A 72,089-nucleotide genomic window follows, 5' to 3' on the forward strand; every position below is an offset into this window, starting at 1 on the left:
CAATCAATCAATCTAAATCAATAAATTAATAAATAAATAAATAAATAAATAAACATCTGTGCATAAAACAAGCACCACCCTCTATTTCTACCAATTAATTTTGTCTGAAATAAAATTCTCAACTCTTCCCAAAAATAACCTTTATGATTTGATAGAGCAAGCATTTAACATTTCAAAAACGAAAACATCATTGAATTTTGATTAGGATAATTGCCCATATTAAAAACAGGTGTTTTGAAAAGTGAAAGTAATAATTGATTGTTGTGTGGCCTATACATTCGTTATTTATTGTGAATGGATGAAAGTTTGTAAACTAAGATTTAGAAAAGTTAGTCAAACTGAAAAAAAGGCAAATTTTAAAATGCATTAAAAGTTGCTTTACAAACAAAACAAACAGATTTTAGCTGTAATTATCAGTATCCGGCAGGGGAAGTGTTTATTCATTACAATAAACTCAAAATCATAAAACATTTATTCCAAAATCTTATTAATGTGGCCTTTTTTCAGTTTTGTCAATTAGCAATCTGAATTGTTGGAAAGATGTCTGAATCTTTGACATTCGGGTTCTTCCTGATTATGCATAATTAAAGCTAACTTGATGTGTAAATGTCATCTTGGTATATAACAGAATTGTTATTCTTAGTCAAAACGTAATTCAATTGTGTAGTTTGAGCAGGAGAGAATAATTATTTTGTGTAAAATTTCAGTCCAATCACATTTTAATCAACATATTCTTTCATAAAGAATAGAAAAGGTTATGGTATCTGTAAAACTGTCAGTGGATAAAGCTTTTTTAACTACAGGTTGATTAAATTGATGGCTATACCCTAACTTTTCTGAAGCATCACATCTTATTTTCAAAAAAGGGTGGTGCCTAATTAATGCACAGTAAATAAATAAATAAATAAATAAATAAATAAATAAATAAATAAATAAATAAATAAATAAATAAATAAATAAATAAATAAATAAATAAATAAATAAATAAATAAATAAATAAATAAATAAATAAATAAATAAATAAATAAATAAATAAATAAATAAATAAATAAATAAATAAATAAATAAATAAATAAATAAATAAATAATGAACGTTCCCTTAAATGGACATTACATTATCCTAATTTTTCTGAAGCATCACAATGAATAAATAAATAAATAAAAAATAAATAAAAAAATAAATAAATGATAAAAAAATAAAATGTAACAAAAGCCATAAATAATGAACGTTCCCTTAAATGGACATTACATTACCCTACCTTTTTCTGAAGCATCACAATGAATAAATAAATAAATAAATAAAAATAAATAAATAAATAAAAATAAATTAAAAAAACCAATGTAACAAAAAGCCATAAATAATTAACGTTCCCTTAAATGGACATTACATATCCACTTTTTCTATTCTGCACCAAGATGTAACATGTTGCATCATTACACTGTTACAAAACAAAACATTCATTGTTTCTTTTTACAAATGTTTCCAGACTGATCTCATTTTGGTGGTTTTGAGACAGTGCAATAGATATGCAGTTAGCTGCACTTCTTGTCCAATTTTCAACATCACAAAATCAGGCCTATAGCTCCAGTTCTTTTACAGTCTGTACCTTCTAGTATCCCCACATACACATTTTCATGAGTATCACAAATATTCTTCAATGTATGTACAAATGTAGCATTTATCAACTGAGACAATAAACCATTTCAGAAAAATGAATGACGTGAGAAAATGCCATATCTGAAGCCAAATGAGAAACTGACACAACCTCATACTTAGCATTTACATACCAAATTATGATTCATCTTGAGTTTATTAGTCCCATATACTATACCCATCAGCTAATACCTTTCTTGGTGTCATCACATCTACTCTTGTTTGGAGTCTGTTCTCCCCTTCCTGAAAAGTAAAATTATTTATCACCAAGTGCAAACATGTTCCTTTAGCATAAAGCAATGCTTACCATTATAATATTTCTTAAAAGTGTCTCAAATTGTAATAACCTTTTTGTCATGGGTTTCTCCTTCTTTTGCATCTGGCAATGAGTCTGTTAGGACAATACATGTGAAAAATATGATATTTTACCTACTTTGGTACAAATCCAGGCATCAGCAATGTTTTCATTTCAGGGTACATATAAGAGTGAGTAGGTGAGTTAAGTTTTACGCCACACTCAGCACTATTCCAGCTATATGGCAGCGGTCTCTGAATAATCGAGTCTGTACAAGACAACCCAGTGATCAACAGCATGAGCATCGATCTACCCAATTGGGATAAGATGACGTGTCAACCAAGTCAGCAAACCTGACCACCTGATCCTGTTAGTCGCCTCTTACGACAAGCATGGGTTACTGAAGATCAATTCTAACCCGTATCTTCATGGGTTCATATAAGAGTGGATCATTGTAAATGGTTAAAAATGTACTGTTTCTTTGTTGGCTCTAGAAATTGCTAAATATCAACAAATGCTTCATCACACACTCTAAACGAATTACCTCTTGCATTTAGGCACTATATACCATCCATACCTGTGCTGACCATGAACTTGTTTAAACAGTGATGATTTTATTTACCACTAAGTTACCATCAACCAATGTTCATCCAGTGACATAAAAATCAGTCGAGTGCAATTTTTTGTTATTAGAAATTTACCTATGACCCTGTCATAATTTTGTGGTGTGTTTTGTGTGTGTGTGTGTGTGTGTGTGTGTGTGTGTGTGTGTGTGTGTGTGTGTGTGTGTGTGTGTGTGTGTGTGTGAGTGTGTGTTATATTCCTATTTGAAATCGATGGCAATAACACATTCTCTAAATAAAACAACTATTTGACACAATCCAGCTTGATCATATAACCTTAGGAACATTGATAAGAAAGGTTACTGTCATAAAAACATTAGCCCTCTCAAAAGTAGTACATATTTTAAGCTCATTGCCTAATCCTCCAGATGGCTTTAGCAAGTTTCTTGAAAAGATATTTTTCAAATTCATTTGGAATGGTAATAATGATATAATAAAAAGAATCACAATGAAAAGATTAAAGGCTGAAGGGGGACTGGGTATGGTTGATATAAAAACATTTATTGAAGCTCTAAAATTATCCACTCTTAGACAATAATTACTGTAAAAAATCATCCGACAATAATCCTTTCAATATACCTTATAATGATATCTTCAAGTATGGAGCAAATATTCACAAAATACTTAACATTGAAAACCCTTATTGGAAAGATGTTTAAAAGCATGGAACAATTATTGCAAAAAGGTTAATGCCGATTCTGACAATACTGATCACATTCTTGCACAACCATTATGGCTCAATCATAATCATAAAAACACTTATATTAGACACTGGGCGTATAAGGGTTTATTGACAGTAAAAGATGTATGTGATGAGCATGGATTTATGCCTTTTGATAAGTTAAAGATACAATACAAAATAAGAGGGACACAATTAGACTATAACTATCTACTTCAAATCTGACCTGATATTTGGAAAAATGTTATTAAAAATACAGTTATCATTCCTTCCTACAATTCATACATCAATGTTTACCAAAAAGAATTGAAAATTTTATAATAAATTGTATATTTATATACTTATCCTATCTCACGGTATGCACCATCTCTCTCTTCTACGACCATGTGTGGAAACGTGCTGTCAGCTAAGTTGAGTCAAATCTAACTGGCCTCTGATCCGCCCTGACCTCTGCCTGCACCCCGACATCAATGCCTGTCAATCATCCATCAAAGCGTGCGGCTCACCTAAACGATCACATGACCACCTCTACTTGTCATTCTCGTCTTGGAGCTTCCAGTAATCTGTGATGTGGGGCAGGTCAGGTGGGTCCAAACATGTGAGATAGGACAAGTATATAAATATACAATTTATTATAAAATTTTCAAATTTTTAAACTTATCCTATCTCACGGTATGCATAATCCCACGGTTGGTAGGCGGGTTGCAGATTACCCGGTTACTACTACCACCGGGAAAACGCATAACTCAAGGAGGCCAGGAGAAAGCACCAACTCCTCGATATGCAAACTCCAAACTTGAGATGTTTTTGTTGTTTTTGTGTTTTTTCAGGTAACCCCTTGGCTTATACAGCACAAAAACTCTAAGGAGTGGGCGCTCCCGAGTTAATGTGGTTTTCAGCCGCAACTTTTGACAAGCAAAAGGACGCAGTTTGGCAAGGAGGCCCCGCCACCCCGCGATTTATCAGGTGACCCCAGTGAATTAAAGTCCAGGACCTTAATCTGGACAGTCCCTGCTTCGAAAGTATCCCCCACAGACACACGCTGGAAGGCGGTGAAAGAAGGAATAGCCTGGTTGCTCAACTAGTTTAACGTTCAGTACCAATCTCCCTAACTTACCAAAGGTGAGAAAGGACTTAGGAGCAGAGCGGCTTTGAAAACCATACAGGTAATCGGGATCAACACTTCACTGACGTGATTGCTCAAAGAGTAGAGGTCAGTAAGCGGAATGTCAACCTTCTCTACATGTAGTACAGGACTTGCCTCATAGTCTTCTGAGCCGACGTCAAGAGGCCTAGGAGTTCCTGCCATTGACAGGCGTCCTGGCTTGCGCTAGAGCTAGGGAGACCAACCGCTGTATCTGCAGAAACGATCCCTCGGGACAAACATTCTGTTGACCTGTGTGTCGAAAACAGCTCCGATGAATTGAAGTCGGCACATTGGGACTAGTTCCGATTTCTGCAGATTGATTAACCATCCTAATTGGCAAAGAAGCTGTATCGCAAACTGCATGTGACGAACCAGAAGGGCATGATCGTTCTGTGCCTGAATGCAGTCGTCGATGTAGGCTTCGAACACTGTCCTCTTGCGATGAAGAAAACTGGTGATAGGCTTCGTTACCCGTGTAAACAGCCACGGGGGCGAAGAAATTCAAACGGAGAACACGCCATTGATAGTGGATGTCCTCGAAGATGAACCGAAGGAATTTGCGATCGCCAGGAATATCGGGATGTGGAGGTAGGCATCCTGAAGATCCAAACTGACCATGCAGTCTCCCGGCTTGATAATTGTCTTGAGGAGTGCCACCGATATCATGTGAAAATGAGGCGGGGGCTGCAGAAATTTCTCGTTGAAAGTCTTCATGTTGAAGATTAATCTCAGTTTGTCCGAATCCTTCTTGGGCACCAGAAAGATTGGAGAATAGAACCCTGGATTGGTCGGGGGCGGACCCAGGGATTCGATCGCAAGTTTCTTGAGTAAAGTGTTTATCGTTGATCACAGAACAGCCGATTGTTGTTTGGGATACGTTCTGCGATCGGAAGTATTGTGGCGGAGGTTTCCCGATGACTGGTAACTGGAATCCCTTGGTTAACATGGACAGGACGTAAGGGTCTCCCAAAATTGTCCAATTGGGAGCAAGTCAGCCTCCTACTGGGAAATCTGAATGGAGTACGACTGGAGGTGGAAGTTCCCAGTGGCCTTTCAATGTCAACAAGTCATTGCCTATCACGTCTCTGTGAGGTGGGCTGGTCGGTAGTGGAAGTTGATCGTGGAGCAGTGGCAGTTCTTCGTTGGCGACTCGATCGTCCTCTTCCGTAGGAACCCCTCCACGAAAAAGCCGTAGAACCAAGCGAAGGTCGGATTAGTCGGGACATAGTGAGCTGGTCGTCGCTGTCTCATTGATTGCTCCACTTGTAGTTGCTGGAACCTCAACAATTCGGACCGAGACTTGTAGATGGGCATCCTTCCCTACTCTTTCGGCTACTTCCCTAATCGTCCCGTTGAACAGAGAAATTGCCCGACCAGGGTGGGTGAAACAGGTCCGTTCTGAATCTGTCTTCCCAGGATGATAATTGTAACGGTCCTCTACGCCTCATAGCCGTGACATAGAAGAAGAAATGAGCCAAGAGATCTAGGACGGTTTGGAATTGTTCCTGCAACTTCGGATGTATGCTTGCTGATGGGCAGCGCATGCTTGCGCGACGAACATGGCCACCGCTTCAGTAGTTGTCAACATTAAGTTCAATGGAGCCATAATCTTCCTTATGGACGCATCTAAATGTATCAGTTCACGGTCTTCGACCAGAAAGGGCGAATAATCTCTCTGTTTCGTCCCAAACAGCGTGATATCATCATCTACTGGAGGAGAGGCAATCATAGATGACAATCCATGTACATGAGCCGATGCCAAGTTGAAGCGAGGCGCAGCAAAACCATCTTTAATCTTCCTCAAACTAGCAAAAGCCTCATCCAGGGACGCAGTCAGCTGAGTGATACTGCGGTCGGGGAGGAACATGATAGAACCAAAGTCTCCAGTCTTCATATCAAAACTGGATAAAATGTCATCCTTGAGAAGTACTACGCTGTAGCGTGAGGTCATCAGCAATCCAGATAAGTAGCTGAGGTGAGTCAACAGCATCCACACTCACATCCGAAGGAGACATACTTCCTGAAGACATAGGCGGCGTTGTTGAGCGTAGAATCTCTTGCACAGGCACGCTGGCGTAGTCGAAATCCTGATGACTGAGTAACAGGAGATGACACTGGCTCCTGATGCTACCGCCAACACAAAGGCATCAAAGTCCATAGGTTGAGGCGTTGCCCCTCAGACACTGGATTCCAGGAAAGCGGCAAAACAGATCTCGCCGTCGAAACTGTAGCAGAAGGAACTGATGAAATTGTAGCAGCCCCAGAGGGAAGATGAGGTATGTCAGCATGGCGAGGATGAACATACATCTGATTGAGTCACGCCCACATGAGATGATGGCACTTGTGTAGTAGCGCTGAAACCTGAGGCGTTGAACCATGAACCACTCAGTAGCTTGAGATCGTACCGCACCAGGAACACCATAAGTAAGCATTGAGCCTAGTGGCCAATGAGTGAAACTCGCAATAGGAATCCCTGGGTGGCGTTGATCAATAATACTATGAGTAAAGCGCCGAACCAGGACGGCCGTGGCGGCTGAATTAAAAGCAGCATGATGAAGCGTCGAACTAGTAGGGGCGTCAAACCCGGAAGCGCCGGGAGCAAGCGCCGCACCAGGAGAAGCGTCAAACCCTGAACACGGAAGCAAAGCGTCGAACCCGGGTGGAAGCGCCGAACCAGGATGAAGCGCCCGGACCAGGAGTGAGTGCCGCGCCAGGAGTCCTAGGAAGGGGTGCCAAACCGTGCATACCATGAGCAAGCGCCGAGCCAAGACCAACATTAGTGAGTGCCAAACCGGGAATCCTGGGAGGAAGCGCCGAACTGGGAGCACCATAAGGAAGCGTCGAACCAGATGCAAGCGTCAAACCAGGACCATTGGGAGGAAACGCAAAACCATGAAGCGCCGAACCCGGAGTAAACACCGAACCAGGAATACCAGGGTTAAGCGCCGAACCAGTAGGAAGCGCCGAACTGGTAGTAAGCGCCGAATCCATCAAAGCGCCACACTGGAAGGCGGCTCTGAGTAGCCCGCGTGGGATCCGTGACAAGCGGCTCTGCCCGTATATAATTGTCCTAATGAGGCGTCACTCGAGGTAAGCGCCGCTCTGGTTGAAAGCGCCGCACTGCCTGTAACCGTCACTTGTGATGTAATAGTATGAGTAGTCGCAACCTCTGACCCATTAGAGGCGTTGAGTCACATTTACCAACAAGGATGGCGTGGTTGTATGTCAGATGTGGACAAAACAACAATGCGTGGAGGTGACGAATCTTTCAAAGTAATAGAACTAGGCGAATGGGGTCAGAACAGTTGAAGCACAGAAAATCTTCTTTAGGAGATTTGGATTTAGAAACGTATTGCAGATTTTATTCGGCGATCTAATTTAGAAACGCCGGCTCCGATGGACCTTCCGATGGATTCCTCCGATCTCTATCTGCCTTAGCCTGCTAGCTACCCGGCGATACTCTGAGAATGCATCGTCGTCCAGGTTAGCACATAAACTACAGCGTTTAGACCAATTGCATCGTTCATGGCAATCCACGCCAAAGAGTTATGAGGGTCAGCTGCCGAATAGTTACTATTGCATCTATCACAATGTTTGTGTTTCTTTGAAGCGTGGCGATTGGCTTTCCCCATAGTAGAAAACACAAACAAAAACCTCTCTTAACCACAACACACGTCCACACACAGCGTGGCGACAAGAAAAGAATGACAAGTAGAGGTGGTCATGTGATCGTTTAGGCGAGCCGCACGCTTTGATGGATGATTGACAGGCATTGATGTCGGGGGGTGAAGGCAGAGGTCAGGGCGGGTCAGAGGCCAGTTAGATTTGACTCAACTTAGCTGACAGCACGTTTCCACACATGGTCTTAGAAGAGAGAGATGGGTGCATACCGTGAGATAGGATAAGTTTAAAAATATATATTAAAGCTCTCAAAGGGTTCAAGATTACTTAATGACAAGTGTATTTCTAAAATGACAAACTTGAGATTTGTACTAAATGGGAAATGATATTCAATGATTGTGAATTTGATTGGCACAAAATTTTCAACTTCTATTGACATGTATTGAAGATGTTAACCTTCTTTATTTTCAATACACATTTCTGCAAATAGTTATTTATACTAAAATATAATTATTCAAAATGAACCTGACTGAAAATGATTTGTCTACCGTTAGTTTGCAATGATGTTTCTGAGAGCATTTGTTGTGCTTATTAGGACTGTTGTGAAACCATAAAATTCTGGAATGATCTCGAAATCAATTAATAACTATTTACCATGAAAAATAAACATTACAAAATATTTGATTTGGTTTGGTACATTACATAATGATGTATTACTAAATCAAATCATTATCTCTGCCAAAAACATATCAATTTAAAGTAAATCTAAAAATCAATTCCAAAATTCATTAAATATAAAATGGCATCAAAGAGATATTTTCTGTTCAAAACTTTATTTTCAAGGGAAACAATGAAATTGATAAATAAATTGATAAATTCAGTCTTAAGTCTTAAATGGAATTCACTCATGCCAATATTCAGCAACAAATCATAATTACATCTTTACACCTTTTCGGTGTTTGTTGTTACTGTATACCTTTGACTATGGGAACAAATAAAAAAATACATAAAAACATGGGAATGTTAAGATACAATATGAATACACTTTGTCAAACTGATTTTAAATCATAGCTTTTGTGCAAAAGAGTAACAAGAGGGCACAGAAATCTACATCCTTTTCCCTTTCAATGGTGCATAAAATCACCAGAAGTGTAAACATAAGAGAACATACCATTAATCCTAAAGCATATGAGCACAAGTTACATAATAATGACTACACCGAAATCTTTCACTCCTCCCTACTCTTAAAGCTTTCAATACCTTGTAATGCCATGAATTAGAAATGGTACCCTGGTACTTTTCAGTGACTGATTTTGCATTTGACAGCAAAGACTGAAGTCATAAATTCATAATAATAATAATCATAATAATGTAGCATTCATCAGTCCTTTAATGTTTGTATGATGCTGTACCTTTCTTTATAATTGACTCTGCATTATAATTAACATCCCAGACTACTCCAGCTGTACCATAAACTAGTTTACCAAGACTGACTACCTCCTGGTCACCTGACTCAACATAGGGATTTTTTCCTGGGGATCTATTTTCACCTATATAGATACAGCACTGTTGTATGACATGGGATAACAGATGTGCCCACTTGCCTAATTAAATGCTAAATCTAAAAATTCAACAGTGCCCCTGCATACAGTTCAGATTGCTCCTCTTCACAGCAAGAATAGGCATCAACTGAATTCCAAGCTTTTCCTCAACAAACTGTTGATCTGGACTGGGGGGCAACCCAACATGGGATGGTATGGTGAACAACCTGTAAACATATGAAGTTATTTATACACACAAACATTTGTTTTTTAATGCCATAATATAAATAATAACTGCATCCATGTGTTGATGTTTTCTGAGTAACCATGAAGGGATGCACAAAATAGACACAGATATTGAGATTTAACTAAAAATGCCTTATTTGACAATTGAGGTTAAAATGTAACATCAAAACAGAAAAGTCTAACTACAGTATATAACACTGCCAAAGAGGAGCATACCTGTTAAGGTGTCATGACAGAAAGATGTGAACTGTCAAATACATTGATTCACTCAATGGAAAAATAACAAATACATCTTCAGCCATGCATGTGCAAATGAAACTAGCAAAATATCTCTATAATCCTAACAAAAGTGGGGTCAATTGTCTGATTGTGACTATGGCATACAGTGTTCATGAATTACTACCAGTTTGTGGTGGTACCAACAGTTCACAAAAAGCTGAGCATATATTGCCTGACCAGTGAGTGGGAACCTGCAAGTCAATACATCTGTTCTGTGTTTGTGGCTCTGCCCTAACGTTGATATGTTCAACTTACACCAACAATAATTTCCTTCATATCAAGCATCAGGAAGATGCCTTTACATCTATGACCTTAACCATGGACATGACCTTTATAGATTACATATCATATTTCAGATCCCATATATGTTATTTGTTATTTATCTCCTACTCTTCCCTGATATTAGGGATGATGAGTTAAGACTTATGACAATTATTGTTCCCATTTCAATGCATAATTAGTAGTGTTGGGAATTGGTTAAAATTGATCATTGGTCCATTACAACCGATCAATAATCGAAAATAATTGGTTAGGATCATTTATCAAATGTTCCTGTTACCTTTGTTAATGCACAAAATAATTTACAAAAAAAACCCATGTAGTTCTTTGGGTTTGGGGGTAAATTGCACAAAATGCATTTTCATACTTCACATATTTAAAGGATGGCTAGTATGTGAGGAACATAAATTTCCAGGAGTCTTTAAGATAAATTCAATCATGACTTGGAACAAGCTTGTAGTGCTTATGAAATGTAAATATAATGACTCAGACAAACCAACCTTGTGAAAAAATATTGTTAATGCAAACAAGTGTTCCAAAACTGCTTGTGTTCGATTTTGAGAAAACATTTTCGATTGCTTGGTCATTTAGTCACTGCGACCAATCTTCGATTATTTCAATTAATCAGACCACCACTAATAATTGGTTGACTGCTCACTTAAACTCAGAGCCTTGGTCACATTGTGGTATTCTTGGATTTCCCCATCCATACTCAAGGTAGATCCTATGTAGTTGATCCACAAAGTCAATGGTATGTTGCCCCACTGGTGTTTTCTATATCAGGTTTCAAATTTGCTTCATTAGGAAATTTGGGATAACAATTGCCTGTCACCCTGCTTATCAATAAACTCCTGTACAGTTCCTAAGAATTTTTCAGCATAATACCGGTTTATCAATATAAATGTTCTTATATTTTGAATTTCGGATCCTGAACCCAACAAGCTGTGTAAATTTGTGGATATGACATTATGAAGTCCAGACTGAGGAATCACTATTTTCCTGTCCCCATCAATAATTTCCAGTCTGTATTTTCCATGGACAGGGTTGTGGATTTCTTTCAAAGGTAAATCAAACTTGTTCATTTTCTTACAAAAATGATAAAACTTGACAATCCTACTTTTCTGGGAATGTCACCTCCTTCAAGTTTTAATCTAAGGCAGTCATGATGTCATTTGAAATAACACCATTGCTTCTATTTCTTGAAGGTTGTGCCTGAAATGCATCAAAATCCATCATTAGGTTCAATTGTATCTCATATGTTTGTTTCTATTTTATCTCACATTATGTGATTAATGTTAATAATGTTATATAATTTATTGAGTCATCTTACAAAAGTTATTAACAAATGTATACAATACAAAAGTACACACAAGGACCCTCTTTATTCTATCTGGAGTGTTATTCCACAAAAATGAAAAGAATAAGACAAACCAAACTGAGGTAAAACATATTTTAATGTGGTTGCCTCATCAGCATTAAGATTACTCTTTAGAGTTTATTTGGGTAAACATACTGACAGTATGGTACAATGAACATATCACTGCACAATAGATTATAACATAATAAACACATATGAAACACATAAACAGTCACTGAACACTATATTAATGCACACCATTATTAACATACCATATCAAGATGTAATCACACCCAAATAGTTCAGCTGCTGCCTATTCTTAATATGTGGCTGATTATGAATTAGGGCAAATGAGACACTAACATGACTAACAATTATCTTCAAACTAAGAAACAAAGGCTAGGTTCTGTACTTACTAAGTTAGGATGGATTACTTGTTGAAGTGGTAGTACATCTCAGTGATGTATTAATGGTAATCATAATAATTATTAAGCCTTTTAAAATGGAAAAGAAACATATATTATCCAAGTCCTTCAAATCCATTAAATCCTTTCTTCAATATACATAATAATTGTCAAAACATATCACATTTATACAAGTTGTACACATGAATCCATGTTATATGCAAGATTACACTTTCTCAGTAAAATACACATTCTAGACATGTTTGGGGTTCAGTCCCATCCAGGATTTTAACCGACTCTCTCCACCAAATCGCCAACATACAAAGTCAGTGATCTAGCCAACTCAGCTGTGAACATAATTATATTGTCAGACTTTCACCACACCTAGTCAAATACATCCAAAATGGCCTTTGGTCCAAAATGTGTTTTACATGCTCTAACATTGAACAGAGTAAATGACATGGCAACTAAATAATATTTCACATGTGGTAGTCTCCAAAGCAGTTTGCAAAAGAAAATTATTTAGGTGATAAACAGCTGGTGCTTCCTTTTCATATATTTTGCTGTAATCTTCAGGTTATTATAAATATGAAATATGAAATGCATACTTACATGCACTTACATGTTGCATGAAATATCACTAAACTACTTAAGTCAATAATGCCTTGTCTTCCTATGTGATGTTTATAGGTGTACTTATGACCCCTTCTGCAGCTGCCCTTAAACGTACAGAAAGGTCTTAATGTTGAAAAAAATGGAGACATCTGCACTAGGCAAATCTGTGATTTATGTACTGTATGTGTACATGTGAGTGAGAGAGTGAATTTAGTTTTATGCCGCAATTAGCAATATTCCAGCAATATCACGGCAGGGGACACCAGAAATGGGCTTCATCCATGTGGGGAATCGAACCTGGGAAGCGAACACTTTAACCAGTGGGCTACCCCATGCCCTGTATATGTGTACATATCACTTACAAAATATGTCACTTAAATTTTTTTTAAAAGAATTGGATGAAGCTTCAATACTTTTCCCTGTCCAACATGTCTATATGGCACAAGATACAGAGAGATTTGTTACACTGAAAGACCTGTAAGAGATAAATTATGTCTATTTCATTAATGTTTTGCAAAATGTATTTCTGCATTAATATAGAATGTTTTATAATCATACAGATACCATGGGAGTTTATTCATTTGTCACAAAAAGAGTGTCATGGGATAATTTCACGCCAACATCATATTTCGAATGACAGAAAATCTTTAAACCTCAAAACTAGTAACTATGCAACTCCTGTTCATTAATGGTCAGTTGTTTGCCTTCCTCTGCTGACATCATCAAATCATAGCAGAGTCTGCTACATTAATAGAATATGGTTTTGATACTCATGACCTGATGTGATTGAGATAGTTTAAAACTGTTTCAACACACACTCCTGCATTGTTTATATTGTAAACAAACAACTGTCAGGTTTGATAAACCATTTATGAGAGAGGGCTAACACCAGTGTCTGATCTTTAATTTATCCCCAAAGTCATTTGTGTAAGCATCTTTGATGTAGGCTGGTGATCTAAGTGGAGAGGAATCAGAAACATTGTTGAAAGTTAGAAAGCACAGAATTCAGGCCAGAAATTGGCCAGGGTCACCATAAACAGCTTTAAAGTCCTGACATATGTAAGGCTGAATAATGAATTTTGCCAGAAAGTATAAAGTAAGGGGTTGGAATATGCCTAGCAATGTGAAACACTGACCAAAGAACCCTACTGCCTGTTAAAGCCAAGAAATTGAAATTTCAACAGATGAAGCTCTTTGAGACCACAGCATGAAACGAAATTACACATGAGTCTATCAATTCATCAAGCTAAGACTTTGAAATACTTCCATGAAATAAAAAAATGCCCAAAAGTGATTATTATTCATCAGAAATATCTAATGGATGAGGTTTGAGATACAGCCTTCACTGGACTGGGGCACTTAAATGTACTGTATGTACCTACATGTTCAAGTACCACAACTTGTTCAAGGTGGTAGAGGATATCAAGGTGAAAGGAGGGTGCACACACTGCCAACATCAGACCGACTTGTTGAAACACAACATTGGATGTGAAGGCTTCTGATTCTGCTGTATGTGCAAAGATACACCTCCCAGTCACCATCAGTCATTCTCCAAGCTGAAAATAGTGTCAAGATCATATTAAATGTTCAATCATAAAGACCATAACAGCCATGAGACAGTTTTGAGAAACTAAATAATTGTTTGAAAGTCATGAGAGAGAAAAAGTTTATTCATATGCAAAAGGGTGTAACAGAAAGAATGGATCATATGCAACACTGTTTACTTAAAATAAGAGGGTTTTGTGACATATTGTGCCATCAGCAGTGAACACATTTCATACTCACAATACTCATATCATATGACTTTACACACAGACACCCAAATTGTGTCAGTGGTGACTTTATCTAATTTGTTGTCAATTCATCGGTTTCAACAAATTTAGAAGCCAGGTAACTATTACCATGTGGGCTCTTGTCACTGTTAGACCACAAATCGAGGCTACATTCAAATCAAGGCCACTAAAACAATCCATTCAACTCAAGCAGCCCTAGCTTCACTCCCTTAAATTAGTCTCTATAACAATGCCAACTTGTATCCATGGTGAAACATAAATAGGAAAGCATATACATGTAATGTATGAATTACTAAAATGTGCACTCACCTTTACATGTTGCACAAAATCAAATGTTTTCCCATTAACTTCCAAAGCAACATTAAAACAACCAGGCTGTTAACAGCCAATACATGTAGTACATATAGCCTCAGACCACTTTACTATCTACAGTGACATGCCATGGCCAGAGCACCATAATTAATATCTGTCCTAGGCTGTCCTGTGGCATGCTGACCAACATACTACTTCTCACTTACCCAGCAAAATATCGGTCTGGATCGAGCATTTCAATTTTGCTGTATCCACTGTCAACAACGGTCACCGGAATTTTCGAGCTGAAATACACTAAACAGCCTTGAACTTTGGGGTCAAATCATGAAAGGCTGGAGTCAATAGCATGTGCAGATTGAGGACAAAACAAATGGCAATAAAGTAAAATGTCTGATCTTTCATTTTAAGCTGTCACAAGTCACCCTGAATAAATTAGCACAGACAAATCAGTGCATTTAAACAAGGCACTACATTCTCCTATTTTCCTTCGGGTCATGGTAAAACTTAGAGGAGTAATACAGGAGTGTGAAAAGCGCCGACCCCAGTTTAAGCACCAAAATGTAACCTACTTGAAAATATCTCTGCACAAATTCTGCAGAAGCAATCAGGTTAAAAAGAAGCAACTACACATTGAAAAATATAGTTAGTTTTAATTACTGGATGAATGCACATTTTAACAACATAAAATCATCCAATCACTGCTGTCATTTGATTCAGTCAGCACTGAAGGCTCTCTACGATGCTTTAAAATAAAAGGCACAGCAAAAACAACATGCATTTCATTTCCTACCAGTCCCCTGGGGTGCTTGGGGCTGGATGAAGCTCTCCTGGGCAGCTGGCAGAACCTCTGTGGTGCACACTGACTGTCCTTGGCGTGGCCGAGAAGCGGCCCAGCTAGGCTGAAATGGGAGAGTGAGTGAATGAAATTTTCAGTCTAGAGGGGTTGTACATGGTCAAAGGGATCAGGTGGGGCCTCTGCACCAGCCAAAACAGCCAAGAGGGTCCAGGGAGGGGCCAAGACATCATTGTGCATTTAAGGTTTTCTGTGCACTTAAGGACTGCTATAGGAAACCTTAAGTGCACAGAAAGCTATAAATGCACAATGGACCTTTTAAAAACACAGCAAAAACAACATGCATTTCATTTCCTACCAGTCCCCTGGGGTGCTTGGGGCTGGATGAAGCTCTCCTGGGCAGCTGGCAGAACCTCTGTGGTGCACACTGACTGTCCGCCTTGACGTGCCGAGGAAGTGGCCCAGCTAGGCTGAAATGGGAGAGAGAGTGAATGAAATTTTTCAGTCTAGAGGGGGTTGTACATGGTCAAAGGGATCAGGTGGGGCCTCTGCACCAGCCAAAAACAGCCAAGAGGGTGCAGGGAGGGGCCAAGACATCATTGTGCATTTAAGGTTTTCTGTGCACTTAAGGACTGCTATAGGAAACCTTAAGTGCACAGAAAACCTTAAATGCACAATGGACCTTTTTAAAAAAGGCACAGCAAAAACAACATGCATTTCATTTCCTACCAGTCCCCTGGGGTGCTTGGGGCTGGATGAAGCTCTCCTGGGCAGCTGGCAGAACCTCTGTGGTGCACACTGACTGTCCGCCTTGACGTGCCGAGGAAGTGGCCCAGCTAGGCTGAAATGGGAGAGAGTGAATGAAATTTTCAGTCTAGAGGGGTTGTACATGGTCAAAGGGATCAGGTGGGGCCTCTGCACCAGCCAAAACCCCAAGAGGGTGCAGGGAGGGGCCAAGACATCATTGTGCATTTAAGGTTTTCTGTGCACTTAAGGACTGCTATAGGAAACCTTAAGTGCACAGAAAACCTTAAATGCACAATGGACCTTTTAAAAAGGCACAGCAAAACAACATGCATTTCATTTCCTACCAGTCCCTGGGGTGCTTGGGGCTGGATGAAGCTCTCCTGGGCAGCTGGCAGAACCTCTGTGGTGCACACTGACTGTCCCTTGATGGCGCCGAGGAAGTGGCCCAGCTAGGCTGAAATGGGAGAGAGAGTGAATGAAAATTTTCAGTCTAGAGGGTTGTACATGGTCAAAGGGATCAGGTGGGGCCTCTGCACCAGCCAAAACAGCCAAGAGGGTCCAGGGAGGGGCCAAGACATCATTGTGCATTTAAGGGTTTTCTGTGCACTTAAGGACTGCTATAGGAAACCTTAAGTGCACAGAAAACCTTAAATGCACAATGAACCTTTTTAAAAAGGCACAGCAAAAACAACATGCATTTCATTTCCTACCAGTCCCTGGGGTGCTTGGGGCTGGATGAAGCTCTCCTGGGCAGCTGGCAGAACCTCTGTGGTGCACACTGACTGTCGCCTTGGCCTTGCGCCCGAGGCTGGCCCAGCTAGGCTGAAATGGGAGAGAGAGTGAATGAAATTTTTCAGTCTAGAGGGGGTTGTACATGGTCAAAGGGATCAGGTGGGGCCTCTGCACCAGCCAAAAACCCCAAGAGGGTCAGGGAGGGGCCAAGACATCATTGTGCATTTAAGGTTTTCTGTGCACTTAAGGACTGCTATAGGAAACCTTAAGTGCACAGAAAACCTTAAATGCACAATGGACCTTTTAAAAAGGCACAGCAAAAACAACATGCATTTCATTTCCTACCAGTCCCTGGGGTGCTTGGGGCTGGATGAAGCTCTCCTGGGCAGCTGGCAGAACCTCTGTGGTGCACACTGACTGTCGCCTTGGCGCTTGAGAAGCGGCCCAGCTAGGCTGAAATGGGGAGAGAGTGAATGAAATTTTCAGTCTAGAGGGGTTGTACATGGTCAAAGGGATCAGGTGGGGCCTCTGCACCAGCCAAAAACCCCAAGAGGGTGCAGGGAGGGGCCAAGACATCATTGTGCATTTAAGGTTTTCTGTGCACTTAAGGACTGCTATAGGAAACCTTAAGTGCACAGAAAACTATAAATGCACAATGGACCTTTTAAAAAGGCACAGCAAAAACAACATGCATTTCATTTCCTACCAGTCCCCTGGGGTGCTTGGGGCTGGATGAAGCTCTCCTGGGCAGCTGGCAGAACCTCTGTGGTGCACACTGACTGTCATGCCTTGGCGGCGCCGAGGAAGCGGCCCAGCAGGCTGAAATGGGAGAGAGGAGTGAATGAAATTTTTCAGTCTAGAGGGGGTTGTACATGGTCAAAGGGATCAGGTGGGGCCTCTGCACCAGCCAAAACCCCAAGAGGGTGCAGGGAGGGGCCAAGACATCATTGTGCATTTAAGGTTTTCTGTGCACTTAAGGACTGCTATAGGAAACCTTAAGTGCACAGAAAACCTAAAAATGCACAATGGACCTTCACAAAAAAGGCACAGCAAAAACAACATGCATTTCATTTCCTACCAGTCCCCTGGGGTGCTTGGGGCTGGATGAAGCCCTCCTGGGCAGCTGGCAGAACCTCTGTGGTGCACACTGACTGTCCGTGGCCTTGAGAGGAAGTGGCCCAGCTTGGCTGAAATGGGAGAGAGAGTGAATGAAATTTTCAGTCTAGAGGGGGTTGTACATGGTCAAAGGGATCAGGTGGGGCCTCTGCACCAGCCAAAAAACCCCAAGAGGGTCCAGGGAGGGGCCAAGACATCATTGTGCATTTAAGGTTTTCTGTGCACTTAAGGACTGCTATAGGAAACCTTAAGTGCACAGAAAACCTTAAATGCACAATGGACCTTTTACAAAAGGCACAGCAAAAACAACATGCATTTCATTTCCTACCAGTCCCCTGGGGTGCTTGGGGCTGGATGAAGCTCCTCCTGGGCAGCTGGCAGAACCTCTGTGGTGCACACTGACTGTCTGCCTTGGCCTGGCGCGAGGAAGCGGCCCAGCTAGGCTGAAATGGGAGAGAGAGTGAATGAAATTTTTCAGTCTAGAGGGGTTGTACATGGTCAAAGGGATCAGGTGGGGCCTCTGCACCAGCCAAAACCCCCAAGAGGGTCCAGGGAGGGGCCAAGACATCATTGTGCATTTAAGGTTTTCTATTGCACTTAAGGACTGCTATAGGAAACCTTAAGTGCACAGAAAACTTAAATGCACAATGGACCTTTTTAAAAAGGCACAGCAAAACAACATGCATTTCATTTCCTACCAGTCCCCTGGGGTGCTTGGGGCTGGATGAAGCTCTCCTGGGCAGCTGGCAGAACCTCTGTGGTGCACACTGACTGTCCGCCTTGGCTTGCCGAGGAAGTGGCCCAGCTAGGCTGAAATGGGAGAGAGTGAATGAAATTTTCAGTCTAGAGGGGGTTGTACATGGTCAAAGGGATCAGGTGGGGCCTCTGCACCAGCCAAAAACCCCAAGAGGGTCCAGGGAGGGCCAAGACATCATTGTGCATTTAAGGTTTTCTGTGCACTTAAGGAATGCTATAGGAAACCTTCAGTGCACAAGAAACCTAAATGCACAATGGACCTTTTTAAAAAGGCACAGCAAAAACAACATGCATTTCATTTCCTACCAGTCCCCTGGGGTGCTTGGGGCTGGATGAAGCCCTCCTTGGCAGCTGGCAGAACCTCTGTGTTGGCACACTGACTGTCCTTGGCGCCGAGGGAAGCGGCCCATCTTGGCTGAAATGGGGAGAGAGAGTGAATGAAATTTTCAGTCTAGGGGGTTGTACATGGTCAAAGGGATCAGGTGGGGCCTCTGCACCAGCCAAAACCCCCAAGAGGGTCCAGGGAGGGGCCAAGACATCATTGTGCATTTAAGGTTTTCTGTGCACTTAAGGACTGCTATAGGAAACCTTAAGTGCACAGAAAACCTTCATCACACAATGGACCTTTTAAAAAAGGCACAGCAAAAACAACATGCATTTCATTTCCTACCAGTCCCCTGGGGTGCTTGGGGCTGGATGAAGCCCTCCTGGGCAGCTGGCAGAACCTCTGTGGTGCACACTGACTGTCCGCCTTGGCTGAGGAAGCGGCCCAGCTTGGCTGAAATGGGAGAGAGTGAATGAAATTTTCAGTCTAGAGGGGGTTTGTACATGGTCAAAGGGATCAGGTTCAAAGGGGTGTTGAAAATGCCATGAAAATGATTTTATATTAATTACTTTAGAGGGAAGTTAAGTTGAAAATAATTGAAAATGATTTTAACTGCCAATCAGTAAACTCAGTAAGACTTGCCAAAGTACCAAAACACCCTGGCAGTATGGTATCTTTGGAGGGATATACTTGCCAGACATTTAAACTGGCCGAGGTGTTGACATGGTGTTTCTTTTTTTATCTTTAATATATTTATCTGCACCTTCACACCAGAAACTAGTAATTTTACCATTTGGAGGGATTCCTCAGATACTTCAGATACACGACCCAAATTCCAGAAATATTTGTTGCCATGCTAGGTTACCCTGGGATATAAATCTCAAATATTTTTTTCAAAGTTTGTAGTGCCCTGATAGCCATGGAAAGGTAGCATTACTTTGGCCTGCCTGGGTAACCTTTCCTTCCTTCATTAGACGCCCTATTAGAGCTGACGCTATTGAAATACGTGGAGATAGTTTAATTAGATCTGGCAATATGTACGTACATATGTATTGTGTATAAGTATTTAGTTGGTTGACAAGAGATGTTATTGTGTTTGGTTGGAGAGTTATGAAAAGTCAGGACTGAGCAATGACAATATTGACATGTGAATGTTTCCATCGCAACGCTAGGTACCGTGGTTGTTCTCGAGGAGGCTTTCTCGCTTGAACTCCTTCACCGTGGGAAGTTGCGTCGCAAAACTTCAATACAGCACATTATATTGAATAAACGGCACGTATACTTCATGTTTACATATACCTCATATGCATATTGTAGCTGTCACATTGTATAAGGCAATAACAGACGAAGAGGCATAGGTGAACTCCCTCTACTAGTTCTGCGGAAGATACTGTGCCGTGTATGTGACGTAGTGACATAAGCTCCGCCCACTCATGAATATTCATGATTTCTGTGCACTTAAGACCATTGTGCGTTTAAGGGCACAACAGACGTATGGGCAGACGTGTGTTGTCGACGTCATGCCCGCTAGATCTAGACCCGGTTTGAATACTGCCGCTTCTTGCTGCTGACGAATTTTCCAGCTTCGTACTTTCTTCACTGGGATTAGGGTCAAGAAATTCTTCTTCAAACTATTCGCTTTTTATTTCAAAAAAATCAAAGATGCTGCCAAAGTAGAAATTGCCGATGTCCGACATGTTTGTTACAAACAAAAGTGTCAACGCGTTCATTGTATTCGTACGCGGTGAATCAGTCACTTTCCTACCCAGTGTTCCATGCGGCAAGCCAGCATCGTACCTCTGCCCATAGAAATATTCTTCTCTATTTCCATGCTCTGCCACAGGCCAGAAAGATGTGACGATTCGTCACATCTTGCACCATCCATTCAATATAATCTACATATTTCTTAACTCATTTATTTTTGACGAGTCAACACATCTAATTAAACATCTTTGATAGAATGGTTTAGTTTCACTGAAAAAATATCCTAAAACATGTAACACTATTTCGATTTGCGCAGCGATCCTTTGTTTACATAGGTTGTACGGCTCCACGTGTTGTCATCGAAGCCAACAGAGAGCAAACGATGCAGCCAGTTTGATGTCTAAATATGTACTGTCATAAATGTTACTGTCGCAGTTGTGGAAGAATATACATGTCACAATGTAAAACATTGTGAAGAGCGCCCCGAAAAGCTTGCGTTAGGCCAGTCTCTTCTTATTATGAATATGCGCGTTTGTTTACAAGCAAGAGAAAAGTCCGGTCACGTGATATGCAAATTAGCCTGCGGCAGTGATGTTATAATCACATCAGGAATGAGCATGTGCGCAGAGATCGTTGAAAACATGCCACATTTGTAATAGTTTCGTTTACTTGTCATGTACTATGTGTACCCCAAAAAAGCAAAGGATATACTTTCTTGGACGGTCCAAGTAAATAAAATAATACTTAATTGTGTCATGCCTCTTTAACGCTCTTGGTTTATTTTAGTCAAAGCATACATGCTTCCACGAGTTACTTCCCTTCTTCCACGTGGGCACTAAGGCGCGATGAACAAGACAAAACGCTAAGTTTCTCGAGCCAAGAAACCTGTTTGCTTCGCGTGGGACACCAGTAAAGAGTAACTCCTTCTACGATCGAAATTGCATATTGCAATTTGTACAAGTCTGAGGTGAGTTGTATATATTTGACGATAATATCTGCCACGCCGATTCATTTTGCAAACGCATTATTATTTAACGCCCCCATCAGCGGCGAAGTGACGACAAACCCGAAACTCCACAGGGGCCTCCTGTGGGAAAGTGAGCTCGTCTTGAACACGTTGTCGCTTGGACATTGACACGTATTTGTGATTACGGCTTAAGCATTTTAAAGATTTAATTGATATTATGTAAATTTGTGCATGATGGCAGGAGGAAATCGTTGATTAAAAACATGATTGATTAACACATGATATCGGGGTCCCTTTTTGACAACAGATAGGGTAACATGTATAAAGGGAGGTAATTCATTGTCATGGATGTTTTTGTTGTTAGGTGGTCTGCAGACATGAAAGTCGTGTTATTGTCTTATTTCATCAGCTATGGCTTATTTGATAAACATGACGACAGCTGCACTATTGTACGTGATCACAGAGTCTTAATTAAATTTAATTATTCTATCACTCCTGAACTGAATATATGATTGCAGTCATTCCACCACAAGTGCTCACCTTTGGCCCCAATTTGAGTTTTTATAGAGGTGGTGTTTGAGAGGGTGTCACATTTTGAATTTATTTCCTTTCTGGGGGAGGGGAGAGGAGCTTTTCAAAACACAGTATCAAAACATAGATGTTCTGGGCAAAAGTAAAAAGGTTAAATATTTTGTTAATCACAACAAAGGGCCATCAATATTTTATGTTTTTCTCTTCTCCAACCTCAAACTGCACGAAAGCATGCAGGCAAAAGAAAGATATCAATAAAAAAACCTAAGTTTTTCACTCAAAATGAAAAATGTTAAGTCAATATCAAATGGAATTATAATATTATGCTCCTTTTGTAATAGGCTTTAAATTTATATGCCATGAAGCCTCTTTGCTGCAGAACCATTTCTTTGTAAATATAGATGGTGAAAGACTAAAGTGATCTATTTCTATGAATGTTCACGGGTAAAAGTAGTTATGGTTCACAAGATTAGGGCACATATTTCTACAGGCCAGGAAAATTGAGATAAGAAAACTTATTATTTCAGAGTTGGTCATCCTCGATAATCTCAAGGGTATACGTTACGATCACTCTCCACTATACCCTGGATGCATCCAAGGCTTGGCCCGATAACTATATTACCTCCCTTTGCTGTCTTCGCATTCTCACAGTAGCCAATCAGCTAAGCCGCCGTTACATCTTAGCTTGCCAGTGTCAACAAAGATAGCGGTCACAGTCGCGAAGGTTTGTTCGCAGTGCATATTTTTTGGGAAATAATACATACAAATTGATAGATCTGAAACTTTAAAAGAATATATGAAAGAACTCCTTCTACCTCTTTTCAGAGTACCTCTGCATCAGTTGTGTTGCCAAGTTTAAACGGTTAGATAATTTAAGAAGCGAAAGTGAGTTGTGATTGGTTCGCTCAACTTCCCAGCGTAGACACCTGATTGGATAAAAAAAACAGCAAAGGGAGGTAATAAAATACTCGGGCCAAGCCGTGGATGCATCCAGGGTATAGTGAAGAGTGATCGTAACGTATACCCTGGAGATTATCGAGGATGAGAGTTGGTGGGAGATGGGGAAACACAGAAATAAATGCAGACAGACTTAGACACTGTATCCCTTGACAAAACAATGACTATTTGGAGTAATTTTTGTAGTAATCATCTGATTAAAAACTAATAAAAGATTGAAAAGGCCTTATCTTGTGCCATTGTTTGCATATTGGCTTGGCTGTATTAATGTCAAACCTAATCCCTCCGAAGTCACAAAAAGAAATGCCAGCCAAAGTTGGTTTTAATATTTCATTTGCCAGAAATATCAATAATGGCAAAACAAGTAAGTATGGTTTTACGCGGCTTTTAGCAATATTCCTGCAATATCACGTCAGGGGACACAAGAAATTGGCTTCACACTTTGTACCCATGTGAGAATCGAAACCCTGGTCTTCAGCGTGATGAGTGGACACTTTAACGTAAGGCTAACCCACTGCATCAAAACAAGAATCACCAAGTGAATACACGAATACAGATTAGACAACTCCATTTATAATTGATGGAAATGACTCACCTCCTGGTTAAACACTGACTCTTTGTGTCAAAGAATGCAGTTTGATTCTAGGGCTGTCACTTTGCATCAAACTATCGATGGATTGCAATTGTTGAGTCTCCAATAGCAATTAATCGATGACAGAAACGAAAAACTATCGATGCATCGATAGTACGCGTGACTATCGATAATGTAGTAATTGACTTCCATTCATAAATGGCGCAGCACAAAATACTGAAAGTACCAGATTGTTCACTTTGATTTAGAGTTATCCGCCCATGTTACCTCTTAAACAAACTTGACCTTGTTTCAAGTTTCTTGTCTCGTATTAAAAGAGACTGAAACTACTTGAGCTTGTTTTCATTTCATATAAACCATACATTTATTTGGGAAATGACTTCAAATGAGACAATTCAAGGAGAAGAAAACTATTGCAATAGTATGTTGCAATAAACTATCGCTATCGCAATAGTTGTTTCTCCCTCAATAGTCATCATATTTGATTCCTCCAAAGGTACGAGGCGGTGGGGTAGCCTAATGGTTAAAGCGTTGGCTCGTCACGCCGAAGACCCGGGTTTGAATCACCACATGGGTACAATGTGTGAAGCCCATTTCTGGTGTCCCCACCTTGATGTTGCTGGAATATTGCTAAAAGTGGCGTAAAACCAAACTCATTCAGTCAGTCCTCCAAAGGTACAGTATCTGAAGCCCATTCTTGTGTTCCACACGTTGTCACAGCTGAAATACTTCTAACCAACCTCACTGTTTCAGTTCCGAGTAGCAAGCATGGGTTGCCTGAAGGTTTTGGCCATCACCATATCAGTGTTGATGATTGGACTGTCTGCGTACCTGTACACACCTGTGCCAGACTCCATGGCAGAACCCTGGAAACTCCGCTCCATGCTCGCTGGCTTCAAGATCGTGAAACTCATTGTAAGTACAGGTGGAACTGGCCAAGATCATTGTGGTAACATGGGTTCAGAATCCCATATGTTCAGAAAAAATATGCAGAATGATCTTGTTCCAGTGTAAGGTTTACTGTTTACTTCAGTACAAGCTAGTGTTGGAAATTGGTTAAAATATGATAATTGATGATTAGTTCATCACAACCGAGCAATCGTCGAAATAATTGGTTAGCATCATTTGTCAAATTTTTCAGGTCTGTTTGTTATGAACAAAATTTTGCAAACTGCACAAAATGCATTTGCAAATTTCACATCTTTGAAGGATTACTACTGGCAAACAAGGATAAGTTGAGCACCAACCTGACAATTGACCTGTATTTTGCATTGTATGAGAGCCACCCACGGGCGCTTGCCATTGTTAGCGATGGGTGAAACAAGTTGCTCAATGCGTGTGGCAGGTACGCGTGGAATCAATTTCAACGTCATGCAATGCACATGTACTAGCCTACATCTACTCTCCCTTTCACAAACCAAATGGGTTGGTTCATTGCCATGCACCGCCTACTTCTCGTAAACGTCTTCTCTGCGCCGGTCCAACTTATCCTTGTTTGCCAGTACTATGTTAGGAACATAAATTTCCAGGAGCCTTTAATATAAATTCAATCATGACTTGGTACGAGGTCATAGTGTTTATGAAACATAAATTTAATGACACAGACAAAACCAACCATGTGAAAAATATTGTTAATGCAAACAATTGTTTCAAATTGTTTGTGTTCGATCATGTGAAAACACAATCGATTGCTTGGTCGTTTAGTCACTGCGACCGATCTTCGATTATTTCAATTAATCTGACCACGACTAGTACAAGCGGTGCCATCACATAAACACATAGCCCCCTGGGTGCATTTCCTGTGTGGTCTTGTTGCGTCAGATTGCATAGGGACCATTAATTTATAGTGATGACTTATGAGGTTACGACAATCACATTATGATCCTTGCAAGGCCCAATAGTTTCTTTGTATCATTTCAACACAACAGGTACTCCAGGCACCAGGCCCCGATTTCTCAAAAAAAGATAAGTTTTTACTCAAATTTCAAACTGAGTTTGACAATGTGTGAAGCCCATTTGCATCTTTAAAATAGAAAAGCCCAAAGAACTTTTATAATCTATCCACCAAACTCAAATTGTCTACAATGTTTGAGTTTAATATCGATTTCAGTTCATTCTGGGAAATGCATTTTCCTGATTTCAGTAAAAACTCTAACTTAAGTCAAAACTTAAGTTTGTTTCGAGAAATTTGGGACTGATCGCCAACACACAAACTCGGCAATCTAGCCCACTCAGCACCGCCGAAGTCATTGATCCTGAACTCATTAACCATTCTTTGTGAGTGATTTTTATGAACATTGGGTAGGTAGGTCGGGCTGTTTGAAGGATTTTACATATCCGAGGTTTGACAAAAACAAACTTTCATCTAAAAATATTAACATGCAGGTGCAAACTTTTGCTCTGAGATAGGAAGTATGTGTTTTTATATTGGCCTAGTTGTATAGCCAAAGTTAGTCACAGTGGGTTTGTTTGTTGTTTTACGCCGCACTGGCGATCTATAGCCCGTATTTTATATTGTATTGTCTTCTTTTATTGGAATGTTTTAGCTTTGTTCGCTAGTTTAATATTATATCTGTGATTATCTAGTATTTTTACTGTCCATCATCGACAGGTTTTAATCTTCAAAATATTTTCATTTTTTATTGTATAAATTGTTTTCGTCACGATATGGCTGAAATATTGCTGATGTGACGTTAAATATTAACTCACTCACTCACTTACGCCGCACATTGCAATATTCCAACTATATGGCGGCAGTCAGTAAATAGTCTGGACCAGACAATCTAGTGATCAGCATCATGAGCATGGATTTACACAGTTGGGAAACGATGACATGTGTGAACCAAGTCAGCGAGTCTGATCATGACGACCCACCTAATGACCAATTAAACCCGGTTCTTCACAGGTTTGTTACTTCTGAACACTATCTAAAACGCATTGTGTTTTCATCACTTGAGTGCAGGGGTACATGAACACAGACTGTATATGTTTGTTTTTTTCCCGCAGAGTGGCGTGAGTGAGCTGGTGGGCCTAGGAAGCAGTGTCAACGTGACCCGGAGGTTAATGAAGATGGTGGCTAGTCAGGCAGTGGCGTCAAAGTCTGACCCCCTTCTCAAGGTTTGTGTGTCATTCATTGCAGGGGGGTGGTGGGGTATCCTGAGGGTTAAAGCGTCTGCTTGTCACGCCGAAGACCCGGGTTGATTCACAACATGGGTACTATAGTCCCAACATACGGATCCAGTAACTACAAGTGTTGGTTTTTTGCTCACAATATGCAGACTGAAAATCGGAGCTCAGAAATCGACCGTTAATCTATTGTAATTGTAAACCACAAGACTTATATAGGCAATAAGAGGACACAATTAGTGGTGGTCCGATTAATTGAAATAATCGAAGATTGGTCGCAGTGACCAAACGACCAAGCAATCGATCACATTTTCTCATAATCGAACACAAACGATTTTGGAACTACTGTTTTAGTATTTGAAACACTTGACAATGGAACATATCATAGAAGTTGTCAGGGCCCGGAAACGTTTTTAATTCTTAGTAAACTCACTTCACTTACTGAAGTCATGACTGAATATTTCTTAAAGACTCCATACAGTTTATGTTAATGATATATTAGTCATTACCTTAAAGTTGCATCATTTTGCATTGGATGTGACATTTGCAAACGCATTATGCAAGTTTCTAGCTCAAAACAAAACAAAAGAAAAATACCAAAGAAAAAACAAACATAAAAACCTAGACAAAAAAACTCAAAAAACAACAACAACAAAACAACAACAGACAACCATGTTATGCTTATCTGCAAGGTCAACTTGAATGGGAAAATCTGATAAATGACGCTAATCAATTCTTTGCGATGATCGGTCGTTGGTAGTGAACCAATCATCAATTGTGAGATTTCATCCAATTCCCAACACTAGACACAATCATAACAATATTTACATTGTGCAAATAAAACAGGAACCAATTATTACTATGATCAAGACGATCGTAGACTGGTTGGAGCAGGGGTGGAAATAACTTTATAATTGCTAGTGTACTCCGGTACAGTGTCACATGTAAAATCACTTGCCCTGATAATTTTTCCGCTATACCGTCTGTTTTCTTGTTGATTCTTTAAATAAACAACATAATTAATATTGGAAAGTACAGCATGATATACAAATTTGCTTGCCCGACAGAAAAAAACACTGGACTCGGTCGTCGGGCAATGGGTTATGTCCACCCCTGTGGAGTGGCTATGCATTGATACAGCTTATGTCGTACTGGAGTTTAGATACAAAGAGGTTATTGCATGACAGTTTTTCATATATCAGTCGAAGGCCCCGAGGGCTGACATGGTAGCCTCGGGCTGATATGACTGGCGAAAGGGAAACTGTCATATAACTAGAGCTGTGTATCGTGGCCTAAGTGGCGAGACGATATATCCCGATACCAGTTTAATGAGGCGAGAAGATACATCATGAAAGTATTGGCAAGGAACCTGCGAGACGATTATCATCACGATGCAGTTGTGCTGATACGATACGTATCCTGATACTTTACAATTTCTAAAAGATGAACATATATAGTAGATAAAATGACTGAAACTTTATTTGTTATACAGCAGAACTTGCTTTACATTCAGACACACTTAAAGAGCTGTTCATCTAATAACGTTTCAAAATTTAATGCTTAAAGGGGAATACGAGTGAATTGCAATAATTTGCTGGGTGAAAGATAAAGTCATCAGAAACACATACCCAAATTTTCAATTAAATAATATGCATATTTATGTTTTAATCGCGAAAACAGTTTCTGTTATCTGAGCTTCGGCCATTATGCATATTCTGCTGGAACTCACGTGAAATTTCCGCTTGCCAAAGACCAAGCGCTACAGTAATACAAATCGTGTTGTTTCTGTCGTTTTTGTAAATGGTACGATGGTGTATTCCGTTGCCGGGGTATGCACGGAATCATCGAACAATAAAAAGAGCCACCATTCCTTCCTTTTTATAAGAAAAACGACAGATTTAGGCAAGAGAAATGTTCCGATCATTCCGAGTCTTACTTTCAAGACCAGTTGGCATCGGCATGCACTCACAGTCACACCTAAGAATATATTAAGATTCTTGAGAGGCATTTAGAAGTTGGTGAATATATAAGACGAGTATATATAATGTTCCCCAAAGTGAGTGAGGAATTTAGTTTTACGCCGCTTTTAGATATATTTTAGCAATATCACCATGAATCACCATAAATGGGCTTCACACATTGTACTCATATGAAAAGCACCTGCACTCTGTCAAATAATGATATTCTTCAACAAACCATACAACAACAACAACAACAACAATAAAGAAGAAGTTAAACGTTGTCATCCATATATACTCGTCTTATAAGAATATATTAAAGTACAATGAAAACATCTAAATGAGAATCATTTGAGCCGATCGCCGGCTACACACACCTTTACCCATCAAGCAGAAAACGTGCTTACTGCTTTGAATGTTGTTATAAACAAATATCCCATAAGCCGTGTAATTTTCAGGACGATTTGGTACAACAAAACGAATTCCGATGAACGTAAGAATAAAATGATACCTAATTGCATAGATTGTAAGATGTGAACAAGTGCCGACAGCGTAAAATGTTAGGATAAACAAAACTGTGAAAGGTATACGGATGTCCGAACACAATATTTACTTAGATTCAATTACCAAATCTATCTGTTCTCAATACAAAACATATCCAAACCATAACTTCTGTCCAAATATGCATGAAGATGTTCGGTGTCCGCCCTGGAAAGCCACATTTGAAAAATACCCATTGCCGCTAAAGCCACATTTCAAGTACAAACCTCGTCGCGGCGAAAGCCACAAAGAGTAAGGGAATCATTACCGTTTTTTCAAATAAGCGTCACCTATTGATCACAATGGCTTCACATTGTTTTAGTGACTTGTCCTTTGTTTGTTTAGTTGACATATGATGGGCGACTTCTATATTCTCCTTGAAGTTTTTATTTAACATTAATCTTGTCATGTTTATTTTGTCCTTTAATCTTGCATTCTCTGCTTTTATAGTAGATTGTATTATCTTAATTCCTATGTGTAGATGTACATATGTCCTCCTGTCACGTGCTACGCCTATGTCGTCACAACCAATTGTACTTTGGGCCACATGGCCAAACCACCGAATAAATTAATTGAATTGAATCAAGCGGTGCCTCCGTTTCGATGGATTCTTCTTCTTCATCTTCACTGGAAGTTTCTCTTGCATGATGTAAAATCGGCTGGTGTTGGTTCGGTCTAACATCCAGGTAAAAAAAGACATCGGGAACATCTTTTATTGCTTCAGAATCCATGGTCACTGTCAAGTTGTCAAATATAACCAAAGAGGAAGCCACCGGCAATAGGCACATTTGACATCATGTCACGTGATACCCGCCTCTGCTCATTAACTGTTGGGTATTTCCGTAATAGGCGGAAATTCGCGAGGGCGTTTTTCACGTTATTATTGCGATTTTACAAAGTTTTTGTGAAATTTTAATAACGGAAACTGACTTTTAGGATTCTTATTTCCATATATCAAAAAATAATATTACGTTAGTATTCTCCTTTAAGAAAGTGCAGTCAAACATATTCAGTATACCTTGATCTAATATATTATTAATTTGAAAGTGAAGTTTCCCTTGGGAGTGAGTGAGTGAGTTAATTTTTGTAACGTCATATCGGCAATATCTCAGCCATATCGTGACGAAAACAATTTATATGATACAAAAATGAAAACATTGTGAAGAGTTAAACCTGTTGACGATGGACAGTAAAAATACTAGAGTATCACAGATGTGAACATAAAACTAGCATGTAAAACTAAAACAGTGTAATTAAAGAAGACAATACAATATAAAACACGGGCTACAGATCGCCAACAACTGAAGGTAGATCACCATACTAGGAACCATGGGGACTTACATTACTTTTGATACCTGCATGGAGCCTAGCTGGATTTACACCATCCCTTCAGCTGCTGGCGATTGTAGGATAATTTAGCCAAAAAATTTCCTTTGGGAGGTTGTACTTCAACGCCAGTGGTTTCACAAACAACTCACTGTAATTTATATCAGAATTGAGAATCAATGAAAACAAACCTCTTTAGTCTGCTTTCTAAACTTTATCTTCCCTTTGTTCTCCTCTTAACAAAGCTAAGACATCGTTCATAGTTGTTAATAAATGATGTTATTTGTCAAGCAACTAAAACATATCTGCATATTCCAATTACTTGAAGACAAGTATTCTACAGGTCAAAGTGTTTGTAAAATGTTCACACTCTTTGACTTATACACCAACTCCTTTGTTCATGTAACAAAGATAACAGACACAAACAAATTCCTTTAAAATTCAATTTTTTTTTTAAATTCAGAAGAATTTCAAAGAGACTCCTTTCCTATTCCTAATGCAATACTCCTTACAACTTTAAGTAGTATTTAAGTTGTATCGGGATAAATCGTTTCTTGTGGCGATACATCGATGTATCATGGACCCTCGCGATAAAAATATCCAGATATATTGCCTAAATGTGTTTTGCATCGATGCACTCGTATCGTGTAGTTGACAATGTAAACATCGATACTATCGATGAATCGTTACACAACTATTGTCTTTTGTCCTATAGTATTGTAGCGCCATGAGCAAGTATTAGTGCCTGGATGTAGCGCTATATAAATACCCACATTATTATTATTATGTATTATTAATCATAACCTTTTTATCATACACTACATAAGATGATGTAACTCTAAACTAAAGTAGTCTACGTCTACTGAAGTTTCGAGCATTTGCGTGTATTCATTCCATACCTGTTTAGTAGCCAGACAATAAGGCTGACATGGATTTTCAGCCCTCGTGTTCAATATGGACATATACCGATAGTCAGTATGGTATGTGCAAAATGGTCCATATTATTGACAGGTTTATGATAAATCGATATAGCTAATGTCGTATATCTAAAAATAAGCATTGACAAAGCTTATGCCAACCGATCTCAAAATATTTGGATTTTTAATACATTGATACAGCTAATGTCATATCACACCAAAATAGTTTTATTTGCAATTCATTGATTCATATGTGAAAGATGCCTTGACCACACCCCAGTCTTAAGATCGTGAGATAGATGTAATGTTGTCACAAAATAATCAATGTTTTGTCCGTTTGTCCATCCAGGTGACCGACACCAGGTTATCTGGGATCAGCGTGAGAATCTACCGACCTAAGAGTGCCCCGACACCAAGCCCAGCGCTGGTGTATTTCCATGGCGGTGGCTGGATCTTTGGAAGCGTTGGTGAGTCGACTCAGTCCCAGATAATGGATGCGTTCATCGCATTTCTTAGTAAAACCAGGCTGTGGGGTAGCCTAATGGTTTAGCGTCCGCTTGTCCTGCAGAAAACCCAGGTTCGATTCCCAACATGGGTACAATGTGTTAAGCCCATTTCTGGTGTCCCCCACTGTGATATTGCTGGAATATTGCTAAAAGCGATGTAAAACCACACTCACTCTGATTAAAATCATTCCAGCCCAAATGACACAAAACGTAGAACTTTGTCAAAATAGTGCTTTGGATTTGTTTCCTAGATGTTTTTGTGTATTGAATTTTGCTGTTGTGTTCCCTGCTTGGGATGTTATCATTGTTTATGTATTCACCTTTAGCCAGTAAGGCTCTGACTGAGGCAATAACTGGCAGAAATGGCTTCATGAGACCCAGATGTACAATATATTACGAGGTACAGTGGAAACCTGATAAGTAAAATTTCAAGGGACTCTCCAAACTTGTTTACTTATCAGTAGTGTTGGGAATTGGTGTAAATCTCATAATTGATGATTGGTTCATTACAACCGATCAATCATCGAAAATAATTGGTTAGCGTCATTTATCAAATTTTCCTGGTTATGTTTGTTAATGCACAAAAAGAAAAAACATGTAGTTCTCTCGGGGTTTTTTCCGCAAATTGCACAAAATGCATTTGCAAATTTCACATCTTTAAGGATGATTAGTGTGTTAAAAACATACATTTCCTGGAGTTGTTAAGATAAACTTAATCATACTTGGAACGAGCTTGTAGTGCTTATGCAATGTCGAGACAAAATCAACCTTTTGAAAAATATTGTTATTGCAAACAAGTGTTCCAAAATTGTTTTTGTTTGATTATGAGAAAACATGATTGATTGCTTGGTCGTTTTGTCATTGCGATCAATCTTCGATTATTTCAATTAATCGGACCACCACTACTTATCAGGTATTTTACTTATCCAAATTTATCGAAAACCTGCAAATGACAACCATATGCATGTATATGTATACAGCAGAATAACAGAAAACATTTGTAAGTAATATGAATATTGGATAAACTCACTGACATTGCTATTTGGTCTACTCACTGATACTCGCAAGCTACATAAAACAATGAACAACTTATCAGGGCTGGCCTCCAGTTGTCAGGGTATTGTCAACTGCATGACGCCAGCAAGCTGTAAGTAGGATGTCAGATTATGTGGTGATCGCTAATTTAGTTATCCGGTCTCTTTTGTTAAGTAATTTATTTCCAGGGACTGTGAGAAGACGTTTAGTTTAGCGGTATTGTTTACTTATCCGAGTTTAGTTAACCGGACTCTAATAGTGATAATTAATAAAGAAATTTGCCGGGACCAAAGAATAGTGTTTACTTATCCGGTCTGTTCAGTTAAGCGGTCTTTACTTAGGCGGCTTCCACTGTATATCAGGGCTCCAGATATTTTCTCATGATCAGTAGTACGGACTCCTTATTTTTTCAATATAGGAGGACTGGAAAACAATAAGAGTACATTTAGAGTACTGAATGGAATTTAATGGAGTATCAGTAATATTGTGTTTCGTTTCATATAAGCACCACAACATTGCTACTTTTGTGTAAACAGATCAATAAACAATAAAACAATACTTTTTTCAGATAAAAACATCTGTAAATGATTCCAAGACCGCATACCATTGCTGTGGTGCATATCTGCTACGATTTCTAAATTATTTTATACCGTATCGTGCTTATTTTATATCCGTACATACGCCGATACGGCCCTTATCTGGAGCCCTGGTATATGTCAAATTTTGGGATCGTATCCTAGGCATGGAAAGTGTGTCTGCCAATACACCAAGCCAGTGTTCTTTGACACTGTTTTACAGGGACACCACTAGAGGTGTCACGATACGATATGTATTGCGATATCTTGGAACGATACGATTCGATTCGATGCATATCACTATATGCTATCTTTAGTTATTTTCTTCAAAAAAGTATATTTTGATAGCAAGTAACAGTGTAAATTTTACATAACTGTCAATTTCTACCACAGATGAACAAGATTAGTTTAGAGAGAATTGTTTGATTTTAATGTGCTTTTTCTTGTATATTTTGAAAAAAATTCCAGTTGGTATAAGATGTTTTTTTGTTTTCAGACCAGTATGATGAGTTTACAGCAGAGATTGCCAAGGCTGCCAACATCGTTGTGATGTCTGTTGAGTGAGTGTCTGTCTGATCATACCCACCTTGGCGGCTCTGGGTTTAGATAGATAACTGCAATTATAGCTAAAATACATGGAATTATCATGAAACGGCCCTCCCATTATCAGAAATTTGAGGGCCGCTGCAAATGATATTGGACCGCTCAACCTTAACGACGGGCCACTATCAGTTCTGTTGTCAAGTGACGTCATAGTGGGTGCGTGGGCTTACGGTTCATTCGACATTGGCTTTGGACTGGCAGATATTCTGGGTCAAACAAGTCAAAGCAACCCGAATTCCCGCTTAAAATAGCGGTAATATTGGCTTTCTTGCTGGTGCTAACCTTAACAATTGCACTATTAACGTTGTTGTTTGATCAAAACCGAACACTGACATAGTTTGACATGTTGCAGGCTATGGTCTTGTCAAAGGCCAAGGTCGAATATCATCACTTTCTGTTGTGACGTCACTTGAATTGTTAGATGACGTAATTGCATTCAGGCAGTCAACCCCGTCAGAAGTTGGTTTTGAGTAAACTTACAGTCAAATTCCTTCATTGTTTCCTTTTTCTTTTCAACACAAATTCCATGTATTTTAGCAATAATAACGGTAATGCTATTTTTGAGGGCATTATCATTTGCAGAAGCCCTCCGTCTTTTTCAACTGCCCTCCTTCGTCGGGCAGTTAATGGAAGACCTCGGGCTTCTGCAAATGATAATACCCAGAAAAATAGCATTACTCTTATACCATTGCTGTGATAGCATAAATAATTTATGATAAGCCACACGGCAGAGCACAGATTTGGAGACACATCTGTCTAGGGGATTCTAGATTAGAACAGATAACTGCAACCATTGCTTGTGGGGTATAGGAGGCACCTTAGTGGATTGCATATTCAGGGTAGGGTAGCTTGGCCTGTTTCAGGTTGTGACACTGTGATAGCATGAGTATTTGCTGATGAGGGCACGTCAGGGCAGCAGTAAAATGGAGATAAAAGTTTCGGTTTTACTTCATGTTTGAATGAAAATTCAGGACAGGATGGTGATGGGAAACAGAATCACTGGTTTGTCTGGTCTAGATATTTTCATCTTATATCTGGAATCTTATTGACTGGCACGTTAATAACAAACATCCAAATGAGCATGACTAGATGCTGTAAGATATCAACGATGTCACTTTTAGTCGATAATATTTTCACTCTACGGACTTTACTGGTCTGTGGGGTAGTCTAGTGGTTTGAGTGTACTGCGAAAGACCAGGCCCCGATTTCTCGAAACAAACTTAAGTTTTTACTCAAATTTCAAACTGAGTTTGACTATTTGTAACAGCTGAATTTTAACTCAGCTGCATTTTTAAAATACAAAAAGCCCAAACAACTTCAGTATTCTATTCACCAAACTTAAATTATCTACTATATTTGAATTAAATATCGATTTCAGCTCATTCTGGGAAATGCGTTTTCTCAAATTTGAGTAAAAACTCAAAACTCAGACTTAAGTTTGTTTCGAGAAATCGGGGCCAGGATTCAATTCCCAACATGGGTGCAATGTGTGAAGCCCATTTCTGGTGTCCCCCGCTGTGATGTTGCAGGAATATTGCTAAAACTTACTTAGTCACCCACTAAGCTCCTACTTTCATATTTAATAGTTTACCAAGTTTTGTTCTTCGCTTATTTTGGAAATAATGAAAACAATGTTTTCTTGGCATGTACATGATGAAGTTCTTTGATGTGCTCCTTCAAAGGTGCTTCTAGGGGTGAAGTGAGGTGAAATTGGGTTTAACGTCGTGCTTGAGAATATTGCACTCATATGACGACGTGCATGCGTGTGTATGTGTACGTGCGGCTGCTTGTACTAGCCCAGACTGAAGCTAGTTTTATAGTGCTAGCCCACTGAGATACCACGCCGCAGTGAAGCATGGATACCCCACTCAAACACATTATCCTGACTCCGATTCGACCAGTCCTTGATGTACCCATTAATGCCGAGCGAAAGGCAGGGACCAACAAGTACCATATTTTAACGTATTTTGGTATGACGCGGCCGGGGTTCGAACCCGCGACCTTCCGCTCTCTGGGCGGACGCTCTAACCACTACACCACGGAGGCGGTTTGCTTCTAGGGAATTTTCAGAGAGTACCTATATTCAGTGCTTATCATTTATTATTAAAAAGTCAACGTTTAGTCTATCATGCTGAATATTTGTTGTTATATCTGTCTATTTATTTTATTGATTTCTTGAATCTTCATTTATTCCTGTACATGAAAATACTACCAAATAATTACTTTTAAGATTCTTCATGTTGCAAGAAGTTCAGGTATTGCTGCATAATGGATCTCCCTAAGGCAAGGTCATATCCCACATGTGTAGGTTGATGATCATGCTGTTGATCACTGGATTGTCTGGTCCAGACCCAATTATGTAGAGACCCCCACCATATAACCGGAATATTTCTGCAGGTGCAGAGGCAGGGGAGTTGTCAGGGAGATAGGGGTTAAAAGTCCTGTAGAGCTAACTCACATGCGAAGACCAGGGTTCGAATCCCCACATGGGGTACATTGTGTGTCCCGGAGGCCCGAGGCCATTTCTGGTTGATCCCCCCGCCATGATGTTTGCTGGAATATTGGTGAAAGCCTGGCGCAAACCAAACTCAGTCACTCAGAGTCAGTGCACGTCTTAAACATGCTTCACAAACGCAATCCTGAGCACTATAAAACCAGGGAGTTTTCAGGGAGATACTTGACTCTAAAAGTCCTGTTGAGTTAACTCACATGCATCCATCTTTAATCATTGAAACATTTGTCTCTAGATACCGCCTTGCTCCAGAGCACCCCTTCCCGATCCCGTTTGAAGACTGTGTGACGGCCACACTACACCTGCTGCAGAATCCACAACAGTACGGCGTGGACGGCACCAAGATTGCTGTGGGAGGTAAGAGTTGTCTCCCTTTGACTGTTCCATCAACACATCGGAGCAGATTTTTAAGAACCGGGTTATTTAAATACCTGCTCATAGGTCAATATTTAGGCCCTGGTCTGCAGCAAATAACTAAAATTTTCCAGTTTGAATTTCCAATTTCCCATTTTCTTAGAATTTACAAATATATCAACAGTGAAAAATCCAGTTATAAAAGTGCTACACATGATTCAACATTTAGAAGTATATTTGCATGCTTGTTATTGTAATGTCTATGCATGTGATTGAATAGCCCTAAAAAACCTTAGGATTCTGTTTTGTTGCTTTAATGTTCCCAGGTCGTAGCTAACACACTGATGCCTTCCAGCCATGATCTGACATTTGAATTTTTAATGTGTTAAAAAAACAAACATGATATATCCTCCTTTTATATCTGTAAGAGCTGCCTTTCTATTGAAACAAAAAGATTTTTCTCAAAGCATACTGGACAATTTTGTAAAACAAGACATTGTGTGTGATATGTTGTGGACACTGTCACTGAAGACTGCCATTTCTGATGTGGTAGAAATACATTTTTCAGCATTTATAGACAACACTTGACTTAAGAAAAGGATGCAGGAAGTTAGTTTGTAGCACCGATGTGTCAGTGATAAGGTTGTTAAAGCCTAATGTTGCATGGAGTTTGTGCATGCCTGTATGTAGTCTAGTTGTCTCCCTTGTCTGTCTGCAACTTTTGTGTGTTTCCTTCCCTATTCTTAAACTATACATTAGTGTTGGGAATTGGTTAAAATCTCATAATTTATGATTGGGTCATTACAACCGATCAATCATCGAAAATAAATTGTTATCGTCATTTATGTAATGTTCCTGGTTATTTTTGTTAATGCTCAAATAAGGAGAAAAAACATGTAGTTCTTTGCGGGTTTTTTGTGCAAAATTTCATATCTTTAAAGGATGACAAGTATGTAAGGAACATAAATTTCTTAGAGTCTTTAAGATATATTCAATCATGACTTGGAACGAGCTTGTAGTGCTTATGAAATGTAACAGACAAAACCAACCTTGTGAAATATATTGTTAATGAAAACAAGTGTTCCAGAATTGTTTGTGTTCGATTATGAGAAAACATGATCGATTGCTTGGTTGTATAGTCACTGCGACCAATCTTCGATTATTTCAATTAATCGGACCACCACTACTATACATTGCATCAGTACATACATATTCGTCACAAAGTCAGAGGAAAATGTGAGCAAACATTCCCAAATTAGAATTTCAATTTTCACAATTTAGCTTGTCATAAAAACAGAGTTAAATATGTGTGATGGGTGGGTCAAAGTACTTGTACTTCAAAGGGCCAGAAATCGAATGATCCCTGTGGACTTTTGGAGATTACATTTGGTAATAACATAATGTACACTGAACCTGTGTGAATGTTATTGATATGAAGAATATTGATATTCTGAAAGGTGTCAAAATTCATAATTTTCCAGTAAATTTTTTCATTGTGCTTGTTATTATGTTAATTAAATAATTTTTTTATCACAAACATACATTGAAGAACTACTGTCATGTTAAAATAGGGCCAAGGTCATACTGGCCGAAGGCATGCTGTCAAAGGAATATTGCTGAGCGAGGCCTTAAACAACAAATATAAAGCAGAGTTATTCAATCCCACACAAAAGCATAATTCCCCTCAGCAAAGCCCTCTCAATTCCTGTGCTGGTCCATTAAACACATATTGGCCATATGGTGTTTCTAAATATCTGATGGGGCTGCTGTAGGCTTATTATGTTCAGTTGATTAATAACATGCTGTAGTGCTTGACACCACTGATATATTGGTAAAGAACTGTAAGATTTCGAAAGCGAAGATGACCCTATAGCCATGACCTTGAGTGTTGAATTTGACCTTGTTCCACCACTGAGATGTCTTAAAACAGTTGAAATCATTTCTGTTGCAATTTGTGGTGGTTTAGGCCAGAATCTTATCAGGATAACTGGACAATAATCATGGGACATATCATGGGAATCAATACAAGCAGCCCCAAAATGGATCAAGTGGTCAATATGGCAGCTGGTGGTCATTATGCCAGTACTTTTAAGACCAACTGTACTTTTACCTTGGTGTATGCGTGTAGTAAGGCTGCAACAAATACACTGTGACGTGAATGCAGATGTTTACAATTATGTAGTAATGAATACGAATATTTGTTCATGGACACTATATGTTTAGTATCAAGGAATGAAAATAACAAACTTGTCATTGTAGTTGTAGTTGCTTATGTTGAAATATTTCAGTGATATTTTCTGTAAAGCAAGAAATGCTTCAACAATGCCTCTTATCGCATAATGATGTAGGCAAAATAACACACATTGTGCTACTGCATGGCTTGGATATTCCATTCTGCATCTCTCACTTAGTACTAAGTAAAAAGCACTCTTAATTTATTCTGTAAATATTCAGTTCAAGTGACCACAAATAATGATTTGAATTCATGAATGGATACAGGGTTCGAAATACCCCATTTACAGAAATGGCACGGCTAAAAAATATTCTTGGTGCCCTTTATTGACACGCCTAATTTTTTAAGAGACATAACTCACATTTAGTCATTTAATCCCCACAACAATCATTTTTTTCCAAATTGAATAATACCATACATATCTGAATGTTCACTTCTTTATTTAACAATAAATTTCAAATGATCATCATCATTGTCATTTACTCTAAAAACATGTGGGCATACTTGATTTCTGAAAGGCACACCTAAAATATTTGTCTGGTGCCTTAAGGCACACTTAGAAACAAAATTATTTCTATCGCTGGGATACAATTCCATTCACCGAATATGTGAGTGAATCATAACAGGAACTGCTTACTGGAACCATTTTCCTGCCAGAAGAAAGAAGATAGACCACGGTAAGCACCTTGTGTTTCCAGGAGAATGACAAAATGTGTCTCATCTGAAATTAAACTTAAATATCATATCCATGAATTTGAAAATGGGGCTTATTTGTTTTAACTACATACCTGTTGTACGGTATGTATTAAGGGCGGTGGGGTAGCCTAGTGGTTAAAGCGTTGGCTCGCCATGCCGAAGACCCGGGTTCGAATCCCCACATGGGTACAATGTGTGAAGCCCATTTCTGGCGTCCCCCGCCGTGATGTTGCTGGAATATTGCTAAAAGCGGCGTAAAACCAAACTCAGTCAGTCGGTATGTATTAGGGTATTTGTGTTAGCCAAAGCAGAGGAAAGTAAGTGACACATAAAGGTAAACATAGAGTGATGATCTAGAGATTGAAACCAATATTTACCTTGATTATGATGCGTGGCTAATCAGTTCCTTTCCAGATTTGCATGCAATGAAATCTATGCTTGTCGGTTCAAATCCAGGTTCATCCCAATTCTATTTCTAGGTTTATTAGCATGAAGCCTGTGCTTGTGGCTTTCACTAATGTGGTGGAGCTCTTTAACATGCTTCACTCTGGGCTCGCCTCACACATTAAGGGGAGCAGTCTCAGAGGGTTTTTTTTCATTAATTAGTTATGGCAGCAATGGGTGTGCTCATACACAAATGTTAAATGTATGGAAGCTGAAAGCCATTGCATGAATTCCACCCTGCTTTGTCCATTTGCACCTGCTCGACCCTTACACTGTTTGACATGTGTCAATATATCGCATGTTTTTTGCATGCCTTGAACTAGTTTGTCTGCTTGGTTATAGACTGGTCATTAATTTTGTTGAGGGGCTTGGAAAAATTTCTGAAACTCTTAAATTTTTTATTCATATGTTTCAACATTCTCAACAGCTGGTCATCCAACTTGGGCTTAGTGACCTCATGTATTGTGTTACATAATTCCCAGACTTGTCTCATACAGACTCGATTATTCACATCCCATGGTCACATGACTGGAATAGTGAGGTGTTAACCAAACACACAATAATGTCAATATGGTATTGCTAGAAGGTTGCTGATCTTTGTTAAGAGATGTTTAGACTTGCAGTTCACAAGGCCTACTTAATAGTTACTTGTGATGTCTACTTATATGAAGGTGGCCTCAGTATTAGAGGTTATCAGTGGCAGGACATTTTCAGCAACCCATGCTTGTCATAAGAGGCAACTATGATTGTCATAAGAGGCGACCACGCTTATCGTAAGAGGCAACTATGCTTGCCATAAGAGGCAACCATGCTTGTCATAAAAGGTGACCACGCTTATCGTAAGAGGCAACCATGCTTGCCATAAGAGGCAACCATGCTTGCCATAAGAGGTGACCACGCTTATCGTAAGAGGCAACTATGCTTGCCATAAGAGGTGACCACGCTTATCGTAAGAGGCAACTATGCTTGCCATAAGAGGTGACCACGCTGATCGTAAGAGGCAACCATGCTTGCCATAAGAGGTGACCACGCTATCGTAAGAGGCAACCATGCTTGCCATAAGAGGTGACCACGCTTATCGTAAGAGGCAACTATGCTTGCCATAAGAGGTGACCACGCTTATCGTAAGAGGCAACCATGCTTGCCATAAGAGGTGACCACGCTTATCGTAAGAGGCAACCATGCTTGCCATAAGAGGTGACCACGCTCATCGTAAGAGGCAACTATGATTGTCATAAGGGGTGGCCACGCTTATCGTAAGAGGCAACTATGCTTGCCATAAGAGGTGACCACGCTTATCGTAAGAGGCAACTATGCATGCCATAAGAGGTGACCACGCTCATCGTAAGAGGCAACTATGCTTGCCGTAAGAGGTGGCCACGCTCATCCTAAGAGGCAACTATGATTGTCATAGAGGTGACCACGCTTGTCGAAAAAGGCAATTGTGCTTTTATAAGAGACAACTATGCTTGCCGTAAGAGGTGACACCGCTTGTTGTAAGAGGCAACCATACTTGCCATAAGATGTGACCATGCTTGTAATAGGCAACCACACTTGTCCTAATAAGCAAACCACGCTTGACGTAACAGGCAACGCTTTTGTAACAGGCAACTATGTTTGTCATTAGAGGCATCCAATTTATTTGATTTGTCAGGTTTGTTGACTTTATTGATGCATGTCACTGTATGTCATTATGTAGGTCTAATGACATGGGTCGATACTCATGTCACTGTATGTCATTATGTAGGTCTAATGACATGGGTCGATACTCATGTCACTGTATGTCATTATGTAGGTCTAATGACATGGGTCGATACTCATCATGTCACTGTATGTCATTATGTAGGTCTAATGACGGGTCGATACTCATGTCACTGTATGCCATTATGTAGGTCTAATGACAAGGGTCGATACTCATGTCACTATGTCATTATGTAGGTCTAGTGACATGGGTCGATACTCATGTCACTGTATGTCATTATGTAGGTCTAATGACATGGGTCGATACTCTTTGTGTCACTGTATGCCATTATGTAGGTCTAATGACATGGGTCGATACTCATATCACTGTATGTCATTATGTAGGTCTAATGACATGGGTCGATACTCATGTCACTGTATGTCATTATGTAGGTCTAATGACATGGGTCGATACTCATCACATCACTGTATGTCATTATGTAGGTCTAATGACATGGGTCGATACTCATGTCACTGTATGTCATTATGTAGGTCTAATGACATGGGTCGATACTCATGTCACTGTATGTCATTATGTAGGTCTAATGACAAGGGTCGATACTCATGTCACTGTATGTCATTATGTAGGTCTAATGACATGGGTCGATACTCATGTCACTGTATGTCATTATGTAGGTCTAATGACATGGGTCGATACTCATGTCACTGTATGTCATTATGTAGGTCTAATGACATGGGTCGATACTCATGTCACTGTATGTCATTATGTAGGTCTAATGACATGGGTCGATACTCATGTCACTGTATGTCATTATGTAGGTCTAATGACATGGGTCGATACTAATGTCACTGTATGTCATTATGTAGGTCTAATGACAAGGGTCGATACTTATGTCACTGTATGTCATTATGTAGGTCTAATGACATGGGTCGATACTCTTTGTGTCACTGTATGTCATTATGTAGGTCTAATGACATGGATCGATACTCATGTCATTATGTAGGTCTAATGACATGGGTCGATACTCATGTCACTGTATGTCATTATGTAGGTCTAATGACATGGGTCGATACTTATGTCACTGTATGTCATTATGTAGGTCTAATGACAAGGGTCGATACTCATGTCACTGTATGTCATTATGTAGGTCTAATGACATGGGTCGATACTCATGTCACTGTATGTCATTATGTAGGTCTAATGGCATGAGTCGATACTCTTTGTGTCACTGTATGTTGATATGTAGGTCTAATGACATGGGTCGATACTCATATCAATGCTCAAGATGATCTGTTCCCGACCCACTTATTTAAAGACAACTGTTATACAACTGGAATGTTGGTGAGTGTATCAGACAACTTACAGAATATAATGGAAAAAACTTTCTCAACTTCAGGTGACAGTGCTGGTGGGAATTTGGCAGCAGCCATTGCCAAAAGGTTCTCTGATGAAGCTCCATCCTACCTCCAGAGGCTGAAGTTTCAGCTCCTCATCTACCCAGCTCTCCAACCCTTCGACTTCAACCTCCCATCATTTCAAAAGTTCCAGGATGATCCAATGCTGTCCAAAAAAGAAGTTGTCATGGATGGATCAAGTACCTTGGTCTTAAGGAACCAGAAAAATATTATGAAGACTTTGCTTCCAACAATCACACATCAATGATCTTGAAATATTCCGAATACGCTCGGTCTGTGAGTCAAGAACTGCTTCCAGAGCGATTTCAGACCACTCCAACGGACATCTTGAATAAGAATGAAGGAAATGACGCTCTATCCAATCAGATTGAAGCTCTTATATTGGACTCGACCTTTGCCCCACTTTTGGCCCTGGATCTAACCCAGGTCCCCCCTGCATACATCATAACAGCTGATACAGATGTCCTTCGGGACGAGGGGATGATCTACGCTGAGAGGCTACGTAGAGCGGGGATACGGGTTAATACTTACCACGTGAAACAGGCCGGACATGGCTTCTGTTACATGTACTTGTCTTACAGTTTCACACAGATGGAGGTCTGCCACAGGGCGATAAAGGAAATTGCCAACTATATTGAGGTCAATATGAACTGAGAATAATGGTGATAACAGGATAAGGAACATATGGTATAAATACCATTAGAGTAAATATACTGTTGGTAGGCTTTTCTTTTTTCATTTTTGTTGAATTATGGGTCCAGGGACCATAAATACTGGGGAAAATTGTAAAAAAATCAAAATAAACATTTAAAAAAAAAATAGGACGACCAACAGGAATAAAGAAACAAGAATAAAATGTTAATTCTTTTTCAGAGAGATCGTCCTTGGGGTACATATTATGCATTTTCCGGCTGAAAAATGTCCTGTGACAGTTGTATCAATGTTTTTTGAATAAAAAGATTGTACAATAAATAAACTCTTTTATTTATTATACGGACCCTACCTCACGGAGTTACCTCCCTTAGCGCATGCGCACCAACTGGGTAGGCTCCTAGACCCGTATCATCATTCCTTCTGCTGTCACGGCCCTGAACAGACGCTCATTATTATAGATTACCTTTCATGAGCCGTACGGCGCTGTATTTTAAGATGTCTGAGACACCACCTGTATGTTTGGTTTTTATTTGTCTAAACAATAACAGTAAAGCCTTACAGTGGTTGTTTCCATAATTGTGACTTTGTATAAGTACTATCTAAATACGCAAACTTTCCCGTGGTTTACGCGACGCTTGCTCTGCCATGGCGGAAGTTTAGCGTGTCGCTGGTCGCAATATTGGCGCTTTAAAACCAACTATTACTTTCCGCGGTAACCTTCACGTAGTTTTTCAATGTTTTCACGTGGTTTCTGCTTCTGGCCACAAGTTAACTAACATGTTTACGGTTTGTTTCAGGCTTTTACCTGTTGTTCGGGTCTGTGGGGAAGTATTCCCCGGCTGACAGTCACTCCCAATGCGGCCTGTCTGGAGAAGACGGGCCATGTGGCTGATACATGTTCAATTTGTCTGGCCTTTTCCGGCACAGAAGAGGCGGGCGTCGACACCCTGTTTTACCGCCGAGATGCGGAGGCGGAGGGGACCTGACGCAGGTTCCCCGCCAAAATCTAAACGGGCGCCCAAAAAGGAAAAAATCCGCGGCCCCTTCCCCTCTCCTACCACTTCGAAAGTGGTTTTGACATGTCTATAATGGAGTCGATGTTTCAGAAGCAGATGGACTCAATGAAGTCCTTCGCTCGGGAGTCGGTTGGAGGTCTCCGCCAGGAGTTCCTCGCCCACCCGGACGGGGCGGAGAGTCCGGGTGGGATCGCCGCCTCGCTAGATCCCTCAGCCTTGAGGCGCCTGTCGATCCGCTGCCTCTGGCTTCAATCCGACGCCTCTGCTGCTCGAGAGGGAGGTGCTCCCAGTCCCCTCTCGAGCTTGCGCTTTGGGCCGCTGGAGTATTCCTGGTATTCCGTCCCTGGCGCGACACCCGCCCCATGAGAGCGGGAGGCACCAGTTCTGCCTGGCCTGCCTCCAGCGCCTCGGGACCGGGTCCACGACGCCGGCTGGCGCTGACGCGGAGCAGTCGGTCTGTTCCTCCTTCCTGTGGTGCCCAGCGCCAGGCAGTCCACCGGTCGGGTTAGGGTCCTCTACGGAGGAGACCCAGCCTCTGACTCGGCTCGACGCCGAGGCAATGGAGCTTGGGGAGGTCGAGGAGCATGACGGGCGGCTTCCGCTTTGCTTCGCCTTGCGGGAGGTCCGCAGAGAATTGCCGAGGGCCTACCCCAGGCCGCTGTGCCTGCTGGTAGCGTGGACTCGACTGAGTTCCGCTTTGCCTGGCGCAGGCGCTTGCCCCTAGGCAACCCTCACAGACGCAGCTCCGCGATTCTGCCATCGCTGGTCGCGGACGGTCGCATCCCTCTTGTCTGGTACCCGAAGTAAGGTTTGACTTACCTGAACTCGCAAGGGCGCTACCAGCTTGGGAGGATTCCCTGTTCGTCGTAACCGATCGTGGACGAAAGTGTGTTTTCACTTCCGCCGCCTCTGGGGAGGCTCGCTTCCTCCTCGAGCAGCTCCGCTGCTCGGCAAAGGCGCCACTCCACCTTTTGCCCTCGCTGGCGCTTCTGCGCACGCCGCATCGACCTACGCAGGAGGTCTACCGAACGCCGATGCAGCAGGTGCGGGTGGTGGTGGTCCATGAGGCCTACCTCTCCTCGATACAGAGGTCGGCCCTGAGGCGGAGGGGCATGCTGGCGACGCGGTCGCCGCGATGTCGTAGCTCCGGCCAGCTGTCGGAAGTTCAGGCTCACCTCGCTGACGACTTTGGCGGTCTGCTGCGCCGACGGTGATGTGCGCAGTCATGGGATGCGCAGGCTGTGGCTGTCGACGCCTAGGTACTCGCGGCAGCAACACAGCAGACCTTGCTGGCTCTCCCTTCCGCCTGGGAGCCACCTCTTCCCGGGCACAGCAGGTCATACGGGAGGCTGCCGCTGCAGCTACCTCCTTCAAGGATTCTAAGGCCTTGTTGGAGCACCCGCTGGTGTCTCGCCCCCCGCGCCACCTTCCTCCGCCGGGTGCAGCCTACACCGAAGCCCGCCGGGCTGGCTTCGCCGCTGGTAGGGTAGGCGGAGGAGTAGGTCCGCCAAGGGTAGGGGCAAGGAGCAGTCCTCGACCAGCTCCCAGCTCTCGCGGGCGCTGGAGGTCTGCCCCGACCTCCCGCTAACCCAACAGGCTGCCGCCCGCCGCGGTGTCACACCCAGTCAGCTTCGCATTAGGGTCCACGCACGCCTCCTACCCCATATCCTTAGTGGGAGGCCGCCTTCTCTATTCCTGCCGGAATGGGAGAAGGCTACCAACAACGCTTTGGGTGCTGGCCACGGTCAGCATAGGCCATCTCCCACTGTGGAAGCGAGGTCCGCCCGACTTCACCGGGCATACGACGCACTCCGTGCCGCCATGCCAGGCCAGGGCGACATATTGCGCGACGGTTCAGGCTCTGCTGGACAAGTCCGCTAATCGAAGCGCGATTCCACCGGGAGAGGAACAGGCGGATTTTACTCCACGCATTTCCTCGTCTCCCGAAGAAAGACGGCGGTTCCGTCCGATTCTCAACCTCAAGGGTTGAATCGCGATGCTCGGCACCATCCTTCAAGATGGAGACACTGCGCCGGTGATCTCATCTGTTCAGCCCGGCGATTGGCTCACGCCAATCGACCTAAAGGATGCGATTCAGATGTACCATACATCCCTCGCTCAAGCAGTACCTCCGCTTCTCTTTACGACGGGATGTATTACCAATTCAGGGTGCTCCCCTTCGCATATCGACTGCCCCAAGGGTGTTCACCAAGCTCATGTTAGTCCCAGCTACCCTAGCTCGCCGCCGCAAGGAAGGCGTTGTTACCCTTTACCTAGACGACTGGTTGCTCGAGCACTAACACAGCCAGCGAAGTCAAGATGCTACTCACACAGTGATAGACATTCTAACTCGACTGGGGTGGATCATCAACCTCAAGAAACCGACCTGGTACCCACCCAGGACTTGGTTTTTCTTGAGAGCCGATTCCAAACGTAACAAGGATCTCGCTTTCCTTGTCGCCTCGACCGGGTCACCAGAGTTCGAGATGGTATCTTCATTCCTCTCCCAGCCCCAGGCACCAGCACGGACTTGGCTCCGCCTACTGGGCCATATGGCGGCGACGATCTCTGTAGTGTGGCGGGCGCTGTTGAGGATGCGCGCCCCATACAGCAAGCTTTGGCTGGGCTGTGGACTCACACGGAGGATCTGGAGCGCAGTCTCACAGTCCCCGAAAGTGGTTGACACCTCACCTTCAGTGGTGGACAAATGTCGGGAATCTCACCAGGGGTTCCCTTGGAAATCCCGACGCCAGCTCTCACAGTTCAGACAGATGCGCCCTCACGGGCTGGGGCGTTTGGCAGTCTGTCGCTTCCGACTCTGGTCCGAAGTCAAGCTCACCTTCACATCAACGTGTTGGAGCTGAGAGCTGTGCGTTGGTATTCGAGCGCCAGAGAGCATGTCCGCGGGCCAGGTAGTCCGCCTTCAGTTAGACAACCAGACGCCATGTCGTGACATCCTGAAGCAGGGAGGCACGGTAGTCCCCCAGCTCCTCCGAAGCGTGGGACTTTTCCTCTGGAGCCACTCAGCACGCATTGTCAGGTACCCTGTTTATCTCCCCGGGCTGGAGAACGGCGCAGCAGATGCGCTTTCGCCGGATCCTGGCCCCGCGACGAAGTGGATGCTCGACAGGCAGATATTCACAGTAATCTCCCAGTTGTACGGGTCGCTCGAGGTGGATCTGTTTGCGCCCCGGGCGGACGATCAGACACCCGCGGTTCTGCTCTCGGATACCGACCAGAGGGCGCTGGCTGCCGACGCCTTCCTGTTAGATTGACGGCAAAGTGCTCTGGGCGCCCCCGCTACCACTCATTCCCCGTGTCCTTTCACAGCTGTCCACCCAGCCAGCTCGCTACTTGTGCTACTGGCACCGCTTTGGTCGCCACAGAGCTGGTTTCCGTAATTCTCAGGTTTCTGGCTCAGCCTCCTGTTCTATTACCTTTGGCGTAATCGACATTCTCACTTCAGAACGGAGCTTCCACCCAAATCCACGGATTCAGTGGGTGGCTTGGCCTCTGTCAGGTCTAACCTCGAGGCACGCCGGAATTCCTGCAGCAGTTGCAGACACAATTCTGGCTTCGGAGGCGGATTCGACAAACGCTCAGTATGAGGATAGGTGGTCCCGCTTATGCGCTGCTGGTGTGCAGATAGGGGCATTGCAGATCCCTTTTCGCGGATTTAGTCCGAAAGTATTGAGTTTTTGCAAGCTCGCTTGGAAGAAGGCCTGGCGGCTTCACCATTCGTGGCTACTCCACCGCTATTTCCACTTTTCACACCCCTGTCGATGGTGCTCTTCTGGGGCAGCACCTCTCTCATAGCTTTTAGCTGGCGCTGAACGGATTCGACCTGCTCTCAGGCTGTAACCAGTCCACCTTGGGATTTGTCGATCGTGCTCGATTGGCTGTCCGTCCCACTTTTCACACCTATCGGCTATTTCCATTCAGTTGTTGACCTGGAAAGCTGTGTTTCTGGTGGCGGTAACATCTGGTCAAGAGTCGGCGATATACATGCTATGTCGTCCGGACCCGGCGCTGACTGTGTTTCACACGGATCGCGGTCAGCATTCGCCTCCCAGATACTTACCGAATCGAAGGTCCATCACGCTTCCATGTGACAGCTCCTATCGAACTTCCTACTCTTACCCAGCCTTCCACATCGGGACCACTCCTACGAAAGCACTCACCCGCTGGATGTCCGTGAAGACGCCAAAGTCTATATCAAACTAACGCAGGGGATCCGCACGGTACCCAGCTGTTCTGTTGTTACGGTGGCGGAAGGTTGGTCTGCCAGCCAGCAAGCAAACTTTGTCTCGCTGGCTTGTTTCGTATTTGTGCCGCTTATCAGGCTAAGGGCAAGCCTCCCCTGAGGGGTTGAAGGCTCACTCGGTCAGGCAGTAGCCGCATCAAAAGCTTTTGCATCGCACTCCCCATTGAAGAGATCTGCTCTGCCGCTATTTGGAGCCGCCAAGCACTTTATACGCCATTATCAGCTCGATACACATTCACGCAATCGCGGTGAAGCTTTGGTCGCATCGTTTTCCAGTGGACAGTGTCCTGCCACCCTGACCAAGTGAGTCTTGGTTTATTGGTTTGTGTTGACGCTTACTGTACAATGATTCCATTATTGACATGTCTGCTACGAAAGCACTCAGAGAACCTGTACCCCCTTCGATTCTCTCTAAGGAGTTACGATATCGCTAGTGAGTGGTATTTTGTTTTCCCCACGGTGCTCTCATGAAGAAGCCACTTAGTGGGTCGGATTTCACTGACATTCGCGACTACGTGCAATGTCTCATTATGCTAGAGGTCGCCTTTTGAGCACAAATCCTCCCTGTCAGTTCCTCCCATAATGCCTCGCTGAAGCTTAAACTGGGTCGAGTGACAGGTGAGTGTTATGGCGCCTGTTCAATTTTTTTTCCATGATACGATCGCTATATTTTGTGTGTGCTTGGACAGAATTCCTCCTCCCTGGCCTCCCGGTCTTTGGGAGTCTGTGTTTATGCATAATATGTACCCCAAGGACGATCTCTCTGAAAAGAATTTTCCAAACCTGCAGAGGTTTTCAATTCTTTGAAGAGAGTCGCCCCTTGGGGTAGGGCCCACCCACCTCCCCGCAATTCTGTTCACTGATGAGAATTCAGCAGAAGGAATGATGATACGGGTCTAGGAGCCTACCCAGTTGGAAAGCATGCTTAAGGGAGGTAACTCCGCGAGGTAGGGTCCCAGATAATAAATAAAAGAGTTTATTTATTGTACAATCTTTTATTCAAAAACATTGATACAACTGTCACAGGACATTTTACAGCCGAAAATGCATAATATGTACCCCAAGGATAGCCAGGTTCTCTTCAAAGAATTGAAAACCTCTGCAGGTTTGATGTTGCTTGTAAACTAAACTCAGTCAGTCAGTCAGTCTAGCATTGTCCCCGCCATGATGTTGCTGGAAAAGCTAAAGCGTGTAAAACTAAACTCAGTCAGTCAGTCAGTCTAGTGTCCCCGGCCGTGATATTGCTGGAATATTGCTAAAAGCGGTGTAAAACTAAACTCAGTCAGTCAGTCAGTCTAGTGTCCCCCGGCCGTGATGTTGCTGGAATATTGCTAAAAGCGAAAACTAAACTCAGTCAGTCAGTCAGTCTAGTGTCCCCCGGCCGTGATGTTGCTGGAATGTTGCTAAAAGCAGCATAACAGTAACCTCACTCGATTCAAAGCTGTTTACTTGATTTCATACATATTCGAATACCATTGAAGATGTTTAAGAAATAGTTTTCGGCAACACATGCTTGTTGTAAGATGCGATTAACGGGTCAGGTGGTTTGACTAGCTGACTTAGGGACCTTTCATAATTTATGGTAAGGGGAGGTGATGATGATTTTAAGGGGGGGTGTCACCCATTTTGTTCTGTGGAGCTAGGGGGGGTCAGCAATTTTGTACACACAAACTAGGGGGTGTCAGCAATTTTGTACATAAAAATATGTTTAAAATTATGGTTAGAAATTATGGGAAGAGGAGGGGGGTAATTGACATGACATGCAGGGGGGTCACTTATTTTGTACATACATTTTAGGGGGGGGTCATTCACATTGTACATGCCACTCCACAAAAATCATCATCACCCCCCTAGCCATAAATGATGAACAGTCCCTTAGTTAATGCATAAGTCTACTTGTGTAGATCAATGCTCATGACTTTAATCTCTGGATTGTCTGGTCCAGATTCGGTCATTTACAGACCACTGCCATAGAGCTCGATTATAGTTGAGTGCGGCTTTAAACAACTAACAAACAAACCAAAAATCATATATTTTCAAGCAATTAAACTTATCTTCTGTATGTGATAAAAAAAATACCAAACACAGTGGAAATATTCATGTGTGGGCACTTGTTGATCCATTTTTATCAACCAACAGCCTCTGGGCATGCAATCTCTACCATCACTTGATCCTTCTTTTCACATTTTGTCTCAGAGTAAAGCCCCAGGCCCCCAAACATTGGTAACCTAGGTTGATCCCTGTCACTGTTGTTTGACAAAATGTAGCTTCACTGTGTATATAACAGGGTGAAATTGAAATGTAAATGAGCATCAAGTAATATGTCTTACTGATACACATTGCCTTATATCGATACATATAAATGTGTATCATGCAGTGTACCATTGCATGACATGTCACAGTGCACCAGGGGCAGTGGGGTAGCTTAGTGAATAAAGCGTTCGCTTGTCACGCCGAAGACCCGAGTTTGATTCCCACATGGGTACAATATGTGAATCAGTTCTGAAATTAAATTTACTTAAATATTAATGAAAAATAATGTTTAAAAACCCTCTTATTTTATAAATTCACTTATTCTTGGTCAAGTCTGTTGAAGTCATGTCATCAGCATGGCCCTTCTGGGTTTCCATAGGGGTTTTTTCCTGACAGAGTGACGTCGCATTTCATGCCATTTTCATCTTAATTTAGACATCTTCAAAGCATATCTTTTTGATAAAACGTACACGAATAACATGTTTTAAAATAATGGTTAATGGTATTTAAGTTTCTTACTTCAATGATTAAAAAGAAACGGGAGTTAAAAAGTCTACCATTGCAAGGCAAATGCTGCCGGTGCCGTCAAGTAGATTAGGTGTTACATTTGTAAAATCATGCCATATCTTTGGATCATAAGCGAAGACAATGCACAAATGATGTATAAAATAACTTACCTGATTGTATAGTTGACTTGAAAACAGCAAACACGCATGTTAATGAACTTCTTTTGACGTCTCGATTTAGCTTGTTTGCAGTCAATCAGAGTTGTCTCCCTTTTTCCCAATTGGGGCCCGAACGGGTCAAATTCGGGTTTGGTAAATGGATGAAATTATTTGAACTATTTTTATTGTTTCCCCACTTTAATTTTTCTTAGACTTTTAATATGTCATTTAGACAATGTCAATGAACATATTTATCGCAAAATAAATTCTTTTGCAATTTGTTTGAGGTTAAATCGTAGATAAACTCACTGACCACAGCAAGGAAGAAAGATTTGAGAGTTATAACCAAAATGCTGTGTAACCAGATAACCCATTCTAATCAGTCAAAACCAACTTATACATATACTATTCACACTTTGCTAAGGATCAAATCATGGATTCAACAGAAAACTATTATGTGGGGTCAAATTTGGTTTAAATACCTAGGATCTCTGCTATTGACATGTGTTGTTTATTTGTCAATGACTCGTTCTATGATTTGCAAAATGGTTGATCGGTGCCATGAAAACCATTTTTATGGTTACTCTTGTATCATGTGCATAAGGTTAGCTTAAAGTGAGTTTTGCCTAATGAGGGGTTACCATATTATTATTTATCCAGTTTTAAATGAATACAATTTCAAATTATAAATCTACGTACAAGTCAAGTTGTGAATTTTTGTGTCCTTAGCAAAGTGTGAGTAGTATAGTATGTCCAAAGGTTTTATGCATAATCAACTTAAAGAATGATCAAACAACTGACTTTACTTTTCACACCTACTGAAGGCAAAGGCCGATGTCATTGCATATGGGCCTCCGTCGGTCAGTGATGACCATGGATTTGATCCCACTTGTCTGCCCTGCTGGAACATTGCCGCCTGTGGCTAAACAGGTGTGCGAGTAGCGGTCTCTGTCACACAAGTCGCACCTGTGGATTGTCTGCGAATTGTCTGCGCTACAGCATTCTTTTCTGCTGGTCCGTTTGTCTTCTGCTACGCTGATCAGTTTCTCCTCTCCTGTCATCGGTTGTTTAGTCAGGGTGCTTCTCCATCCTGAACAGTCAGCAGGAATGTCCTCCCAGTCTTCACTGTTGATCTCAAGTTTGTATTGTAGGTTGACAATGGCATTACAGCCTGTTTGGCATTTTATCCAGGGAATATTTATAGTGTGAAATCTGTTCTGGCAATTTGGGACCTTATAACAGTGTTCGTGGTAGGAAAAAATGCTTTGTGATCCTAAACTGTAAAGACCCGAGAATCTTGCGTATGCATGCACCACAGGGGAATGCCTGAGCCAGAAAGTGGCAAGGTCTGTTGAGGGGTTCGGGCTTCCCCTGTAAAATTTGGAAATTTAGACATCGTTTCCTTGCATTTATCAGTTCATGTTGTCACCAGTTGCAAGTCAAATTAGCTGAGAGAAACTCTTGTTTATTTTGTTGTTTCCTTGGGGAAAATAAGTTTTTCAGTTACTTGTTACCAGAACACAAAATGCTTTACATGCAGAACATACAGGTAGAAAATATTGTGTGTGAAATGCAGATTTATTTGTGTGAAAGAAGCAGGTTTTTGCGTTAAAACGAACACTGACCTTGTAACCAGTTTGACATTATATTCAGGATTTAATGGTTAGAAGATATTTTCTGGCAACCTTGATCATTATAAGAACTTCTGCATTATACCCTGGGTGGACTGTATATGACAAAGGAAATGTGGTTGTCCTCATAATAAAGAGGTTGACATCCAGAACTTCTCTCCCTTGAACATGTCCCCTCCTCCACTCACTATGTAATATTTTGTAGCCAATTGCTTGTTTTAGCCAAGACTGAAGCTTTGCAGGGTATTAAAATGGATACCATGCCCGTCCGCTCAGTGAAGCAACTGAATCCGTCCGTCCACAAGTGTCCGTGCACATTTGTCTTTTCCGGAGCTGAACTCTAAAACCATTCACTATTTCTTCACCAAAGTTGGCACATAGATATAGATCTGGTGGTGTACTGGTGGCTTTTGGGGAGTTTTGGAATTCTGAATAAAATATTTTTGGCTTTTCCGTGGCAACAAGTTTGACTAAAACAGAAATTAGTGGTAGTGCACTTTTCCGGAGCAGAACTCTAAAACCGTTAAATGTTTCTTCACCAAACTTGGCACATACATAGATCTAGTGGTGTACTGGTGCCTTTTGGTAGTTTTGGATTTCTGAATAAAATATTTTTGGCATTTCCATGGCAACAAGTTTGACATAGCCTGAAATTGATGATAGGGCTCCTTTCTGGAGCAGAACTTTAAAAACCTTTCAAAACTCGCCTTCCACTTTTCTATATACACACCTAAATATTTGACATAATCATGAAGAGTATTTTGCCATTGCTGGGGATATTGATGACTTTGTCTTCTTGTTAGTTTGACATGATCCTTCCCATGATGTCAAAATATTTGTTATGTAGGTGAACAAATATCATCAATATTGACCGTCCAATTTCTCTGGGATTGCCTCCATAAATTAATATGATGATCGCACTCTTACATCTTTAATCTTTGCATGTAATCAAGTTTATGTTCAATTTAGTAAACCCTTCTGTGTATGAAAGAACTGTATGGTGAATAAATGAGTTATTTCCATGTCGTGAATCATGTTGTATCTGTTGCCTCTAACAGAGTGGTGTACTTTCAAGTCATGTTATTAGGGCTGCACAATATAACCGGTTTACCGGTATTTACCGGTTCAGACATGAAAACGATATGTATTGCTATACGCTGGTTGAAAACCGGTATTTTGACTTGCATTCGGAAAACTTCGTAACACTCGGAAATCATTTGGTAACACTCGGAAATCATTTGTGCCAAATATTCTTCACATTTTTATTTTATCATGATTAACAGTTGTTATTAAAGCTTAATCAAGCATAGTGATTTTGTTGTGTTTTTGCTCTATAAATCAAGCATTAACTCGCTTATAAATAGTATTTTGTTTAAAAATACTTCAGGCAATATATTGCAATACATATCGCAATACATGCTTTCGCATCGCAATATATTGCAATATGAATTCTGTGCAATACCCACCTTTATTAGTTATGCAGTTGTGGGGCTGACCACTCTTGGATCAGATCTCACAATGGTGACTGGATTATTTGAGAATGTGTCGTTGAGTACCACAGCGTTCACCACTCATCATCCAAAACTGATCTCCACAGGAGATATCACTTGATGAGAATAATGATTTATCATCCAAAACTGTGTTCACAGGAGATCCACTTGATGAGAATAATGATTTATCATCCAAACCTGATCTCCACAGGAGATATCTCTTGATGAGAATAATGATTTATCATCCAAACCTGATCTCCACAGGAGATATCTCTTGATGAGAATAATGATTTATCATCCAAAACTGATCTCCACAGGGGTGGAAATGACTTTAAAATTGCTAGTGTACTCCAGAACAGTGGCACATGTAAAAATCACCTGATCTCCACAGGAGATGCCCTGATAATGATTTTCATCAAACCACTCCACAGGAGATATCAGCCATTTTACTTTAAAATTTTTATTTTTTAACAAACAAAGTCAATTTTCTCTGACACAAAGTCCGATACAGTGTGATATACAAATTTGCTTGCCCGACAGAAAAAAACACTGGACTCGGACGTCGAGCAATGGGTTATTTCCACCCCTGGTTCCATAGGAGATATTGCTTGTGTGAGATCAAACGATATCTCCCAGGAGATATCGTTTTGACAGTAGATTTTGTACAATGATCCGACATCATTTACACGACTCAAAATGTTATGACGTCAAAAAACTGATGACATCACAATGCTATGATATCGCTGCACTGCAAGTCAAATGGCAGTACCATGTTCAGAGATGTACATTTAAAAACTAATGAAGAATGATTTTTGATGATAAAAAGAATCTCACCCTCGTGTCTTGTAATATGAAATATATCAACATTCGTTGATAAAAGTGAAAATATCCTCAGCAAGCCTTGGATATTTGTAATTTTATCAACTCAAAAGACACTCGGTCGGGTGGGACTCTCTAGATCTGCTAGTAAATGTCAGTGTGAATGAAATTGCATCGCCAATTTGCAGACCATTGTGACATCACTGGTTACCATGGTGATACATTCAAATGACATCACTATTGTCTCTGCTTCTAAAGCTGGTTTCATGTTCTTTTTTCTGTGAAGATGCCGCTCACTACTTTCTCCAAAATGAAATAGCTGGAAGAATGCTGATGATAAATAGTGTCTCTCATGAGTGACTATTGATATCAAATATATTAGAACTAGTTCATAAAAATTTAGAAATCATCGCCAAGCCTTGGTGTTTTAACATTTTTTAGACTCATGTTGATATATTTTTTTTTATCCAAAGACAAGTGAGATTCTCTATCTCATTAAGAATACATGTATAACTGAAAGTTTGAAGGTGGTCCATGTTTAACTGTTAAACAAAATACTTGTACCATTATAATATAGGAAATTCCCTGTGATAAATACGGAGTCTTCAGTGGCAGTATGTTGTTTAAGTAAATCAAAAATCACGTAGCCACAATGGCAGTGAGTATCGGCACAATTGTGAAGATCCAGGTTAAAATTAGGAGATAAACTGTGTTGGAAAGTCAGAGGTATATAACGAAATTATATAGCTCTATTTTTTTTATTTAAAATGTCATGCTACACTATTATAAAGATATTATAATTTCGTTATATAGTTCTGATTTTTCAACTCCGAATGTTTATCTCCATTCTGCTGTATTAAGATTTTCAAATATACTGTGTTTGAAAATCAGAGGTATATAACATGAGTATATACAACTGAATGACTTAAATTAACCCTTCACAATCCAGGATTTACTGAAGTCATGGTAGAACTAATCTTCAGCAACCCAAGCTTGTAACAAGACGGGACTAACGGGATCGGGTGGTCAGGCTCGCTGACTTGGTTGACACATGTCATCATACCCCAACTGTGTAGATTGATGCTCATACTGTTGATCACTGGATTGTTTGGTCCAGACTTGATTATTTACAGACCGCTGCCATATAGCTGGAATATTGCTGAGTGCTGCGTTTAAGAACAAACCAACAGTATGGACACTAGTGTTGGGAATTGGTTGAAATCTCACAATTGATGATTGCTTCATTACCAACGAACAATCATCGAAAAAAATTGGTTTGCATCATATTTCAGATTTCCTATCAAGGTTGTTATTGCAGATAGGTATAACATGATGCAACTTGCTACTTTAAAGTGATGACTAATATATCATGACCATAAACTTCCTGGAGTCTTCAACAAATATTCAGTCATGACTTTTCAGTTAGTGAATTGAGTTTTCTAAGAATTAAACAAGTTTGCAGGCCCCGACAACTTCAAAGATATGTTCCATCGTCAAGTGTTTTAAAGACTAAATCAGCAGTTCCAAAATCCTTTGTGTTCGATTATGAGAAAGTGTGATTGATTGCTTGGTCGTTTGGTCACTGCGACCAATCTTCGATTATTTCAATTAATCGGACCACCACTAATGGACACTGCTTCAATCAAACACCACATGTACACAAACCGTTGACAATAACTTGCCTAACAGCTATTACTATCAACAACTATCAACAACCTGTGAAGATCCAGGTTATAATGGGTCTTAAGCAACGAAACTTAACAAACTTACTTGAAGTATTAGTCAAGATAATTCACGTAATAAACAGTTGGTTTCATTGGTCCAAACTCTTGGATGAAAAATATAATTTTATTACTTCCACCATGTATTTCCAGGTGACAGCACTGGTGGCAACATAGCAGCTTCAGCGGCAATGATGCTGAACAGCAATGAACAGCTCCCCAACGTCGTGTACCAAGTGCTCATCTACCCTCCTCTTCAGGCCTTCAACCTGCAGCTTCCTTCATACACCGACACCAGCAACTACCACACCACCACCAACCTTGAGATGGCGACATACTGGTCACACTACATCGGACCCACATCGCACCCAAACCTTCCTAAAGCCATGACCCAAAACCAGCATGTGTCGCCCGAGATAAAGAAGACCCACTTTTCCGATCTGGTTGATGTGAAGAATTTCCCAGAAAACTATTACAGTGGGAAATGGGAGATGGATAAGGAAAGTGGAAATGAAACCCTGTGGAGCGAGATTGAGTTCCAAGTGGTCAACCCCTATCTGTCCCCTCTGCTGGGTCACGAGATCGAGAAGGTCCCCACGGCGTTGGTGGTTACAGCTCAATATGATGTGCTTAGGGATGATGGGATGTTATACGTTGAACGAATGAGAAATGCAGGGATTAACGTCACACATCGACATTACCCCATCATTCATGGAATGATCGGAACTAATGAGTTTGAAATTTCTAGAAAGGCAAGGAAAGAGATTTATCAAGAAATCAAAGCTTTTTTTCATCCTGACAACACAGAATGATTGTAAATATGGTACAGTAGTATTTGGACATCAATAGGACCCTATTAATTAATCAACAGAATATCTTGAACAACTGGGAGAATTCTATGGATATACAGCTTCTGTATTATTAATGTGAGAAGCGTTTTAGTGTAGCACTAACTCTGTTATCAAGTAATTTAGCAGCTACACCTAAATTAGTTCACATTGATAATAAAGAAGTTGTATATCCATAGAACTCTCCCAGTTGTTTATCATACAAATTTCTAAATGCCACTCAAAGAAGTTAACAGAATTTCTGCCCTGTCAACTTGGTTCAATACCACCCATCTCATTGTGGGTAAAGGGTGGACCAATCATCCAAGGCACACATGTTATGGCGGATCAATTCCATCGCTGTGCAGAATTCCTTCGGGTGTCTTCAAGAACTTATGATTGAGGGTTAGAATATTGTTTTGCCCCAGGTCTATTTCTAGGCTTGTCAGCACCATAGCCATCCATGTACATTGGTTTTACCAAACTTGTAAATGTCTGCCACATGCATCACTTCAAGCTTTCCTTCCACATGAAGCGGGGCGGTGGGGTAGCCTAGTGGTTAAAGCGTTGGCTCATCACGCCGAAGACCCGGGTTCGATTCCCCACATGGGCACAATGTGTTAAGCCCATTTCTGGTGTCCCCCGCCGTGATATTGCTGGAATATTGCTAAAACTAAACTCAGTCAGTCAGTCCACATGAAGCAGACGCTGGAATATTGCTCAAAATGGTGGCAAACTCCAGTCACCTTATCTCAGCAGAGGTACAGATAAGCTGCGTATCGGCATATATTACGCAAATATTTATGTGGAAACTCAATTCCTATTAACTCTATTGTGTACAAGTACGCCTGAAGTTTTGAAAAAACTCAATAAATTTGATCTTACATGCATACAAACAAATCTAGATAAAATAACTGAGGTATATATATTGAGAGGTTCTATTTCAGGAGTTTTTATTATCGTTTCTCATACAACAGATTAAATATAAATAAGAAACATGTAAACCAACATTTATTGGAAAATGGCGAAATACCCAATTGAGTTTGAGTGAGGTGAGTACAATTTATTTGGTTACTCAAAGCAAAATTAGGATACCCAATTGAGATGAACACAGGCGAGTACATAACTCAATCACCAAGAAGTTATCTGTACCTCTGTCTCTGTATATGTGATTTTGTCTTCATGGAGTTTCTGGAAGATGTCAGATTTAATTCAGTATTTACTTTTTGAAGTATTATTGACGTATTACAAGTAATGGTATTATAAGATTATTGATGCCTGGTCATCATAGTGGATGAAATATATAAACATGTTAGTGATTCTGTCAGTCCAGGGGCAGATACTGCTTTTTGAGATAGGGGGATGCACTCTTCAATTTCACCCATTTTCAACACAGGCCCTCGTGTCCTTGCGGAGATTAAAAAAACAGTTTTTGAGATGACCCTCGACACTAAATGCTACACAGTACTGTACTGTGGAGCATTTCGAGTCAGGGGTCATCTCAATTTTTTATATATTTTTCTTGCCATCTTTAATCCTCGCAAAGACACGAGGGCCTGTGATTTTCAAAGGTCATTTAATAAACTTTCTGTTGGGGGGTCTCTTCTGAGGCAGTGGATCCGCCTATGCAGTCAGTCCTAAATGATTATCTTTGCATAATTTAACATTCAACCAGTTTCAATCAAAAAGTTTATCTATAAGAATTATTGCTTCACATGTAGTGCATTTCTATTCAGGTGATAATTTTGTTATTATTTTGATGTATTTATGATATCAGCATATTGACACACAGCTGAACTGATATATTAAAATACTGCCTCTTACGATGTTGTTACGGTTACAATGGGAGTATAAAAGGGAGACACACCAGTTACCTGCTGAGGCAGTGATGTGCCTTGGCCCACACATAGCAGGGTTATGCTTTGACTCACCTTCAGTAGTGTTGTCACGTGACTCACCTGTAAAAAGGCTGTGCTTTAACTTCCCTGCAGCAGCGTTGATCCATGACTCACCTTTAACAAGGTTGTATTTTAACTCACCTGCAGCAGAGTTGTCCCATTTCTCACCTGCAACAAGGTTGTGCTTTATCTCACCTGCAGCAACATTGTTCCATGACTTACCTGTAACAAGGTTGTGTTTTAAGCCACCTGCAGCAGAGTTGTCCCATTTCTCACCTGAAAGAAGGTTCTGCTTTAACTCACCTGCAGTAGCGTTGTCCCATAACTCTCCTGTATCAAGGGTGTCTTTTAGCTCACCTGCAGCAACATTGTTCCATGATTTACTTGTAACAAGGTTGTGCTTTAACTCACCTGCAGCAACTTTGTTCCATGACTCACATGTAATGAAGGTGTGCTTTATCTCACCTATAGAAGTGTTCTACCAAAGCTCACCTATGTATTCTTAAGTGATATAAGTGAAGGAAAATATATTCAATCGTGTATAGCTGATAATATGTTATTATCGTTTTGAGATGATTCATGGGCATGTTCAGCCAAGCGACCCGTCACATATATAGCTACAAGGCTTTAAGCCCCTACTTATCTTTATACATACAACTACCTTGATGGTTAGCTTGATTATTCAGACTCTGGAATTCCAACCAGTACTCTGGTTGCCAGGGTAACAACGCTTTTGTATATTCTGGTGCTCCTATATAAACTGTAAATTGTTGATATGAATCTGTATATAATATCTACTCAAAGCCATGTATATATTTCATATATCATTTTACAAGTTGATCTCAGATATTGCTAGTGTGTTTATACCAAGCTTCCATGTATACAGATATCTACAGCTTCACATTCCAAGTTGTTATAGTTTTATGGACATGTGTTTCATGCATAATAGTTAAATTCACATGCTGAAATCCGCTGAGTTATACTTTGTGATCTGTTTTAAGTATATATGAGCTCTATTTTTCATTGTTGACTTTCACCTTTTGTATCACCAGAATATTTGTTCAAACCACCTACCCTTTTTATATGCTTTCTAATAAAATGTCATTTCATATATTCAGTGTTTGTGTGCTTTTTCACCCTTAGCCCACCTTGTCCTTAGCCAACTGTGATGTCATATTTTCTGCATTATTTGTCCATAACTATTTCCTGCAACAGTTTGTATCAAGTGAAGTGTGACTGGGTACCAGAAAGTTTGCTACTAAAGTTTAACTTTGTGCCAAAAGGAGCAAATTTATTGATTTTTAAAGACAGGATTCTAAGATATCTATCAGCAGATATGTATTGTGCAAACTGGCTTAAAACATTTAAATCAAATCAAATGCTACATTAAGATATAAAATCATTTTCATTTTTTGGATATGATACATGTATCAAAATCACCTGAGAAGTGCTGTGTCTGTTGGGGAAGCTGTTGTTCAAAATAAAATAACTGTGTACCACATGCTACATTTGGGATTACACTTTCTTAGTAAAGTACAGATTCTTGTACTTTTGCTGGGTTGAGTCCCATCTGGGATTCAAACTCACGCTCTCAGTCAGGCACCTAATCGCCAGCACACAAAGTCAGACGCATAAACAGCTCAGCCACCGCGACTTCCACAAAATAACTGTGCTCATATGCTTATTTCACACCTACATCTTCCTCAAGCTCAATTTTTTTAAACCATGTAAAGCTTTATATACAATATATTATAAAAAGGAATATTTTAAAGTTAAACAAGTGTTAAATTCACATGCTGCACTACAATAATTTCCTCAGCCAGGTAAGGTGAGGTGAAATTGGGTTTTACGTCATGCTTGAGGATATTTCGCTCATATGACCACCTGCGTGTGTATGTGTATGTGCGGCTGCTTGTACTAGCCCAGACTGAAGCTGGTTTTATAGTGCTAGCCCACTGAGATACCATGCCGCAGTGAAGCATGAATACCCCACTCACTCATTATACTGACTCTGAGCCGACCAGTCTTTGTTGTACCCATTAATGCCGAGCGCCAGGCAGGGACCAACAAGTACCATATTTTAACGTCTTTTGGTATGACGCGGTCGGGGATCGAACCCGCGACATTCCGCTCACCGGTGGACGCTCTAACCACTACACCACAGAGGCGGACTCAGCCAGGTAAGGACAGCAATTTTGTACATAATAGTATTCAATATTTATGGGGGGCATTTTCTTGGTACATAGATTTGGGGTGTGTGTGTGTCAGACACGGCAATTTATATTATGAACGGTCCCTAACTTTCTTATTGGGACCCTTCCGTTTTGTAGAGTGTTTGGCTTTAACCATTACAACTTGTTAAGGTGTATATAATATTAAGGTGTTATAATATTAATTATTATACCAAACTTGTTGACAAAAACTATGCATTTATGGCCCATAAGCATCATTAACAGGCAAATAATTGGTATTACAGTGTTGTCTATACAGGAATATTACTTTTGCTCATCAGTTTACTAATGGAACATTTATCAGAAATATTATTATATAATGTTGTATGAAGAATATAATATCGAAAATTGACAAAAACTATGCAGTTATGACATATATTTAAATAATTTTAGATAAATTGGCGCATTTTGACAAGCCCCATGGGCAATTTGACCAAAGATCTGAGGCATTTTGACCAAATTTCCTGGGGCATTTTGTAGCTGGCGTAAGTTGACTGACACCCATTTCAATAGATGAAGTATCAATAAATTCAGCTGTAGTAAGATGAAATCATGGTACGTTACCTAAAGGTGACAATAGGACAGGAAGTTGTATTGGGGCATGAAGGGAACAAGGTTTGATTAAGTACGATTACGGGCCTATTAGTTCAACACACACCAGGAAGCAAGGAAATAACAGAAGCAGAAATAAGAAAATGAAAGTTATTACATGTATCATGCAGTACGAATTTATTTCAATGCCGCATGTTTTGGAGCAAAAGCCGTCACTGCACCAGAGTGTGGTAGAGTACAGGTAATTGTTATTTAGCAGTATGGCCAATTCAGTTGATCACAGCTTGCTTGATGTACCACATAACAGTTTCGGTTTTCCGCCACATGCTCCATTTATTACATCCGGTCATCTAATACAAAACACATAAGCGGAACGAAATATTCCTCATCTCACAATATGTGACACGACATCCCTCCCCCATCCGAGAAATGCAGTAATTACTGTAACCTTATTGCTTAAACAAATATTAACATAAACTGCCATTTCTGCATAATCATGAAGTCTGGACAACTTGAGCCAAACAGCCAAGTATACCCCCAATACTCTGCGTTACACACTCCAGCTCTCGTGTGTCAAGTCATTATCATTATGAACATAATCAGAACTGAAACTAGATGTTGCGAACCACTGAACCAGCTCGAAATAACATGAAAACTGTATGTCCATGAAACTCAACTCTCGGTCTAGGCTGAAACGATGGTTCACCAATGAGATCCCAATCAGTCAAACATAACAAAGTCATCAAACTTCTCCAGAACAGACTTCTGCCTGTCAGAACTCCTTAGACACTGATCAATATCCACAGTCTCTGATTGGCTAGCTTTATTGTCGTCAACTCGTGCACTGGTTGGTTGGTTCTGTCAGGTTGTTCAGCTGTGACTGATATGACTTCACATGCGAAGTATTACGCCTATACTGAGCACCATCCTCACTTTGCACAGTCACCATGTTTCCTGCCTTAGACACAACTTCAACTGGTGTTGGGACACAGGTGTGTCTACCTTACTCATGTGTTCCCTTTTAAGCAACACCTTGTCTCCAGGAACAATCTTGGACTCTACGGCATGGCGTTTTTCATCGGCGTACAATTTCGATGAACCTTTCTTTTCAGCGTCTCTGTCACGAACCTCAGTCAGTGGATTCAGGAATCAAAACAGGTAACTTAGTTCTCACCTTCCTTCCAAACAAGGGGTGGTGGGGTAGCCTAATGGTTAAAGCGTTGGCTCGTCACGCCGAAGACCCGGGTTCGAATCCCCACATGGGCACAATGTGTGAAGCCCATTTCTGGTGTCCCCCGCCGTGATATTGTTGGAATATTGCTAAAAGCGGCGTAAAACCAAACTCACTCAGTCAGTCAGTCCAAACAAGAGTTCAGCTGGGCTTTTCCCCAGATATTCCTGTAGATATTCCCAAAAGTATGTTCTCATGACATGGATTGCCTGTATCAGTTTACTCCAACAACGGTCCTCGGGAGACTATCTGAAGGACACTGACATATACCTGCAATGCCTCTTTCCAGTTTTCCTTTGTTGCATGAGCAATCTTGAAACTCTTCAATAGAGACTGATTTTGTCTCTCCACCTGACCGGTAGCTTGAGGCCAACGAGGGGTACGCAATGGTGTTCAATGCCATTGTGAACTGAGGACCGTTGTCGGACCGTTGTAAACTGATACAGGCAATCCATGTCGTGAGAACATACATCTACAGTTTTCTGTGTATCCACGAACGGTCCTTAGTTCGTATAGAGATAATCTTGATAGGTATCTCTCTATTAAAACTATCTACTGAGTTAAAATCTATCTACACTCGTCAGATCTTCAGGTTTTATTTACGTTTCCTGAAGAAAAGAGAACATCATTGCAGGAAGAGTGGGCGACTTCGTCGACTTATCCAGTGTGTGCCGAGTCGGTTCCGAGGAGTAATTGCTGCCAATGGTGGCCATACAAAGTACTGACTTTGACGCCATCTTGTGGACTCAAGTTAACAGAAACACAACAATTAAGGCTGATGTTGTGGTGGCGAACTCTTTGTCTATAGACGTGTGAAGTTTCACCTTTTACCATTGAAATTACATGAAATAATTGCTCGTAAACTAACGCAATAAATTCTTGTAAAAATGGCATATGTCTTTCATTATTTGAAGAGTGTATTTAGTCAAGAGTGGGATTTTTCCTGTTAAGAAATAATAAAGGCAGGTGAACAAAATATGGTAAATACATGGAAACTGTCCTTTATGTGATCGAAGTATAAGAAACGAATATCATTTTCCGTGAATATGCTATCTATGATTAAACTAGAATTAAATGTAATATACATACATTTAGAAATGATATTTGCTGAACGGAAAAGAACATTAAAAAACTATTTATTTACCCTGTCTGTGACTCTATGTAGAATGTATTTGTGAAACAAAGTTTAAAATTATGCCACTACCATATATGCACCTTTATATGTGATATACAAATTCTCTGACCTTTTGGGATCCAATACGGGCCACTTTCAGATTAAGACATCAATGTTAAAAATGAATTGCTGGTATTTTAATTACCTATCAATATCCCCACCCTGGCTGATAGTGGATGGAAATGATCTGTTAGGCCGTCCATATTTTATTGTGTTTTATATGTGTTTGAAATTGTGCTCTAGGTGCCCATTCATAATTCAATATAGATATATACCTATAATGCACATACCAAAATGATACAATAACGCACTTCCTGGAAATTTGATCACGTGTTTGGTCCGACTGGTTGTAATCGCCTTAAGACCACAGCTATATCATCAAATGTAATTCCGGTGTTAAAGATCGAGGTATATATAACTCAATGTGGAGTCATTTATCCCAACTGTGAGAACTGCTCCGAGGGAGGGCAGTGAGGGAAAGTTAATTTTCACTAAAAAAGAGTTCACTTAAAATAAAACGATGTCTGACACAGTAATATACAGTCTTTTAAGGGCATTAAGAAGCGATACACATAAAGGCGAGAATTTATGGATGTCAACTCCTTATGTAAGGAACATCGCAGGTGTATTTTCTCACTCCTCCATCTGGTTAATGGAATATACTCCGAAACCTCGTGTTCCTCAAATGAAGAAGTTGATATCTCTAAATTTTTTGCCTTTATAAAAAGTATGCGACATATGTGACGTCTGACTAGATTTTGTATTGAACAGCGTATTAAAGGGTACTGTACACGATGATTTAAAATCAATTATAAATGTATGTGATGTATTCAGTATTTTTAAAATTTCTTTTCTGAAACGAGAGCTTCATCTGTCCACATTCTTATTCTGCATGGACAAAGAAATCACTTTATGGCCAAGATGTTACATCCGTTTGCTGATGTATGTTTGGATGAATGTGGGTCGTGTCTTATTGCCTTTCTCGATGGGCAAATCAGCTGAAGGGAGATCTCTTGTTGACCATTTTTAAATTATCATCGGTATACATGCACATATTTCCTCTGTATGAATAGATGATTATTGAAAGGTTAGAATATTACAACAAAAGTAGGACGTTGTGGTGTGTTGGCAGAGTTGGGCAAAATAAAAAATAACTAGATGCTTACACCACGATAAAATCCAACAAACTTACATGTATATCCGTAGGATATCTGTTCTTCCAGAATGCCAATTATCAGCAAAAATACAAGTCCAATTGGACCAGCTGTGCGGTTTATTGTCACCATACCCAACATGATACAATACCAGTATCTCTATTTGCACGAACATAAACAACACACATTGCAAAACAAAAACACCGGCATCACGTAGGTTATCATATAATATATATATATATATATATATATTTTAGATGTACATTTGAAAACGGCCGAAGGTAGATGAAGCCCGACACGTAAAACCAGAGATAAAACTTCTTTTAGAGTAAAAGCTCTGGAACCGTGAAAGCTCTGGAACCGTGTTCCCTCAACGTATGCAGCACTACCTAATCTACTGGAGGGTTTACAGTAGCAGACACGCATAATGCATTGTCATAAAATATATCAACAATTACGCATACACATAATCCAGCCTATGAAAATTCATGCTTGAGTTTTATAACGGCTCTGCAGCCAAACAAATTCCACAGGTGTATTATACGTAAAGACACCATCCGAGTTCCGAAGAAGAAAACTGTTCCATTGAACGGTAAGTTGTTATTGAAGGTTAACAGGTCCCATGTTCAGCCTGGATCGAGGCTTTGTCTTCCTGTCATGGGACAGTTCCATGTCTGCGCCCTCCTGCGTATTCCAAAGAATACCTTGCATCCATTTGGCGAGACGGCTGAGGGAGGTGAGCAGCGCGCAAATACAGACAAAAGGGTTCATATGTCTGAAAGAAAAGAGTCATGGATAAGCAGCATTAATCACATATGCAGAGGTGTTACAGTCAGAGTATGCCGCTTTCTGCTATTCTCCAGCAATATTATTCCTGCTTTCTATCCCATCATGTGATTATAAAATGAGGACATTACAATGTTTGATTTTTTAGTAAAAATATGCCGGAAATAGGAATGATTTCTACACACATTATCTTACCATTATCTTTTAGTAGTAAAAGGCTGATGTGTCTACGAGATGGCTTTTTGGCAGTCGGCAAGCCTCAAGAAGAGTACTTGATCCAGATCTGCCTATGGAATATCTTCTTGGCAGTCGGCCTGCCTCTGAGGGATTTTAAGGTCCACTTCTGCCACCAGGACGTCTTCTTAATACTATTAATACTAGTAAAAGGCTGCTGTGTTTACGAGATGTCTTCTTGGCAGTCGGCAAGCCTCCAGAAGTATACTTGGTCCAGATCTGCCTATGGAATGTCTTCTTGGTAGTCGGCAAGCTTCCAGAAGTGTACTTGGTCCAGATCTGCCTATGGAATGTCTTCTTGGCAGTCGGCCTGCCTCTGAATGATTTCAAGGTCCACATCTACCCCAAAGACGTCTTTTAGTAGTAAAAGGCTGCTGTGTTTACGAGATGTCTTCTTGGCAGTCTGCAAGCCTCCGTCAGCCACGTGGTCTTGGCGGTCGTGGTTCTGCCGGAACAGTTCTTGGTCCACTTCTGCCCATGTTACGTCCTAAAAGTAACGTTTTCATTACGTACATATTCATATCAGAGTTTATAAATCAGAAGAAAAATTTGTAAGATATAACTATACAAAAAGAGATTATTGTTAGCAAACATGGTTTTCCGTGTTTGCGAAAAGATGGTTTGAAAAATTTGCTTGCCTGGTCGTGTGTGTTCACTATGTCTCTTTAGAATTCAAGATCCACTTCGGTCCACAGGGCTTCTTCTTAGTTGTTCCTAGCATCAAAATCCTTCTTGTTGTCCTAAAAGTAACGGTAAAGGAAATTTCAAATCATTGATACTTACTACACAGATCATGAAATCGAAAAACATGTGCTTGGTGCAGAAAAACATGTTGTAACCTGCTTATCGAACTAAAATATTGTAATACTTACTTACATGTGGTCCCATTCGGTCAGTACATTGTCCTCCAAAGAGGCCAGCCGGGATTCATTCTGTCTGGGAACTACCTACTGAAGGAGTAAATGGTGGGTAAACACTAAGTTATGCCATCTCTATGACAGCGTCATGCAGGGCATGCATGAGGGGGCCCTATCTATGCTAACACCTAAAATCTACCAGTCAAGTGCAGTCAGCATTGGGCCTACTGGGGTAATGCTGAGAAAGACTGGGAGCCACAGAGCGTAGCGACCCTAAGTAGCTTGGTTGTTGCTGCAACACCATCCTGACGCTACCCGTCAGGCCCTAGCACCGAACCTCCTCCAAAGTCGGCGGGGGACCTAAGTGGAAGCCGAGACACTATGGAGCCACCATCAGACAAAACTCATCCCGTTGGCGTCCTGGAAAAGCAGCGTACAGAAGTCCGTGTAGAAAGGGGACGGAGGGACGGAATAACCAGATGCAGAATGTACCAGGGTTCCTGCATCTGAAAGAAATCAGTCATGGATAAGCATCATGAATCACAATTCTCACTTGTGGGAATCGAAACTGGGCCCTGTGCATGACAACCATTACTTCACGAGAACGACAACGCTACACCACCGCATGCTACATGCAGGAAAATAGTGCCGACATACAACGGGAGAGAATTTTCCTGAATACGGTACAAAAAACAAGGAAAAACGATGTATGCCTACCTCTAGCATCTTGTGTCAAGGTATTAATATATTACGTAGTTTATTGTACATATACCTTACCTCTTTGTACAGTTTCAGAGGGACAAAAATGTTGCACATTATTCAAATACTGTGCTCTCAAACATTTTGTGGAACAATGTACTCACATATCAGCGGAAAAAGATTTTGTATATTGTAATAGTATCGCATCAGGTGAAGAAGCGGATTTGCTTTGTTGAAAAGGGTATGATGATTTACAAGTTCTCCCATTTCCAATTATGTGATTATATACATGAGGACATTTAAACGTTTAAATGTTTCGTAAAACATGACGAAAACTGGAAAAAGTATAACTAAAAGGAACATAACTTGAGGACTATTTACTGACCAAGGAACACTACTCCACTTCACCGTTAGAACAATAAATATGACTTTTAATAAGTATGGGATTATGATTATGAAGTTATTCTGTGCCAACATGTGTTTCCTTTAAGGCAAGATACTACAAATCTATCATATCACGGTTGCTGAGAATACTGATAAAACTAGTGCGCTCTCATAAACAATCTACATAAGATTTCGATAGGAATATCGTTAATATCGAAGAATTTCATTACAAATGAAAGAACCTTAGGTCAAAACTACAATGAACACCTTTGTCAGTAACTAGTGTAATAAGAGGACTAACTCGTGATCCCCTACACTCATCACTCTCTACATGCCTGTATACTTTGGGGAAAAGGTGTGCACTGTACAAAAGACATCCTCGAGAACAAGCATATTTTCCATGTTTTCTACAACAAATTGTTTGAAAATCTTGCCTGTCCGGTCCTCTGTGGTATTCGTGGCATTCGTCCTGCCTCTGGGGGGAGTTCAAGGTCCACTTCTGCCCCCAAAAGGATGGCATCCTGGGTCCTAGAAGTAAAGGTAAAGGAGATTTCAAATCACCGATACTTACTACACAGATCATGAATGCACAATGCGTATGCTGGGTCGAGAAATGACTTTTAATGAGTCAAAGTATGGCATTATGATTATGCATGCATTCTGTGCATACATGTGTTTGCTTTAAGGCACGATAGTAGTAATCTATCTTATCGGGGTTGCTGTTATACTGATGAATTAGTGCGATCTGACAAATAATCTACACAAGATTTCGATAGGAATAATGTTAATATCGAAGAATTTCATTACAAATGTAATTACCTTAGATCAAAACTACAATGAACACCTTTGTCAGCAGCTATTGTAAGAAGAGGACCAATGCGTGATCCCCTTTCTTCCATGAATTTCTACATTTCTGTATACTTTGGGGAAAACGTTTGCACTATACACAGGACATCATCTAGAACAAGCATGTTTTCCATGTTTTCTACAAAAGATTGTTTGAAAAGCGTGCCTGTCCGGTCCTCTGTGGTATTCTTAGCAATCGTCGTGCCTGTGGGGGACTTCAGGGTCCACTTCTGCCCCCAAAAGGATGGCGTTCTGGGTCCTAGAAGTAAAGGTAAAGGAGATTTCAAATCACCGATACTTACTACATAGATCATGAATGCAAAATGCATATGCTGGGTCGAGAAAGGAGTTAAATAAAACAAACTATGGTATATGAATATGCATGCATTCTGTGCCAACATGTGTTTGCCTTAAGGCGAGATAGTAGTAATCTATCTTATCGGGGTTCATGTAATACTGATGAATTGGTGCGACCTGGCAAACTATCTACTCAGGATTTCGATAGGAATAATGTTAATATCACAGAATTTCATTACAAATGAAAGAACCTTAGATCAAAACTACAAAGAACACCGTTGTCAGCAGTTAGTGTAATAAGAGGACTAACTCGTGATCCCCTACACTCATCACTCTCTACATGCCTGCATACACTGAAGAAAAGGTGTTCACTATACACAACACAGCTTCTAGAACAAG

General features: G+C 40.7%; 1 protein-coding gene and 2 long non-coding RNA genes across 5 annotated transcripts; 1 reads left to right on the forward strand and 2 right to left on the reverse strand.

Annotated features, from left to right (window-relative positions):
* Positions 1 to 1,622: 1,622 nt before the first annotated feature.
* On the reverse strand, positions 1,623 to 19,692 carry LOC124253218. 3 transcript variants are annotated; one of them, XR_006892137.1, is made up of 5 exons: positions 19,660 to 19,692; positions 15,052 to 15,129; positions 11,455 to 11,576; positions 9,669 to 9,787; positions 1,623 to 1,897 (listed from the first exon to the last, which is right to left on the reverse strand). It is a non-coding gene; the product is annotated as an uncharacterized LOC124253218 (long non-coding RNA). The 3 variants fall into 3 exon arrangements; XR_006892135.1 differs by having other exon boundaries at positions 15,052 to 15,139; XR_006892136.1 differs by lacking the exons at positions 15,052 to 15,129; positions 19,660 to 19,692 and adding an exon at positions 14,123 to 14,168.
* A 3,512-nt stretch (positions 19,693 to 23,204) lies between these two features.
* Positions 23,205 to 59,876, forward strand: LOC124253213 (arylacetamide deacetylase-like). Its single transcript, XM_046686941.1, has 7 exons — positions 23,205 to 23,240; positions 24,819 to 24,980; positions 27,072 to 27,182; positions 32,282 to 32,399; positions 34,545 to 34,608; positions 37,399 to 37,520; positions 58,674 to 59,876. Exons 2-7 carry the CDS (start codon positions 24,834 to 24,836, stop codon positions 59,330 to 59,332), a joined length of 1,221 nt encoding a protein of 406 aa, XP_046542897.1. The 5' UTR covers positions 23,205 to 23,240; positions 24,819 to 24,833; the 3' UTR covers positions 59,333 to 59,876.
* A 7,809-nt stretch (positions 59,877 to 67,685) lies between these two features.
* Positions 67,686 to 68,782, reverse strand: LOC124253201. The gene is made up of 2 exons (XR_006892128.1): positions 68,569 to 68,782; positions 67,686 to 68,362 (listed from the first exon to the last, which is right to left on the reverse strand). It is a non-coding gene; the product is annotated as an uncharacterized LOC124253201 (long non-coding RNA).
* Between the last annotated feature and the right edge of the window lie 3,307 nt (positions 68,783 to 72,089).

The sequence above is a fragment of the Haliotis rubra genome, unplaced genomic scaffold (genome assembly GCF_003918875.1).
Source record: "Haliotis rubra isolate DU_JTF1 unplaced genomic scaffold, ASM391887v1 Scf535, whole genome shotgun sequence".
Classification (NCBI taxonomy): domain Eukaryota; kingdom Metazoa; phylum Mollusca; class Gastropoda; order Lepetellida; family Haliotidae; genus Haliotis; species Haliotis rubra.

Bases quoted from the DNA above. Each gene is read 5' to 3' on its own strand.
- LOC124253213 (XM_046686941.1), top strand. From the start codon at position 24,834: ATGGGTTGCCTGAAGGTTTTGGCCATCACCATATCAGTGTTGATGATT. The intron at 24,981-27,071 runs GTAAGTACAGGT...TTTTTCCCGCAG, and splicing joins TCAAGATCGTGAAACTCATT to AGTGGCGTGAGTGAGCTGGT. The intron at 32,400-34,544 runs GTGAGTCGACTC...TTTTGTTTTCAG, and splicing joins CTGGATCTTTGGAAGCGTTG to ACCAGTATGATGAGTTTACA.